Source organism: Urtica dioica, chromosome 7 (genome assembly GCF_054948205.1).
Source record: "Urtica dioica subsp. dioica isolate 48M chromosome 7, U.dioica_male_clone48M_v1_H2, whole genome shotgun sequence".
In the NCBI taxonomy this organism is placed as follows: domain Eukaryota; kingdom Viridiplantae; phylum Streptophyta; class Magnoliopsida; order Rosales; family Urticaceae; genus Urtica; species Urtica dioica.
In genome coordinates this window covers 1,577,213-1,639,265 of record NC_142762.1, presented here as the reverse complement: position 1 = coordinate 1,639,265, position 62,053 = coordinate 1,577,213, and the positions used below count along the sequence as shown (strand labels likewise).

General features: G+C 43.7%; 6 protein-coding genes across 12 annotated transcripts; 3 read left to right on the top strand and 3 right to left on the bottom strand.

Annotated features, from left to right (window-relative positions):
• Positions 1 to 1,753: 1,753 nt before the first annotated feature.
• On the bottom strand, positions 1,754 to 2,683 carry LOC149390093 (uncharacterized). Its single transcript, XM_089621121.1, has 2 exons — positions 2,580 to 2,683; positions 1,754 to 2,505 (listed from the first exon to the last, which is right to left on the bottom strand). Exons 1-2 carry the CDS (start codon positions 2,642 to 2,644, stop codon positions 1,839 to 1,841), a joined length of 732 nt encoding a protein of 243 aa, XP_089477247.1. The 5' UTR covers positions 2,645 to 2,683; the 3' UTR covers positions 1,754 to 1,838.
• A 2,668-nt stretch (positions 2,684 to 5,351) lies between these two features.
• Positions 5,352 to 6,673, top strand: LOC149390092 (Protein kinase superfamily protein). The gene has a single exon (XM_089620693.1). It carries the CDS (start codon positions 5,521 to 5,523, stop codon positions 6,565 to 6,567), a length of 1,047 nt encoding a protein of 348 aa, XP_089476819.1. The 5' UTR covers positions 5,352 to 5,520; the 3' UTR covers positions 6,568 to 6,673.
• A 43-nt stretch (positions 6,674 to 6,716) lies between these two features.
• On the top strand, positions 6,717 to 7,602 carry LOC149390091 (BolA-like family protein). Of its 2 annotated transcripts, none has more exons than XM_089620696.1 (3): positions 6,717 to 7,052; positions 7,132 to 7,199; positions 7,277 to 7,602. In XM_089620696.1, exons 1-3 carry the CDS (start codon positions 6,870 to 6,872, stop codon positions 7,434 to 7,436), a joined length of 411 nt encoding a protein of 136 aa, XP_089476822.1. In that variant the 5' UTR covers positions 6,717 to 6,869; the 3' UTR covers positions 7,437 to 7,602. The 2 variants fall into 2 exon arrangements, with proteins under 2 accessions (XP_089476822.1, XP_089476821.1); XM_089620695.1 differs by having other exon boundaries at positions 7,117 to 7,199.
• Positions 7,603 to 7,788: 186 nt separating this feature from the next.
• On the bottom strand, positions 7,789 to 20,022 carry RGD3 (ROOT GROWTH DEFECTIVE 3). 2 transcript variants are annotated; one of them, XM_089620692.1, is made up of 22 exons: positions 19,897 to 20,021; positions 19,532 to 19,812; positions 19,163 to 19,460; positions 18,656 to 19,088; positions 18,445 to 18,577; positions 18,306 to 18,374; positions 18,009 to 18,220; positions 17,629 to 17,839; positions 17,352 to 17,525; positions 16,839 to 17,255; positions 16,375 to 16,767; positions 16,160 to 16,279; positions 15,076 to 16,076; positions 14,486 to 14,978; positions 14,334 to 14,402; positions 13,704 to 13,808; positions 13,402 to 13,617; positions 9,055 to 9,309; positions 8,937 to 8,986; positions 8,682 to 8,791; positions 8,304 to 8,602; positions 7,789 to 8,238 (listed from the first exon to the last, which is right to left on the bottom strand). In XM_089620692.1, the coding sequence occupies exons 1-22, from the start codon at positions 19,958 to 19,960 to the stop codon at positions 8,071 to 8,073; spliced, it is 5,571 nt and encodes a 1,856-aa protein (XP_089476818.1). In that variant the 5' UTR covers positions 19,961 to 20,021; the 3' UTR covers positions 7,789 to 8,070. The 2 variants fall into 2 exon arrangements, 1 of the variants encoding a protein (XP_089476818.1); XR_016300254.1 differs by lacking the exons at positions 7,789 to 8,238; positions 8,304 to 8,602; positions 8,682 to 8,791; positions 8,937 to 8,986 and having other exon boundaries at positions 9,087 to 9,309; positions 13,704 to 13,774; positions 19,897 to 20,022.
• A 17,996-nt stretch (positions 20,023 to 38,018) lies between these two features.
• LOC149390089 (uncharacterized) lies at positions 38,019 to 42,660 on the top strand. 5 transcript variants are annotated; one of them, XM_089621155.1, is made up of 11 exons: positions 38,019 to 38,300; positions 38,364 to 38,667; positions 38,849 to 39,103; positions 39,228 to 39,269; positions 39,379 to 39,516; positions 39,616 to 39,678; positions 39,784 to 40,251; positions 40,389 to 40,460; positions 40,672 to 40,788; positions 40,926 to 42,107; positions 42,177 to 42,660. In XM_089621155.1, exons 1-11 carry the CDS (start codon positions 38,151 to 38,153, stop codon positions 42,380 to 42,382), a joined length of 2,997 nt encoding a protein of 998 aa, XP_089477281.1. In that variant the 5' UTR covers positions 38,019 to 38,150; the 3' UTR covers positions 42,383 to 42,660. The 5 variants fall into 5 exon arrangements, with proteins under 5 accessions (XP_089477281.1, XP_089477278.1, XP_089477280.1 ...); XM_089621152.1 differs by having other exon boundaries at positions 38,741 to 39,103; XM_089621154.1 differs by having other exon boundaries at positions 38,735 to 39,103; positions 39,379 to 39,498.
• A 153-nt stretch (positions 42,661 to 42,813) lies between these two features.
• On the bottom strand, positions 42,814 to 47,686 carry LOC149390088 (cellulose synthase A catalytic subunit 2 [UDP-forming]-like). Its single transcript, XM_089621150.1, has 9 exons — positions 46,302 to 47,686; positions 45,874 to 46,219; positions 45,665 to 45,802; positions 45,456 to 45,581; positions 45,164 to 45,376; positions 44,799 to 45,066; positions 44,315 to 44,511; positions 43,893 to 44,243; positions 42,814 to 43,820 (listed from the first exon to the last, which is right to left on the bottom strand). Exons 1-9 carry the CDS (start codon positions 47,237 to 47,239, stop codon positions 43,239 to 43,241), a joined length of 3,159 nt encoding a protein of 1,052 aa, XP_089477276.1. The 5' UTR covers positions 47,240 to 47,686; the 3' UTR covers positions 42,814 to 43,238.
• Positions 47,687 to 62,053: the final 14,367 nt, after the last annotated feature.

Genomic DNA, 62,053 nt, shown 5'->3' with positions numbered 1-62,053 from the left:
AGTGGGACGGCAAATTCATGGAGTCTGTTCGACTGAAGACGTGCGACGCAGACACGATTTTCTTCGACACGATATTGACAGAAACCAGATGGCTACATGATTCGGTACGTTATTATATAATTTCACTTTTTCCAATCAATTTAAAATAACGCTATATGTTTGTAATGTCTCAGCATATTGATGCTATGATTCACATGGTTCGGGCTCGCCAACGAGCTCTCGACGGTTATCGGCAAGACGTCCGAATCATGGATTGTCGGTGGGTCCAGCACGTGTACGGCCGATTCAGAACGGAAGAAGCGAACATCAACAAGGCCATCGAACTGGGAGCAGAGCCCGAACCCGTGGACTGGGACATGAGGGCAACTATTAGCCCGATGACTGGGTATAGGGACGCCGATATTTTGCCTTGGGATGGTGCTCGAGAGATCATGTTCGTCGTGAACTTCCAGAACCTTCATTGGTTCACATTTCGGATCGACATCGAGGCCTGGACCATTACCGTCTTCGACTGCCAAAAGGATCTCATGCAATCGTCGAGACATCAAAAGGACTTCACTGAGCTGATGGAGGTACGTAAAATGTTATGTTATTCACAATTATTACCTTAGAGCAACAATTAATTAAATTATAAGGGTTACTTAACATTGTTAAAATGTTTATTATTCAGACTTGGAGTCGAGCATTTGCTAGGGTTGTGGCCATAGGTGGTTTCTTCAAGAACCATCTCCACTCTTACCGGGATAGTGAGCATGGTGAAATTAAGTTCACTGTGCCGACGTGGATCGTCGATGACAAGGTCCCACAATGTGCTTACAGGTAAACAATTATCTTTTTATTGACAAGTTATTTTACAAGTTTGTTTATTTGTACAAAAAGTTTTTTTTACTAGTTATTTGAACTTTTTTTTGACAACTTTCTCTAAACAATCATGTTTTTATTGACAAGTTATTTTAGAAGTTTTTTTTTTTTTTTTACAAGTTTTAATTGACAAGTTATTTTAGAAGTTTGTTCTTTTTTTCAAGTTATGTTTCAACTATTTGTGACAATTTCTTTTACTTATTCTTGTGTTGTAGCGGTGATTGCGGGATGTTCGCATTGAAGTATGTCGAGCACGTAGTACTGAACGAATCATTTGACACTCTTCAAAGTGCGAATATGAGAACGTTCAGGAAGAAATGGTGCGTGGACTTATTCTACAACCACCTTATCCCGTGATTTTGTATTTTCGGATGTTTATTTTTTGTCTTTTTGGTTTTCTATGTTATAGTACCTTATAAACATATTATCGAGATGGTTTGTTGACTATTGTGTTTTTTATTGTACCTTATAAACATGTAATTCAATTAAAGAGATTCACAAAAAAAAAACATCAAAAATTCACACATTCACAAAGGGTTTAGAACTCGAGACATTTATAAAGAACTAAAGTTGCATCTTGACGCCACTGACAAGCTTGCTTTTCCATCATAGCTTCATGTAGGATTAGGATAGTGTGTAAATAAATTAGTAACTAACTAACTTGTTCATTCTAGATTAGGATAGTTTGTTACAAATAATCAATATTCTAGTTTTTTTTTTTTTGAGATTCTAGCAAAAGTTTCCTTTTATTAAAAAAGAAAAATAGCTCACTAAGCTGAATTAAATTAAATTAACTAAAATAGTTAAATTCAGTTACTTCGAACTGGTGAGCTATTTTTTTAATAAAATGAAACTTTGTCCCGTATAAAAAGGTCCATGAGACGGATGACACTCCATTAAACAAGATAAAAAGGTGACTCAAATAAACGTTAAAGTTTTAAACTTAAAAATAAAAATAACACACAAAGTCTAAAGTTTTAATCCCTCCAAGTGCATGTTTTTCTGTTATGTCCCCTACCACCACATTTCTCGCATTTTCGCTGCACGACAATCTTTTCGCCTTGAGATGGGTATCGATTAATTCTTCTTCTTCCTTGTTTACTTTTCTTCGGTCGACCGGCTTGCTTCTTTTCAACGGGTTCCGAAACTTTCATGTTTTTTATCTCATCCGGGACATCCCATTGATCTTCATTGCCAACCGGATATATGGCTTCCTTGTACATCTCAATCCACGTCTCCTTCAAATAAAAGTCACTACATAACGAGTACACGTCCACGCTTCGATGTTGGGCTGCTGCGATAGAATGCTCGCACGGGATATTCAATTGTTGTGGTAGTCCGCAAGTGCATGTCTTCGCCATAAGGTCTACATCGAAATCACCTCTTACGTCTTTGACATGACATTCATATAGACCAAGTCCGTACGCATTGACGAACTGTGCCTTATTATTTAGCTGTGCGAGATCATTTTGCCACGTTGGTGTCAATTTTGTGTTCAACTTGTTCGCTATCTCTTCTCGTTCAAAAAACCAAGTTTGGAGTGTGAATCGAATAAACTCGAGCAACGTCGTAATGGGAAACGTCCTCGCATTCCTTGTTTTGTTGTTGAAGCTTTCTGCGTTGTTGCTCGTCATTAGGTCGTACCTATATAAAACATACTTGATTTATATAATCAACGACATAAAAAATTCAGTACAAAAGAAGTTCTAGACTCTTACCGTTTTCCAGGAAAGAAAGCTCTGGCCCACCGATCGACACCAACTTCTTCAAGATACTTTGCCATCTCGACATCCTTACGTCTCAACTATCTAAAATTAGCTTCGAATGCTGTTTTACTGAAGGCGTAAGCCGCATCGTAAAGTTCAAAGCGACAATGGTCTGTCTTGAACTTGTGTTGGACATTCAGTTGTAAATGATGGTAACATGCTCCGTGAGGGATACCAGGAAACACAACCTCGACACCATGTATGATGCTAACGTGGCGATCGGATATGAACGCCAAATTAGGTACGTCTTCACCGATAGCTTCTCGCAATCTTCTCAAAAACCAAATCCAAGAAGCATGACACTCGCTATCTACAACTCCGAATGCAAGTGGATATAATTGTGAATTCGCATCCATTGCAATTGCGCAAAGCAACTGTCCCCCGTATTTTGTCTTCAGAAATGCACCGTCCAATGCTATGACCGGCCAACATGCTTTGAAGCCTCTACGACACGCCCCAATGGAAAAGAAAGCATACTTGAATTTATCACCATCTCGCACAAAGTCTGTTAACGTCCCAGGATTCTTTTGCTTCAACATGTACAGCCAAGACGGTAACTTCTGGTACGATTGTTCCGGCGTACCCCGCACGTACCCAATAGCTTTCTCCCTGGATCTCCAAGCTTTCAAATACGATATGTTCACACCCCATCTTGTCTTCACTTCTTCCCTGACGTTATGCGCCGAATACTCCGCCATAGAGTTAATTGAGTACTTGTCTTTAAATACGTGACCGATGACCCATGGTGCCGCTCCTCGATGGCCCTCTGTTCGAACAACACGCCCACATGAGTGTTTACCCTCATACGACGTAATCTCCCACATCTCAGACCACTGCACGACACCCCTCAACCTCCATGTGCATCTCTCGTTTTTGCATAGAACATACTATCTCTTTTTCGAAGAAGATTTCACTCTAAATTCGAAATTATGTTTCAACACGTACAAGTGGATATGTTTCTTCAGTTCATGCTTGTTTTCAAATTGCTGCCCAATATATATTTCTTCTGAGCTACCTGTTACTTTCAAAGGTTAGTTAAACAATATGTGGTTTCATATTATACTTGAATCTCATTTGAATCCACTTAAATTACCTGTAGAAGAATGACTTGGATAATGACTCGGGTTTTCCTTCACAACATCATCGGCGCTGAACTCGGGTGCTTTCCATGAATAAGGAACGATAGGTGATCCGATCATCGGAGGCTCACGCTGACATTGACCCGATGGTTCACAATGACCCGTTGGTACCGTAAACGTTTCCACAAATTCTTCATATTCTTCGGGATTGGCAAATTCTTCAAATTCTTCACCTCTACCATTGTTATCTCCGTCATATCCATCACTATTCTCTTCATCACCATCGCAACCTTCGTTTTCATCACCTTCGCCACCTTCGTTTTCATCACCTTCGCCATCTTCGTATTCATCACCATTGTGTCCATCATATTCGTCACTGTTGTGATTACAATCTCTATCACGCCTGTATACTTCGTCACCGTTTCCGGCACCCTTGTACTCGTTAAACAAGTCATCGTCACAGCCACCGTCTTTGTTTTCAATTATAGGATCTTTTTGTCGATCCTCGATAACAAGAGTATTCCGTCTCTTCTTCGGTTCATTGCGAGACACCATTCCAACTTCCACATCTTTCCCTTTACATAGTCCTCGATACGCAATAGGTGCAATGACCTCGATCTTTTTTCGGTATCAAACTTACACAGAGTGGAAATCTATTACGATATTTGTGCTTCATAAAATGCGAAACATCACCATTGTCCTTCAATACGGCAGGACCTACTGGAATTGTACCGACTTCGTATGGGACTTCGAGTTTTAAGTCGAACGCGAATCTGTCTAACTCGAACTTCTCGTATAAGAAATCTACTAACTCCGTGTACGTTACCTCTTTCGGAATTACGAATGCACGAAATTCTGCATTGGTGAAAACCCATTGGTGTCCTTCCTTCTCCCAAGTGCCGTTAATCATGACAAAAACTGCAAAAAAAACAGTCAAACTATGCAAAATAAGCTTCTATATCGCACATCATCGTACTGCATCGTACAACATCGTATACCATCGTACACCATCGTACATCATCTTACTGATAGACATCGTACTGCATCGTACAGCATCGTATACCATCGTACAGAATCGTACATTGTAAAAGAGGCATCGTACGGCATCGTACAACATCGTATACCATCGTACAGAACCCAATTTTTTTTCTAAATTTCATCGTACACAAATTTAAATTTCATCGTATACCATCGTACAAACAAGTTAAACCCAGATTTTGGACTTTGTTTTCAGATCTGATCGATTTTTTATGCTACATTCTATCATATACATTCATAAACTTTGTAAAAATGATTAAGTTAGTAATCTTACCCATGATTCTTTTGAAACCCGCTTAAGTAGAGAGGATTTGAGTGGATTTGAGTGGATTTGAAAGAGTTTGAGCGAGTGTGAGAGTGAGAGTGAGAGGGAAAGGCTGAGCTGATATAGTCTCAGGGGCATTTTTGTCCATTTTCGGTACAAAAGTCCATATTTAGATATTTTTAAACATTAGGGTCTAATCTTGATATTTAATGGGTTATTAAGCCCAATTAATGAAATTTCTCATTACTATCAGGTGTATTTTTTTTTTTTTAAGTAATTTGTTTTATTCTAAATTAATTTTACCAAGTAAATAGAAAATGGTGATAGCGTAGGAGAGGGTAAAAGCGCGTGGGTCCGTGAGTGGTAATGGAGACGTTGACTTGGATAGGAGTTGTATCGTTGAGTCAAGACGGCGCTAATGGAGGCGGCTCCCCCTCGGACTTTTTTATAATTTTCTGTATTGGTATAGTTTGAGAGATTAGGTGAGTCGAAAGAAAAAGAAAAAGAGAAGATGAGTATGAGTATGATCGTGGCGGTGGCGGCGGCGATAGGGAGCTTCTTGGTGGTGATGGTGGTGATCGCGGCGTTGGTGATGTGCCGCGAGAGGAAGAGGAAGAGGAAAAGGAAGGTGTTTCGGCGCAGCGTGACGGAGCAGGAGGACGATAGCAAGTCGTTCGAGGCGAGCCTGGAGAAGAGCGAGATCTCGATGGAGAAGATAAGGGCGGCCACACGCAACTTCTCGCCGGAGCTGATCGTGGGGGACGGGAGCTTCGGGCTGGTGTACCGGGCGGAGCTGAGCTGCGGGCGCACGGTGGCGGTGAAGAGGCTGGACCCGGACGCGTTCCAGGGCGTGCGCGAGTTCCGCGCGGAGATCGAAACCCTGGGCACGCTCCAGCACCCGAACCTGGCGCGCATCGTGGGGTTCTGCGTGAGCGGCGCGGACCGCATCCTGGTGTACGACTATGTGGAGCGAGGCAACCTGGACCTGTGGCTGCACGGGACCGAGGGGGAGAGGCTGGGGTGGGACACTCGCGTGAGCGTGGCCCGCGGCGTGGCGGAGGGGCTGGCGTACCTGCACGGCCTGCCCAAGCAGGTCATCCACCGCGACATCAAGGCCAGCAACGTGCTGCTGGACGCCCAGTTCGGGGCCAGGATATCGGACTTCGGCCTGGCGCGCACCGTGGAGGGCTCGCGCTCCCACGTGTCCACGCAGGCCGCCGGCACCATGGGGTACATGCCCCCCGAGTACAAGGAGGGCTACACCGTCGCCACCGTCCACGCCGACGTCTACAGCTTCGGTGTCCTCATGCTCGAGATCGCCACCGCCCGCCGCCCCAACCGCCCCTTCTCCGGCGACGACGTGGCCCTCGTGCAGTGGGCCCGCCGCATGACCGAGGCTGCCCGCCACCTCGACATGCTCGACCCCCGCCTGCCCGGCCCCAAGCCCTCCTCCCAGCAAGCCGCGCAATACATGCGCATCGCCTGCCTCTGCGCCAGCGACCTCAAGCGCGACCGCCCCCCCATGACCCAAGTCCGCCACCTCCTCTCCTCCATCTAGCTCTCCTTTCTTTTGTAATCATTATCGTTTCCCTTCCTTGTACGCCAATTTGCAAATACTTCCCTTTTGCTTCTCAATAATAATAACTAATATGATATCCCCTCCCCTAATGGGACTCATGCTCTTTTATCCTAGTTATGAATTCTTCTTCCCTTTACAATGGGTGGTGCCTGGACCCACAATTTACCCTGTCCGACGTGGCAAAGCTGTGCGTTTTGGGCCTTGAATTGAATGTATAAATCACCAACGAATGATGGATTGAATCCAACAAGAAAAAGGTAATTGTAAGACAGAGAGAGAGGATGTGGGCGTTGGGAAGAATTAGTGGCGTTTTTAGCCAAAGGGCTTCTGTGGGAACTGGAACAAGGGCTTTTGGCTTGAATTGGAACCAAAAGAAGAAGCACACCATCTCTTTTTCTTCATCTTTTTCATCTTCATCTGCGCCGTTCCATGAGTCCCCGCTCATAAACTCCATGAATCTCAAGGTTTTTTTTTTTTTTTTTTATCGTCCCTCTTTTGTAATGATTACTCTCCCCTCATAAACTCCAGCGTTGTCGGGCACAGATCAAGGAGCAGCTTAATGCGCAGTCAGTCACCATATCTGATGCCTACGGCGATGGTCGCCACGTCAGGTACGCAAGCCTTTGGTGTTTGATTTAATAGTTGGGACGCCAAGTGTTCGATGAAATGTTTGTGACCCAACTGGCAGTATAAGCGTGGTGTCGGAGGCGTTCGAGGGGAAATCGGCGGTGAACAGGCAGAGGATGGTCTACAAAGCCATTTGGGAGGAGCTTCAGACCACCGTCCACGCCGTCGATCACATGTCCACCAAAACCCCCCAAGAAGCCTCTTCTGCTTCTGACGACTGAAGTCAAATGCTTTTAGTATCTAATCCAACAATTTGCTTATGAATTAAATCATGAGACAAACTTTGCTGTCTGATTGTTCTACCATTCACCAATAAACTATTGTAACAGAGTATCTTCAATTTTATCATTTCACAATATCAATGGTATTTTGATCACAACCAAAGAATGCTCACTTCATTATGCCAAAACAGCAAGTCAATCTATACTCTGTTTGCACTTGCAACGCACGTAGGTTCTTCCAGGATCTTAAGCAACTTACGTCATCAAAATCCATGATTGAAGCCCTATCTTTTAATGACTTGGTGCTCAAACTTTAGAGACTCGTTCACTGTTAAATTTACGCACAGATCAATGTTTGGAAGGTGATAACTGGAATTGATATTAGGAAAAAAAATAGTGTATTTACAATGACCGCAAAAATTTACATTTCTCTTCCTTCCAAAACCTCTGCGCGCTCTCTCTCTCTCTCTCTCTACTTATGTTCTTGTTTTCCTCATCTAACTCCTCCCACAACTAAAAAATAAAATAAAAAGAGAAGCATAAAAGTAGGACCGAAAAAATGTGTTTTATTTGAGGGGGTCAAAACATATAGTGTCAGTGTGGTGTGTGTGTGTGTGGTCTGTACAGGCACGGGTCAGTCTCTGAGCTTCGACAAGAAATGAGTGAGATCGTATTCTTCTGTGTATTGTGATTCATCCCAAAGATCCTCCAGTCCTCCTAGTATGGCCTTCAACCCCTTCTTCTTACCACCCGTCATCTCCTCCAACTTCTCATCGTCCTCTTCCTTTGACCGTGAAATTCCCTGAAATGTCAAACACCGTGCATAAGCAAACAAAGCTCTTTTCTTTCCAAGTAAAACACTATTACCTTTTTACTAGATGTCTCTGCTGATGCAAACAGGTCCAGCAATTGGTCCGTATTCATTGTTTTCATGCTTGTATTCTCGGCATTGATCACCGCATTGGCGACCGAAACTTTGAACTTTTGCAAGCTCATCACTTTCTCCTCCAGAGTCCCACGCATTATTAGACGATGCACGTTCACCACTTTTTTTTGACCCAGCCTGTGTGCTCTGTCCATTGCCTGATGATCCCGCATCGGATTCCAATCGTGCTCCATGAACACTAGTGTGTCGGCCGATGTCAGGTTCAGTCCGAGCCCACCAACTGTAAATAACCATCGGAGAAGGTTGAGTGACAAGTAATTATGTGAAAAAAGAAGGGGAAAAAAGCCAGCTCAGCATACCATGGGTTGTAAGCAGCAATACATCGATGGTGGGGTCTGAATTGAATGTTTTAACAATATCAAACCTCTTTTCCGTTGCAACCGATCCATCTAACCGCAAGTACGTCACACTGCATCAACCAACCAACTCCAAATTACTTTCTCAAAATATTGACTTAAAACTAAATCGTTTTGTTTCCCCAGCCTTGAAATCAATATTGTTTTCCCCTAAACATACAATATAATTCAGAAACAGAAGGAGAAAAAAGACAAGACCTTTTCATGCAAGCTCGGAACAAGTCTCGTTCAATAATGTCCAGCAAGGCCTACATGAGATGGCATTGTGAGAACAGGTCCTATTCAATCATTGTTAAAGTGATGAACTGAGGCTTACTTTATGCTGAGCAAATATGAGGACCCGATGCTGCCCGACACAGGATTCCGAGTTGGATGCGTCAACGCCTATACCACACTCTTCCAGAATCTCTTGCAGAGCAACGAGTTTCGGAGAGTGGTGTGGCTTATGCAACTCCGATATCATATCGGTCGTAGATGAGTGCTCCGATAAAAGGCTTGCAACTGAATATGGAATATTTTCTCCCAGCACGAGCAATGGGTGACTACAAAGTTTAAGCAAATATTGGAGTGCCTGTTGAAATGGAGACAATTATACATTAGACCTTCGACATGAAAAGTGAAATCAATGACAAAAAAAAAAAAATTATAAGGGCAAACAACTATTTTTATTTTGGAGGTGGTGCGGAATTATGTTACGTATTTAGTATATTTAGGGAAATTAGGGGTTTACAATTGTGGAATTAGGATTTTATATTTTACAATTAGGTTTTTATATTATGCCTTTTTATTATTCCGAATTTAAATAATTAATTAGGATTTTATTTATGTAACTAGGTTTATGGTTTTGAGCCCGGCCAATTAGGTTGTAAAAGTCTAATTAAGCGACCCTAAGTTAATGAAAAACGCAGCCAATAATCAATCACCAAAAGTTAAGTCTCTCAAAGAGATGAGGTTAAGCTCGGTGAAAGATTGGCAAAGCTCCCTATTCGAGATCCAATCCCGCGGGCCGTATCAGTTTGGTATCAGAGCCGAATCTCAAGATGGGGGCAGCGATGGAAGAATTTATAGAGCAGATGATGTTCATGGAAGCACAAACCCACCGAGACGAAGCCCAAGCAACTGCCATGGCCGCGCTGAACAATGAAGTCCGAACGCGATGCATGAACCTAGAGAACAAGATTGCAGCTTTGGCACCAAAAAAGGAGAAACACGCTGGCGTCGGATCAAACGCAGAGGTGTCACGAGAGGGCGAAGAGATCGCGAGTCCAGATCACGAAATCCAATAAAATGGCGAGCCAAATAGCGACTTCAACCACGGCCATGACTTCAGCGACGAAAAGCTAGGATCCATCAGATAATTAAAGATTTTTAATTACGAAATTAGAGTTTTAAGTTGTGCAATTAGGTTTTTAGATTCTGCCTTTTTATTATTCCGAATTTAGATAATTAATTAGGGTTTTATTTATGTAACTATGCTTATGGTTTTAGGCTTGGCCCATTCGGTTGTAAACCTAAATCTATTTGAGACCCTAAGTTAATGAAAAATGCAGTCAATAATCAGTCACCAAAAGTTTACTTTCTCAAAGGAGGGAAGTCTTAACCTCGGTGAAAAATTGGCAAAACTCCCGTTTCGAGATCGAATCCCGAGTTGTAACAATTTTGGTATTAGAGCCTCGGCTCGAGATGGGAGAGATGACGGAAGATTTCATGAATAAGGTTGTGGTATTCATGGAACAGCATATTCGGTTGTAAACCTAAATCTATTTGAGAGACCCTAAGTTAATGAAAAATGCAGCCAATAATCAGTCACCAAAAGTTTACTCTCAAAGGAGGGAAGTCTAACCTCGGTGAAAAATTGGCAAAGCTCCCGTTTCGAGATCGAATCCCGAGTTGTAACAATTTTGGTATTAGAGCCTCGGCTCGAGATGGGAGAGATGACGGAAGATTTTATGAATAAGGTTGTGGCATTCATGGAACAGCATATTCGGAGGCAGGATGCACTGGAGCGGAAGTTTGAGGCTCTGATCGCCGCATCGGCGACCACGGCAACGGCAAACCAAACATCAACGGAAAGATAAGTAGAGAAGACCGAAGGTGAAACCTCACGGGTAGAGTCGAACGTATGGAAATCTGATGGCGCTATCGACGATGTAGGCTCGACACCGGAGATTTGAAGTTCAGTACTGGTAGTAATGGGAGAGCAGGTGATGGCCGGAACAAGCAGATCAGCGGCAGCCTTTGTTACCACGATCCAGATCGGGATTTTTGAACCCAAATTGATAACCCTAACTCTGAGTTTCGAGGTCAGGGTTTCTCAGGAGCAGCCGGCGTAGAGATGGGCGGCGCATATCGAGGGGAAATTATCGGCCGAGGAAGAAATCATGGTGACGTTGAAGTTTGGCCGGGCCGCAGCGGCGCCGGAGTCTAGCCAGGCAGCGGCAGACTTGGGTCCAGAGATTTCTGCCGCGATTCGCGTCCAACAGATCCGCAAGGACCGCAGCGAGGCGCTCCCACTGGAGAGCTTGAGTACGGTAGAGGCAGAGGAGAACCGGTGGAATTCCACGACGAGTCGATGACCTTTGAGAGAGACGAATCGCAAGCGTTGCGTTCCTCGTTTGAGCTGGGATCCCGGCACAACGAAACGACGGTGTCAACGAACTACTAGTCAAGGAGGCATCCCAAAGTTCAAGCTTGAGGACATGCTCAAAGAGGAGAGGGAGAGTAATGTTACGTATTTAGTATCTAGGGTTATTATTTAGGGAAATTAGAGGTTTTCAATTGTGGATTAAGGTTTTATATTCTACAATTATGTTTTTTAAACAAAAAAATTGGCTACGTAGCCATCTTTAAGGCTAGCAACTTGGTTTTAGCCAACCTTTCATTAATTTTTTGTAAATAGTCATCTTGCTTACGTGGCAGCTTATTAATTGAAATAATTTTACATGTTCGCCCTTATTTATTACGCTGACTAATTACTAGTCAAGGAGGCATCCCAGAGTTCAAGCTTGAGGACATGCTCAAAGAGGAGAGGGGGAGTAATGCTACGTATTTAGTATCTAGGGTTATTATTTAGGGAAATTAGAGGTTTTCAATTGTGGATTAAGATTTTATATTCTACAATTATGTTTTTTAAACAAAAAAATTGGCTACGTAGTCATCCTTAAGGCTAGTAATTTGGTTTTAGCCAACCTTTCGTTAATTTTCTGTAAATAGTCATCTTGCTTACGTGGCAGCTTATTAATTGAAATAATTTTACATGTTTGCCCTTATTTATTACGCTGACTAATTATAATTAGTTTTTTTTTTTAATTTTGAATATCAATTTGGAAAGATTTATTAACGTGTATTTTAGGGTGTCTGGATGTGAGGATTTGCGTTGATTTTAGCTAAGTTGTTTCTAATTTTTGTGCCTATTAATTATGGAATAAAATCTGTAAATCTGAAAATCTGTTATTTATTTTGGTTGAATCTTTCTTTTTTAACGTGTAAATAATTCTCTTATTAGCATGACATCAATTTACATATAAATGAATCAATTTATAATTTACATGACTCTTATTTACAACTCAGACACGCACCCAAAAAAAAAAAAAAAACTTTCCTTCTGTATTTTTTCTTATTGGATCTAAAAACCAGAGCGATCAACCATTTTTTCCAATTATTTACGATTTACTCCGTTCTTTCGATTCTTTTATTTCTCCGAATCGAAGTGGAAACCCTAGAGATCTGCGATGGAGGAGAGGCATCGAGAGGACGATCGGAGCGAGAGCAGCGACTACACGTCGGAGGACGAAGGGACCGAAGATTACCGGCGAGGAGGCTATCACACCGCGAGGATCGGAGATTCTTTCAATTCCGGTTGGTACATCGTACAGGCCAAGCTCAGATGGGGAAATTTCTCGACCGTTTGGCTTGCTTGGGCACGAGAAGGTCCAAGCCGGCGCCCATTCTTCTCTTCTCGGAATCGCGTGATAAGGGGCTCCTTTCTCCTGATCTCGCGCTCGGACAAGACCAGCCCCTAGTCTGTCTTCCTCGGAGGATCCTCAATCAGAGGAATTTTACGTTTTTTTTCTTTTTTTGGTTTTTTGTTTCGGGATTATGATTAGGGTGAGGAGCTAACAAATTAATGAATTTTAATTTGCTTCCAGGAATAGCGCGACAGTTATGATGACCAAATCTTTGTAATTATGTTTTATTATTCAGTTTAAAATGAGCGGGATATTTATTGAGGTCTATTTGGTCTTTTAATTAGTTGTTAATTGGTGGGCGTGGCTATTTACTGAAAATTAACAAAAGGTTGTCTAAAAACAAAACTTGTATAACCAAATGCCTATTCACCTATACAACCCTTTTTTAAATTATGCCTTTTTATTATTCCGAATTTAAATAATTAATTAGGATTTTATTTATGTAACTAGGTTTATGATTTTGGACCCGGTCCATTAGGTTGTAAACCAAGTTTAATTAAGAGACCCTAAGTTAATGAAAAAACGCAGCCAATAATCAATCACCAAAAGTTCAGTCTCTCAAAAAGGAGAGGCTAAGCACGGTGAAAGATTGACAAAGCTCCCTATTCGAGATCCAATCTCGGGCCGGATCAAATTACCACTAGACCAAGTGAGGTACCACAAAGACTCTTAACAAATATCAATAATATTGTTACCTGGAAAACATGTGAAGATGTATTGGTGCTACTTTCTCCCGCATTGTCATTCACTTTGACCAACCCTGAGATCTCTTGCCTCACATGTGAACCAGAAAACTGCTCGTACAGTTTCAGCTGTACAGGGGTAAGCTCACAATATCTATCCTGAATAATTTTCTCAGGTAGATCAGATAAGACTTGATCCTTTGTCCGACGCAAAAGAAAAGGCATGACCTGTCACATTGGAATCCAGGAATTAAGAGAATCATCATCTCCTCTACTTCATTATACAATGCTCTTTAGGGGTAATAAATGTTAACCTGTTTGTGCAATGCTTCCATAGCAAGAGCGCCTGCTTCGGCATCCTTGGCTGAACATTTAGGGTCTCTCGCTGCTAGTAATGGTTTCCCATAAGTGGCTTGAAACTGATTTCAGTGGAATGAATCAACATGAAGCTACTAACAAAAGCTTAACCAAACAATTTCCTAAGAGTTTTATGATAATTCGAAATCAAACAGCATAATGATGAGAAACTGGGCCAAGCGTGCATGATAACTCCCAACTTATTCCTTTGTAATTTAATTTTTCTTTCTCGATAAAGAAGAGAAACTTGTTGAAAAATATGAAAGGTACAAAAATGTAGGGTTGAAGCTTCACTACGAGACTGGATCAGTCTGTACAACCACCAGACAAAAGGCCACTTATTCCTTTCCTTTCTATCTTGTAGTTCATAGATGATTCAATATTCATTTATGTGACCGACCAGAAATTACAAAATATAGAAGTAACAAGTTAACAGTATTACACATGTGGTCCTTGGAATTGTTGGCCCGGTTCTTAATAAATAACAAACTCATTATAGCCAGTATTTTGGAATGTGACAAATCACTGCAAGTGAAAGAAAAACACACGAAGCTCAGAATAGAGATTTAGAGAAAAAAAGTGCACACCTGTCTCTCAGTTCCAAGGAAACCAGGCATTAGAAAATCAAAAAGGGACCACAAGTCCATGACATTATTCTGCATCAAATGATCGACTCGTTATTTTTCAAGATACTTGCAATGCCAGATTCATGTAACAGAAATTTGGACCTCTGACCAACCTGGATTGGTGTACCACTCAGTATCAAGCGGTTATGAGCTTTCAATTGCTTCACTGCATGAGTTATTTTGGACTTGGCATTCTTGATAATATGCCCTTCATCTAAGATGCAATAATTCCAAAGACGCTTGTTGAGATAATCAACGTCTTTACGAACCACGTCATATGATGTTATTATAACATTGTGCTTGCCAAAATGCTCTCGAAGAGATATCCGGTCTTGAGCAGAACCGACGTATTGAAGAGTAGATATGATCGACACATCGATGTATTTTTCTATCTCAAATGCCCAGTGGCCAACCAGGGTTGATGGGCAAATAATTAATGATGGCAAGAGATTCTCACTATTATTCAAATTACGAGACTCAACTATGTCGCACGCCACAATAGCTGAAGCCTGGAGTGTTTTACCGAGCCCCATATCATCACAAAGAATGCCATGAAGCTTGAAACGTTTTAGGAAAGCCAACCAATTTATACCTTCTTGTTGATACCTATTAAACATGTAAGAGCGCAGAATCACAATGTAACTCCGAGCGCCTGTGATGAGCATTTAAAAGACATAACAAAGAATAGTAATAAGAGACGTACCTCCTCAATGTGACTTTGAGCTCAGCAGAGAGTTTGTAGTCATCGATACTAGAGTTATCAAGTAGCTGCTCAAGAAACTGTGCATCATCGGCGCTCCTGGAAAAAGTCTCGCTCAGTCCAGCTGGCGAAGGAAGGCCACGAGCCAGTGGAAGAAGAGGAACAAGAGCTGCAAAACTGTGAGTCACACTCTGTCTGACAGATTGATCGCAGTCACTCATACAGCGGAGGAGAGGAACAACCAAGAATGGAGCATAGGAAACAAGATCTACACCCAATTCCTTGACAAGAAGGCTTATGAGCATGCCAGCACCTTGTCTTGCGTTCACACACGCATTGTTTCCCAACATCTCGATGGCATTTTCAATTATAGCTCCCATGGCCTGCTCTTTCATTGACTTGGCCATCGAAGTGATACAGCGAGAGGAAGCCAGCCGAACCGCCACATGGCTGTGGCGAACGCAGTAAAAGAGGCACGGAAGAAGGCTAAGAAGCTTCGCTTTGAGTTCCTCATTCACCATCGGAGCAATAGAACGCACGACCTGGATGTTGTTTATCAAGGTTTGAGGGTCCTTAACAGAGTCGATACTCTCTCTAATCTGCAAGTCACTACTGGTGGGATTGAGAACTTCTGTGAGGCAGTCCCAGAGCTTTGGAAGCTTTTCAAACAATGACGCTCCAAACTTTTTACACAGATGCCTCAATGCAAGTTCAGACCCTCGTCTGCTGATAAACCCCTCGACCTTCGACCGGTCTTCGCCGGCAGACAGAATCTGGACTCTCGGTCTCTCCTTAGCAATGGTGTTCCCAAAAGAGAGGAGATCTTGATCATCGATAATCCCAGTGGAGCCAATAACAGAAGCCTGTGGTGTCTCGCAAGGATCCGTGCAAACCGAACTACATACGTTCTTGATCAACTTGTCGTTTGGGCTGGGCTTGCGTGAAATACAGCCAGCAATGAGCTCTGCAAGTGCTTCACCAGCCTTCTCCTGCAGTTTCTCCTCCTTTGGAAAAGAGATTAAGAATATTATCATCACAGCGATATCCATTATTTTATCGATGCCAGTATGATTAAAAAAAAACCCACCTGTTCTCTTCTGATTGAGGCCATAAGCGGCAAAATTACAGGATTGAGTCGTGCAGGGAGCTCTGACATCCAAACAACTGCTGCAGCAACGAGCGCAGTCACCGAAACATGCAAATTACTCTGCACATGATTAAGATGTTGCTTTGTTTGTTACTTGCTTTATCAAATGCAAAAGAACAATCACGATGCAATAATCAAATCCATCTTAAGAGTACCTGAACACATTTCAAATATCCAGAAGTCGACAAAAGTCGTTGTTTTGCTGATTCCATGTCATCAACATCATTATTACTTAAGGCGCCAGGAACTCTGGATGCAAGATTTATGGCATCGTCGACATTTAAGGTGTCCAAGTTAGGAAGCGAAGTGTGAGGCGCAGCGGAAGATTGCATGGCCTGTAACAGCTGACTAGCCTCGCCACGCATCTTGGAATATGTTCGAGAAAGCTCCGCATAAGGAAGAAGTGAATCTTTTGTTGGGAATGTAGGGTCAGAGCATGCTAATAGGTCAAGAAGCCAAATCCGGATATGATCAGGAAAAGTAGGTCCAGCACATGCACTGTTGCTCTTTATCTCTTTTAACCAAGAAATGAGCACCATTGACGCTACCTGGACAGTGGACACATTATATGGGTTACAATACACAGTTGCTTTGTTTGAACTTGAAATCAGAAGTGTACCTGTCGCTGTACACCTGACAAAGAGGTGAGCGCACTTGATAGCGGGTCAATTACATACTTCATAGCCCTCTCATTTAATTTAGACGCAAAAATTCCGAGTGCCGTTGATGTGACCACCCGCGTATGAGTGACTGACATTTCCACGTCAGACCCAACAATTATCTTAACAGGAGCGGTGGAAGCGTCCCCAACTTTCTCTTGAAAAACACCGCCATTTACAGATCCTAATCCATTCAGTTCATTTTCAAGGTTCACAGCTCTCATTTTAGCTGCCGCTCTGAAATGACTGGTTCGTGGTATAGCAACTGGCCAAAACATTTTCGTGGGGTCTAATGCCGAACCGTATGGAGTACTTGCGAGCTCTATCCAACTAGACATATATGAACTTGCAGCGATTTCCAGGTCCTCCTTGGGGGACTGAACCAGCCAAGAGAAGAATTCACAAACTGAAATGAAATAATAGATACACTGTTTGAAGTTTGAACGGAAAAACGAAAGAAAAGAAAGCAAAACCTGAACAAGCAGCCTCCAGACCCTCTCTGAACATTGCAAAATCCCCTCATTAGAATCCAACAGCAAATTTTGGAAAACAATTCTGAGGGTATCACCCAGAATAAATGATGGCCAGAATGAAGAGCCGGGAGGCTCAGAAACATTTCTCTTGTATCCAGCTTCAAGAAGTCGCTCCTACAAAAAGAGTCATTCACAGAACCTCATCAATTGGACTTGATTCTCCAAACATATTAAATTTTTTTGGTCTGCGATGACATCAGAGCAAACAGAGATTTACTAAAGTGCGAATAGCTGACTGTCGGACTGATGTTATAGTATGCCTCATGAATGGCCATAGACGCGGTGCCAGCGTTGATAGCATGAAAGGATTTTCCTGAATATTCAATCCTTCCCCAGTGAGTTGTATCTCATTTAGGTCAAGCACTTGGCTATCTTTACCCAACATCATTTCTTCCTGGGAATATATTTCTGCCAACAAATTCATCACACTGCAATGCACAAATGAGATAGAAATATATAAATCCATGACCACAACATATATAATAAGGAGCCGAGCTCCTCCAACTTTCATCCACAGGCCGCCTCTTGGCTTTGACACGTGGCGGATTTTGGGTTGAGAGAGAGAGCACTAGTAAATATAAAACATGGAAATGTTACCTGCTGGTGGATGGGCTTAAATCATCCAAATCGAGTAAGATATCCCAGAGAAGCATGACGATGGAGTTCAATGTTTGAGGGTGTAGCCGTACAATAAAAGGTGCTGTTGGTATGAGAGCTTCAGCAGCTACAGCTCTGACATCATCGTCCGGGTCCCCAAGCCCGCCTTTGCAGGCCGGCAGAACCCGCCCAAGAAGCTCATCAACCATCTCCTATTATTTTATTTTACACAGCAACATCGTATCAAAGACACCATGATAAGTAGTCTGGATAGCGACGACCACGAAATACACCTACCTGCCTCACGGCCACCAAATACTTGATTCCCAACAGGCTTCCATGGCGAATTTCCCATTCTGGTCTACACTGCAGAAACAGAACTATGAGCACATAAAAACAAGACGTAGCATTGAGAAAGGGTATGCATGAAATTTACCTGCATCTGCAGCAAGATATTCAATGTTTGATTAACCAAAGTGGGATGCATGAATTTGAAGACAACACCTAATGCCTGAGCACAGGTTTCCCGCACCGGGGCTACGACCTGATCAGACACATAGTCTCCAAAACTGCACTCAAACACATACACACTGATAAGCTTGGCTGGAGTAGCAATGAGGCACGAGAAACATTAGAAGAACACCCACCGGTCTAGCGACAAAATGCATAAGAAGCGCATGGAACAATCTTGAAGGAATTGAGAATTCTTAAGCAAGGAGGTGGTAGCCTCGTTTTCAGGAACATTTGAAGCGAAGTTGAGTTGTGTGGATGTGGGGTGAGACAGAGCGTGTGGTTCGTGCTTAACAGAATCAAAATCAGGGAGGTTGTAAGAAGGGAGGTCCTCCCAAGTGGTAGCATTTTGTTCAAGCTTGATGCCAATGTCTTGTTCGAGTTTGGGACGCTTTGGGGACGTTTCGAAAGAGTCTTGTTCATCGCCTTCTTCATCTTCTTCTTGTGTCTGTGATCGGAGGTGCATGTTCAAATCAACAGCGATGGTGTGTGGTGGTGAGAGTCCAGCTCCAGCTTGGTGAGTTAAAATATCCCTCAAAGCCATCATACAGCCGTGGCGCACCTCCCAAACTGGAAACAAGAGAGACAAGAAGAGATTTTGGGTCCATTTTCATTCTGCAGGCTGCGGAGAGAGAGAGAGGTACCTGGGTCGAAGATATCGAGAAGGAGGTGGTCGAGGAAGGAGTGGAAAGGGTCATGGTCGGTGCTGATGTGGCGGTGGTCGTGCTGGGGTGCTTGCTGCTGGGGAGAGTCTGGGTGGGGTTTGATCTTAGCTTTGCGTTTGAGGAGGTTGCGCTCTCTGGGGCTGGGCCGGTGGATGTGGTGTGGGTGGAGAATGAGGTCCTCGTCTCCGATCATCTCATTCACGTCCATGAAGCCCAGCCTCTGCCGCAGGTTCTGCTTCTGCCGTGCCATCGAGCTGTCGGGGGCCGCATCGAACTCCTGCCATCAATCAATTATCAATGAATCAATCAGCCAATCAAAGGCGTGAATGAAGGCCGCAGTGATCGCACCTGTCCGGCGGACGCAACGAGAGGGCCGAAGTCGAGGAGGAGTTGGGTGATGTGGAAGGAGGAGGCGGGAAATGAGTGCGTGGCCTTGAAAACGGCCTTGGAATCCACGCTCTGGGCAATGCCCCCACTCGCACGCGCGGCCGCCACTCGGGTGTCCCAATTCTTGCTGCGGACGTAACCGCCCACCTTGTGCAGCAGCCACGTCAGGTCCTGCGGATGCGACTTCGCGATTTCCCCAATCTGCCGAGCGGCGCTGAATCTCGTCGACTGGGAAGACCCGCCTGAGAGATTATGTTCGAAACGAGAGAGAGAGCGTTACATTCATTCATTTCAGAAGAAGAAGAAGGAAAATCACGACTACTTACTGTCCAAGAGGGTCAGGAGTCGGTGGAGGCGAGACGATTGCTGCTGCTGCTGCTCTTCTCCCATGTCTCTCCTAATCTATTCTTCCATTTACGCTCTCTCCCTCTCTCCCTCCTCGTATTTTATTCTATTATATTCTTTCGTACTTTTTGGGCCGGGCCCGTCCCTTCTCTTTCCTTCTATACATTTATCGGAAACTTACGTCAATGATATGCTAAATTCCCAAAATATCTCATCGTTTCAAATCCTTTCCCAAATCTCTTCTCTTCAATACCCGTTTCACTTTTGTCGGCACTAAAAAACTCCCACGGGCACAACAAATTCATGGCATCAATTAGTTCATATCAAGAAAAAAAATGTTATTTTCGTTGTCGTTTCGAGCCTCCTAATTTACGGAAAATCGTCGTGCCGATGGAAAACCGAACGGAAAAATTGTGGAAAAAGGCAAGTGAAATGCCGTTTTCGATGGAAAACCGACGTGCCGATGGAAAACCGAACGGAAATAATGTGACGAAACAAACACATAAATATATATATTTTTAAATGTAGTTCAAATTTAAAACACTTCAAATCATATAGAACATAAATGTTCCATTTGTTCATGAAATAAATATGTTTCACAAACATATAGTTGTTAAGCCGTTTTTTGGATTAACACTTATGGACACGTGACGTGAGCGGACTTGGCCACGTGTCTTCGAATCTGTGAGATTAGTAATGGAATATTCTTCTTATCAAGTGAAGAACATGAGAATTGATTTATCAAGTTCTTGGACACTCTTGTAGAGGGAATATAATTTCGCTTGGAGCCTTGGGTTTAGAGAGAGAATGAACTTTTCTTCTCCCACTCTAGAGAGAATGGAAGTAGATTGTTCCTCTTTTTGTGTGAAATTGTGTGTGTGAAGTGGCTTTGATTCTCTTTGTTCTTGATTTCGGTCTCAAATGTGTTTTTAGAGAGAGAAATAGCTTAGTAGAGAGTTTTGTATATTCTAGTTAGAGAGAGAAAAAGTCAGCCCTTGACAAGTGTTTGTCTCGGGTATTTATAGTGAGGTTATGAAGGTTGGGTAGATTTGTCGTTTTCTTTGGGTCTTTCTTTTTGTGGAGGTAAGGACGAGCGCCTTCTTGGATATTTCGGGGTCGATCCTCCTTGGATATTTATTTCCAAATCGATCCTCCTTGGATATTCCAAGGTTGATCTGTTGGAATTGATCTAGGGTTTAAGAAAAAGATTAAACGCTTCGGGAAGCGGCGGAATTTTAAAAAATTTCTTTTCAAGTAAAAACAGTTTTTACTAACCTAGACAAAGAAGCAAGTACATGTAATTAAAAACAATATGAGCTAAGAGTTTTCTAACCTTTCTTGAAGCTTGAACTTTGAAGAAGCTTTTGGAAAGTTTGCAACGCTCGTCTCCCCTCGCAGCACGTCTCTCTTTCTTTCTTCGGCACCTCGAGCAACCACGAAAGTTTCTATCACTAAATCACTCGAAAAGAAGGAATCAGTGAGTGGGCACTTTTAAACACTACGACTTAAGAACGAGTCTCGAAGTCGCAGAGCTAAACACTAGGTCGAGTGAGGACCTAGGTGCCAAGACAAGAAAAAATCGAAAATAAACTAGAGAGAGGGAGAGAGGATTTTCGGCCACAATGTCTAGAGAGAGAGTCTCTCAATCTCTAACTTGTGTGGAATGAATGGAATGAGAAGAATGATGCTCCTATTTATAGGAGAGGTCTTACCTTCAATAAGGTAGTTTCCTCTTCTATAGAATATCACATATTCATGAGCAAAATAACCCTTATTTCTTATTCCATTTGGGCGCCCAAGGCAGCCTTCTAGAAGGCTAGGATTTGTTTCTTTTTTTGTTCCTTGGCTTGCCTATTACTCTCTTGGCCGAAATACCTTGTGCATCCTTATGCAAATTTGTTTCCTCTTTTTCTTTTGGCAAGTATCTAAATACATTTATGCACAAAATAATTTCCCTTTCTCTTTGGGTAGTGGGCGCCTATTATGTCTAGAAAAAGGCTTCTAGAATTTTCTTCACTTGTTCATGACAACATAAGAAAATGCCCATTTAGAATTTTCAATAAAATTCTTATGAAATGAAATTAATTCACAAGGCCCAATGATCAAGTCATGGCCGAGTGACATTAAGTCATCAAATGAACTTGTCAAAAAATTTATTGACATTCATTTCATCATTTGTCTCAAAAGACAAAAATACCCTTTTAACTATTTTCGTTCTTGTTTTGACTTAGCTTCCAGTTTAACTATTACTATCGATGTGATTCGTGACAGTGACCTCATGGACCCAAATGAACAAAGCTTGAGCTAAACACTTGGACTCAAAAGTTCACAAACCTTTTCCAAGTTTAGCTTAATGCCAACTGACTCCACTAAAGAGCTGACACTGAAAATCTCTCGGTTCAAATGAATTTATTTTCTACTCAAGAATTCGACCTAATTATGATGAGCGGATCCACTGAATATTATCTATGTTTACCCTTCATGAATGTCATCAGCTAGTCAGGATTTACTAAATTACCATTTTACCCTTCTAGCTGTTATTTCATCAACTCCTTTGTCGCTTGTGAATAAGTTAGAAACAATGTATTGACGAGGAGCTAACAAGTCACATTGTTTCATCCAAAAGAGTCAGGACTCAATTTGGACACTGGCCAGTTCATTTATTCACACTCCAAGGAACAAAGCATGAGGTGACATACATTGCATTTCAGCAATCTTGTACATGAATTCCATATCTATGAGAACTTCACAAAGTTACTCATGACATACTCACAACTTACTACTTCACCAATAGGCCCTGTTCGGAATCACATAGTGAGTCCGAACTCTGACTTTCTCAAATGAGAATACTAAGGTGTGAAATGGCATGTCTCATTTCAGGATTAAGGTAAGCATGATGCAATTCATACATAGTGACTTCGAGACATAAGAGGTTAAATGGTTTGTTCTTATATTGTCTCTAGAAGTGCACTGGTCAATTCAGTACCTTCGGAATATACCTAGAAGAACTATAGAGTCCACAACTCTCAATGCCTCATAACCAGACATCATAGATTCTTCTAACAATCATACTGAGGTCAATAGTCCTTTGACCCTAAGATTGCGAATATATCGTTTTAAGCAAACTATGAAGAGTTTGTTCATGCAAATCTACATTTGTCTATTCGTAAGTTGTTAAGTTTGTTTATGGACTAAAAGACTAAGGTTTTATCATAAAGCTTCAAACAAAGAAAGAATGAATGAACGTTTCAACTTTATTAATGAATGAATAGGCAATTACAAGCAAGAGTCTTCATGAGACTTTATTACATCAAATGTACAAAATAAAGACTACAACTCTTCTTGTGGGCACCATTGACAACATGATCCTCATTGGATATTTCTGAGTCGGTCCTCCTTGGATGTTTCGGAGCCGATCCTCCTTGGATATTCCGGAGTCGATCCTTCTTGCGTATTTCGGAGTCGATCCTCCTTGGATATTTTGGGAGTCGATCCACGTTGGATGTTTCAGGGCCGATCCTCCTTGGATATTTCGGAGTCGATCCTCCTTGGATATTTTGGGAGTCAATCCTCCTTGGATGTTTCGGGGCCGATCCTCCTTGGATATTTTGGGAGTCGATCATCCTTGGATGTTTCGGGGCCGATCCTCCTTGGACATTTCGGAGTCGATCCTCCTTGGATTTTTTGGGATTCGATCCTCCTTGGATGTTTCGGGGCCGATCCTCCTTGGACATTTCGGAGTCGATCCTCCTTGGATATTTTGGGAGTCGATCCTCCTTGGATGTTTCGGGGCCGATCCTCCTTGGATATTTTGGGAGTCGATCCTCCTTGGATGTTTCGGGGCCGATCCTCCTTGGATATTTTGGGGTCGATCCTCCTTGAATATTGGTTTCGGGGTCGATCCTCCTCGGATTTTTATTTCGGGGTCGACCCAGCTTGGGTACTTCGACATCGATCCAGCCTGGTAGCTTCAGGATCGACCCAGGCTGGTAGATTCGGGTCGACCCAGCCTGGGTACTTCGAGATTGATCCAACCTGGTACTTCGGGTCGACCCAGCCTGGGTACTTCGAGATTGATCCAACTTGGATACTTCGGGGTCGACCCTGCCTGGGTACTTTGAGATCGATCCTGCCTGGATGTTTCGAGATCGGTCCAACCTGGATACTTCATGATCGACCCAGTCTGGGTATTTCGAGATCGACCCAGCCTAGGTACTTTGAGATTGACCCAGCCTAGGTACTTCGACATCGATCTCGCCTGGTAGCTTCGGGATCGACCCAGCCAGGGTACTTCGAGATCGACCCAGCCTGGTACTTCGAGATCGACCCAGCCAGGGTACTTCGAGATCGACCCTGCCTGGGTGTTTCGAGATCGCTTCGGCCTGGGTACTTCGAGATCGATCCAGCGTGGACGCTTCGGAGACAATCCGGCTTGGATGTTTCGGGCGAGCCCCACTTGTCGAGATGGGAGCGGGTTGCTTCGAGCGAGCCGCTAGTTGAGACGGGAGCGGGTTGCTTCGAGCGAGTCGTTTGTCGAGGCGAAAGCGGGTTGCTTTGAGCGAGCCGTTTTGTCGAGGCGGAAGCGGGTTGCTTCGAGCGAGCCGCTTGTCGAGACGGGAGCGGGGTGCTTCGAGCGAGCCGCTTGTCGGGATGGAAGCGGGTTGCTTCAAGCGAGTCGTTTGTCGAGGTGAAAGCGGGTTGCTTCGAGCGAGCCGTTTGTCGAGGCGGAAGCGGGTTGCTTCGAGCGAGCCGCTTGTCGAGACGGGAGCGGGGTGCTTCGAGCGAGCCGCTTGTCGGGATGGAAGCGGGTTGCTTCAAGCGAGCCCCGCTTGTTGAGATAAGAGCGGGTTGCTTCATGCCCTTTGGTCAAGTCTTCGAGTTTTCCGCTTTGTTTCTTGGACTGGGCTCACTGTGCTTCTTTGTTTTTGGGTTGGGCTTTCGTGTTTTTTTGGACATGGAAAAATCTCGCATAACAATAGTAACAATATAAAAAAAATGTATCAATAGAATCCCGATGGACATCCCGATTGGATAAAACTCGGTTGGTTTTCTTGAAGCTCGCAATACTGAGACCAAGTGAAATTCCCCTGGTACGATTGTCGGAAGTTTTGAACATGCATGTCGTAGTCGGCTTGATCGTACCCCACAGCTTCACTTATCAGTGGACATCCCGGTGCACATGCTATGACGTGCTCGGCACTGAACCGATCTACGCGTACACCGTACATACGACGTCCACGTCTTTGCGAATTCACCTGTGGTTGTGGCACTCCTATCGGATTAGGATAACGGTAAGAAGGACAAGTATACGAACTGTCACTCTGTGTGTCTGACGTGGTGAATGACATTGTGTCGAACTGAGTCATCAAGTGATCGACGTCGTATTCACAGCCAGATGACATGTACGCTCCATATCCTTGTTGGAAGTCACCGCCGTAATCACTATAAGAAGACATGTAATGCGTGTGCGCTCTCTGTGTTCCTCCACCGTAATACGATCCGGTCTCAAAGTCAAAGTACTCTTCGGGTCTGTTAAACATGTAATGTATTACTTTCCATATTCATCATACGTACATTGTTTGTGAACTCCGACATGAATAAATGCGAATACACTAACTTGTCAGATCTTTGACGTCGTGACCCGTGATCAGAATCTTGCGTGGCTTGATAACATTGCTTCATAGTCCACGGATCGTAATGTTGGCTACCACCACCACCACTACCACCACTAACGTCTTGACTAGCTGGATAACCGCCAAAGTCACCACCATCTCCACCATCATCACCGTCGTTAGGACCACGTCAATCGTCTGGTGATCCATGCGAAGTGTGACCGACGTCTTCGCTCAAGACGGTGTCGACATCAACACCTTCCGTCCGGGCCTATGAGGCGACGTGTGGGTCGGGGTTCCGGTCTTCATCGTCGAGGTATACTGGGCGGATCCATTGTAGGAGTTCATCATTGTCGACGTTGTCGCCCATTACCTCCATTGATCTTTGGATCATATCCAACGGATCCTTCCTGTCGACGGCGTTGCTTTGGATATCTCGTAATTGTAGCTTCATGTTGTAGCTAAAAAAGACGAGTTCCTCAAGTCTCTTATACGCCAGTCGGTTTTGCTGCTTAGTGCAGACAAGTGTAAACATGCTCCAATTTTGCTCGCACGCCGATGATGATGCGGTTTGAGAAAGGATTCTCATCGCCAACTTTCTCAACGTGTGGGTTTGAATTCCAAACATCGCCCATCATTCTCCTGTATATGACACTATGATATGAACATCGTGAATAAGAAATAGTTCTTACCGAAAGCCATCTTCGTCATTCCCGCTACTGCGGATTTATTACCGAACATGCCTTTCGCGTCGCGGAATTATAGAAGTTCGTTCTCGATGTCGTCGCAGTCATCGTTCGGGAATAGCCGCTCAAACACTTGTGTAACCGCCATAAGATGCTCGGGTTCCTTGACGATCTCCGGATTGTATTGAAATTTTGGATTTAGGTAGTGAGCTACAAGATAAATAATCACAGATATAAATTAAAAATTATACAACGATGTTCACAAAGAATAAGTGAAATGAATAATACCTGTTTGGTGCAACATATGGTCTATTCCATCTCTCAACCGCAATGTCAACCACCCATTGCTTGTTTGGGATGCGTTCCAACTTCTTTTTCATTAAATCGAAGATGTGGTACAACAAGCCCATCGTCGGAACAACTTCTGTATCAACGAGACGCAGAGCAGAGTACAAAGGCTCGAACACCTTGCACACGCTATCAATATGGAGCCAAAAGTTATTGTCCAATATTTTTTACTCCACAAACTGCCCAGCTGCAGTTTGATGGAAGGAACATCAGTCTCACCAATCCGACGTGAACATCTTTTTCAACCCCGGTCGACTGCTCTTGAGACTCGTTAGGGCTAAGTAGTTCGTGGCGAATCTCGTCGGACCGGGATGGATTAGCTCTCCTTGTCCTTCTTCTCGCATCGTCGAGAGGAAAACCCCGTGATTGTAGATGAACTTCGTGATATCTCTACAATCTTTAACAGCCTCGGCGACAGTCGCTCGTTTTCCCACGTCCTCGAGCATCAATTCTATACAATGTGCGGTGCACGGAGTCCAGTACAGATTATATCCACTATCTGGCCGTAAATGAGGTGGTGGTGGTGAAATCCCGGAACCTCCACCAGGACCAGATCTCCAAGCATCCGGTTGTGTCTCTTGACGACTTCTTTTAAGAGCTTGCATCATATCACGTTCGTATTGTTGGTCGGGGTCAAGCTCTACGTGAGTCGGATCGAAGCGTCTGGCCAAGTGCTCGTCTATGGTGTCATCAAGGACGGCCTTGCTTTTCTTCTTTTGGAGATTCGCCGTTTGTAACGCTAACATCTCCTTGCGTACTTCTGAAGGAACACTCGGACATGACTTCACGTTTTTCTTCAGATCATTTCCACTTAAGTGTAATCCCCCCCCCCCCCCCCCCCCGGTAACGTGCCCACAATAATTGCACGTGAAGTGGTTCGGGTTTGTTGCACTTGGGGTGCAATGCTTACGAACTCCTTCCTCGCTCATCTTCGATATACCTGCATATTGAATTCAACATTTCAATTCAATTTCAACTTGTCAAAAAATTCTAATCAAACTACTTTCATTTCAATATGTCAACAAATTTCTTTCACCGTGACAATAAATTCAATTCAAATTACTTTCATTTCAATATGTCAACAAATTTCTTTCACCATGACAATAAATTCAATTCAAACTAATTTCAATTCAATATGGCAACAAATTTCTTTAAACATGTCAATAAATTTATTCAAACGAATTTCATTCCAATTCAACCTATTTCAATTCATACTCTAACTCTTTCATTTCAATTCAAACTAATTTCATTTCAATTCAAACTAATTTCATTTCAATTCAAACAATTTTAATTCAATTCAAATCATTTCCATCATACTCTAACTACTTTCATTTCAATATGTCACCAAATTTCTTTCACCATGTCAATAAATTCAATTCAAACTAATTTCATTTCAATTTCAAAACATAACAAATTCAAAGTCTAAATATTTCATTTCATTTCAACTCCAAACGTAAAAAATTTCTAGCATACATGATAAATTAATTTCAAAGTCTAAGAATTACAATTTCATATCAAAATCAAACTACATTAATTCAAATTCAACACAACATATATGGAAACAAATTCAAAACATAAGTATATGTAATATAAAATTTAAAAACATAACCTTACTTAAGAATACAGAAATAAGTTGATGGAAATCTGGATTTTTAGTCTTCGGAAAAAATGGAGGTTCGCCGGAAAAAATGGTGGTTCGCCGAAAAATAGTGGTTCTCCGGTAGTTCTCCAAAAAATCTGAAAAAATATATATGATAGATTGTCACATTACAAACAAAAATGTAATTTGATTAATTCAACCTCAAAGACTTTGGAACAACATTCATGAAGGAAATTTTATGAAAAAAAATCAATTTCTTCAGTCAAATCAAGATCCAACAATTCGAAAATAGTGATTACAAAGGAAATCGAATTTCCTGGATCTCCCCCGAAATTCCCCGACAAATTGTTGGATTTGAACGTCGGTGATCCGAAAAAAACGAAAGTCGCCGAAATTCCTCGCCCCGTCGCCGAAACCTGGTCGTCTTCTTCACTGCTACAACACACCAGACTTTCGTTTTTTTTTTTCCTTTTTCTCCGTCTTTCGGAAATATTCGGCGACAAAACATGATTTTTATACTGAAAGTGAAACAAAAACTACCGGTCGTTTTTTGGGCGAAACGACACGCCGTTTCCCAGAAATTCGCTCGGCATAAAACGATGAAACCACACCTTAGCCTATCGTCGGCCATTGACCCACCGGAAACGAATTTCCTGGCGAAAATCCGGGAAATTCGCCGGTATTTTTTTCTTTGGTTCATATGCGGCCATTGCCATGGTTTTCATCACGTTGTTTTTCCTCATCGGAAATTACGAGGCTGATTAGTGGAAGAAAGATCATGGATTGGCAATCTATTACCGAGCTAGTTTGGCCTAGTGCAAAATTAGAGAAATTGTCAAATTTGACACCAATTTCATAACATTTTCACACTTTCCACCAAAAGACTAATTTGACCCAAAATGCCACCTTCTATGTCAACAATGTTGACATCTATTTTTGCCCTTCACTATTAGATGTCAACATTGTTGACATAAATGTCAACATTGTTAACATATCTGTGGAATTTTGGGTCAAAGTCTTTTGATGGAAAGTGGAAAAATGTTATGAAATTGGTGGCAAATAGGACAATTTCTCGCAAAATTACAATCATGGACCCACATGGAGTTCACAAACGGACCCAGCCACTCGAACTAGAGGAGCCGCACAGATAGCCTCCGACCTAACAATGCCTCGACCGCTAGCCCAGGTCTCGACCGACGTCCATAGGTCCTGGCCAGCTTGGCCGACGTATGAGGTCCCGGCCTGAGAAGCCCCTGCCCACGAGGTCCCGACCAGCTTGTTTGGATCTCGACCAACGTCACAGTGTCCCGTCTTGCGAAGCCCCAACCCACGAGGTCTCGGCCTCGACCGACACTCCCCGAGCAGAAAAATGAGGTATTTTCCCTCATTCACACGCATCCCAATGCCTATAAATACCAGGTTAGACACACAAATCCAAGTAACGAATATTTGAGTACCAAAACGCTGCCTAAAGGTCTACTAAAGCTCGTTTCACTCGATTTTCTCTCAAAAACACTATAAACCTCATAGATAATCTTATCTCAACCCTCATAATGTTGAGCATCGGAGAGGTAATCAAAGACAATGCATCTAAATCCTTTTCGAGTTCATAAGTTCTTTGTCCGATTTCAGGTCTCCAACGGACAGGCAAATTCAACAACAACATAAAAAGACCCGAGCCTTCGGATTCAAGACATCTTTGGCTCGAGCACGATCACTTGGTTTGACTTTGGATAGAACCGCTCGCACCACTAAATCATTGTCCAAAAATCGACGACAACATTTTGGTAGTAGAAGGAAGGGACTTCCCTACTTGGCTGTCATGTTCCCTTTTCCACAACTTCTTCTTCTATTTCATATCAATCACATATCTTGACCATTAGTCAATTGTCCGCTGCATTCATGGTGGGAAACAACGTGATCACCCGAGAAACTAGCTCGAGGCACGACCAAAATGCTCAGGCAACGAGCTATAGGTACGACCTCCGTCACCTCGCCCATTAGGAATGTGGTGCACAACTCATGGGAACGAGGAACAACGTGATGACCAAGGCTCGCAACACTAAAGGGGAAAGCTTGGCCCACGTGGCAAGTTAATGTTGTTACTACGGTTTCAATTGTATGTTTTCTTTTCTTAGAGGAAATGGCGGCAAAAATACCCAATTTTTACGAGTTGTAACACTTATGTACCAATTCTTTAAAAGTGGTGGGAAAATTACCCAGAGTTCAAAATTTGTCCCTCCGTCACTTTTCCACTATTAAATTTGGATGTTGATACACATGTCAAAATCTCAAAATTTGAATAAAATTAAAATAATAAATTTTATCATGTTTAATTTATACTTTTTTAAAATGCTATCTCTCTCTAAACATAAAAGAAAAAAATTAATATGCACAAAGGTCTTAGTTGCGAAACTGTAAACCAACTTCTCAAGCCATCATGGGAAAGCTCTTGAAACTCATTATGGCTATGATCATGGAACTCATCAGAAGCGCTATCACGTCAGTGATCTACAGCTTGGAGACCGCCTTCTACTCGGGGTTGATCGCCTACACCCCGATCTCGGAGTTCACCATGGCCATCGCCCTATCGTGAGCCATTCTTGTGATTGCCGTGGGCCCTCACCATAGCCGGAGCATCCAGCCGTGTGCCCTCACCATCACTAAAGCGATCGTCTATGCCCCCTTCATCAACTGGATCGCTCAACTAAATTACTAGAAACGCGAATCGGCGTGAATTAGTTATCAGAGCCAGTGAGGAACAACGAATCGAGAGGAAGATCGGCTCTATGACTCTGAAGCAAAGCACCGAGGTCTGAAGATCCACCAGTGCCTCTGTAGATTCTCGTACCACTCGCCATGGCTGTTCAATTTCGCTAGGATCGATCTTTCTCTTATGTTCGTGCCATAGTTTTTGTTCCCAACTATATTAACAGAATCAAGTTTTTCTTTTATACTTTTTGTTAGATATAAAATTAGTGGATAAAAATTAAAGCTTATGATGGAAAACATTGGTGATGACGAAAATTGTGGGAACACCGACTGCTCACACCCATCGTTTGTAGTATTTCTAAGATTTGACTGAGGTGAAGACTCGTATGCTTCGTCACTACATTAACGAATGTATTAGTTGTCTCGTACTGAATAGGGTCTGATGTTGATGAGAAAGCATGTACTCCAGTAGCTACTATATCCTAAACATTATATCCAATTTATCTTCTGTTTCAAGAGAAATGCCCTCTTTGCGAAATTTTTCATAATTTGGGTATGCCTACAAGGAAATAAATATTATCGTAATACTTATTGGTTTAACATAATTTTTATTTATTTGTTATAGTGATACAAGCCTGTATTTTACTTTTCCACCACTCATCAGATGCATCAACCGTATTTTTTTTACTCACTCCAACCGCGACCAATTTTCTTTCCGATAAGTTGCTTCCATAGTTTCCAATGAACTTTTAGGGAATCCCATTTGTTCTTCAGTTGGACCGTTATGTATACTTTTTTAGTTTTATGATTAAATTTTTCTGCCAAATTCTCTCGTCTTGTTTTGAAAAAGTGTATTTCCGGACGATTTCCAGCGTCTACCTCTTTAATACATATGTCACAGAATAGATGAAGAGTGTCTTGATGCCATATCGCTTTTAGTCGCGACCCGCTACTATTATTTTCAGCCATCTATATATATGAAATACGGATACGTCATTTCACTAAGTAAAATGCGTGTATATAATATTGTGTATGAAATTTAAAAATATATCTGAATGGCTAAGGAAATAATATGAAAAAGAGAATAGTACATGTACAAATTTTAATATTAAAAAATGAATAATATATTAGATGTACACATTTACGTAGGAAGTGGATATATTGAATATATTATTAGTAGCTTCTGGAAAAAAAGAATGTAATATTATTAGTTGCCACTATTAGTATATCACCTACATTAGGCAATCGGGAAGAGGAAAAAATTTGGGAATCAACCAAAAAGTAACTAGCGTAGGCGATTATATTTATCTGTGACATGTTGATAATATTGTAATGAATATTCTAGAGGTATATTGAATATAGGGTTATATAGGTATATAGCCACACAGTTATATGAGAATTTGATTTTAGTCAACCTTCTGTTAATTTCATATTAATAGCCACAACAATCTATTTACTGTTGTCAATGGTGCCCATAAGAAGAGTTGTAGTCTTTATTTTGTACATTTGATGTGATAAAGTCTCACGAAGACTTTTGCTTGTAATTGCTTATTCATTAATAAAAAGTTGAAACGTTCATTCATTCTTCCTTGTCTGTTTGAAGCTTTATGATAAAACCTTAGTCTTTAGTCCATAAAAAAACTTAACAACTTACGAAGAGACAAATGTAGATTTGCATGAACAAACTCTTCGTAGTTTGCTTAAAACGATATATTCGCAATCTAAGGGTCAAATGACTATTGACCTCAGTACGATTGTTAGGAGAATCTTTGATGTCTGGTTATGGGGCATTGAGAGTTGGAGACTCTATAGTTCTTCTAGGTATCTTCCAAATGTACTGAATTGACCAGTGCACTTCTAGAGACAAGATAAAAACAAACCATTTAACCTCTTATGTCTCGAAGTCACTACGCATGAATTGCATCATGCTTACCTTAATCCTGAAATAAGACATGCAATTTCACAGCTTACGTATTCTCATTTGAGAAAGTCAGAGTTCAGACTCACTATGTGATTCTGAACATGGCCTATTGGTGAAATACTAAGTTGTGAAGATGTCATGAGTAACTTTGTGAAGTTCTCATAGATATGGAATTCATGTACACGATTGCTGAAATGCAATGTATATCACATCATGCCTTGTTCCTTGGAATGTGAATAAATGAACTGGCCAGTGTCCAAATTGAGTCTTGACTCTTTTGGATGAAACAATGTGACTTGTTAGCTCATCGTCAATACATTGTTTCTAACTTATTCACAAGCGACAAAAGGAGTTGAGGAAATAAATGCTAGAAGGGTAAAATTGTAATTTTGTAAATCCCGACTAGCTGATGATATTCATGAAGGGTAAACATAGATAATATTCAGTGGATCCACTCATCATAACTAGGTTGAATTCTTGAGTAGAAAATAAATTCATTTGAACTGAGAGATTTTCAGTGTCAACTCTTTAGTGGAGTCAGTTGACATTAAGCTAAACTTAGAAAAGGTTTGTGAACTTTTGGGTCCAAGTATTTAGCTCAAGCTTTGTTCATTTGGATCCATGAGGTCACTGTCACAAATCATATCGAGTAGGAATAGTTAAACTAGAAGCTAAGTCAAAACAAGAACGAGTAAGTTTTACGAAAATTGTCAAAAGGGTATTTTTATCTTTTTGGACATGGGATGAAATGAATGTCAATAAATTTTTTTGACATGGTCATTTGATGACTTGCATCCACTCGGCCAAGTTAGTTTGTTTGGGCCTTGTGGATTAATTTCATTTCATAGAATTTTACTTGAAAATTCTTAATGGGCTTTTCTTATGTTGTCATGAACAAGTAAAAAAAAATCTAGAAAGCCTTTCTAGAAGCCTTTTGGCCGTCCAACCCAAGGGAAATGAAGACAAAAATTCGTGCAGCCCTAGTGTGAAAGAGAGATTATTTTGTGCATGTATGAAGATACTTGCCAAAAGAAAAAGAGGAAACAAATTTCCTCTACGAGGAAAGAGGGAAATCGGCCAAGCAAGACAAGGGAGCAAAAGAGGAAACAAATCCAAGTCTTCTAGAAGCTCCCTTGGCCGCCCAAATGAGGAAGAGAAATAAGGCAATTTTGCTCATGAATATGTGATATTCTATAGAAGATGAAACTACATTATTGAAGGTAATCCCTCCCCTATACATAGAGGCCTTATTCTTCTCATTTCAATTCATCCCAAGTTTTAGAGATTGAGAGCTTCTCTCTCTAACTTGGCCGCCCATCCTCTCTCTCTCTAGTTTTCTTTCGTTTTTGTTTTGGCACCTAGGTCCTCATTTGACCTAACGTTTTTAGCTCTTCGACTTTGAGACTTGTTCTCGAGCCGTCGTGTTTAAAAGTGCCCATTCACTAATTCCTTTTCTCTCGAGTGATTCTTGTGATAGAAACTGTCGTGGTTGCTCGTGTTGCCGAGGAAAGAAGAGAGACGTGCTGCGAGGGGAGACGAACGTTGCAACTTTCCAAAAGCTTCTCAACATTCAAGCTTCTAAAAAGGTTAGTAAATTTATTACGCTCATTTGTAGTTTTTATTTACATGTACTTGCTCTTTGTCTAGATTAGTAAAATCGTTTTACTTGTTTTAAAGAATTTTTTTAAATTCCGCCGCTTGCTCGAAGCGTTAAACTTTTTCTTAACCATAGATCAATTCCAACATTTACAACATGTTAAAAGACTTGAATGACCTCAAATAATTCCCGCCCATTTTCACCCCAAAATTAAAAAAAAATCGTGCATTAATTAGAATCCAGTCAAATCCCGCCCAAAATTTTCAACCCATTAATTAAAAAGGAAAAAAAATTAATCGGCCATAACTACATCACGCAAATTGAGGGATACAATTAACACGGGATATCAAACCATCTGACCAAAACCAAATCTTCATGCAGCAAAAAAAAAACCCCTCTAGCTCTAACGAAAACCCTAAGATGAGAGGTGAGTCTCGGTGTCGGAGCGGCGATGCTCCAGCGATGAAGGACTCTCTGTCGTCTGTAAAGAAGAAGAATTTGGAAAGAACCCAAATATTTTACGGAAAGAAGAATTGGGAAAGAAGAACCCAAATGTTTTATTTTTTATGAATGAAGATCCTTCATTTTTTTTCTCTCTTCTCCTTCTTCTTCTTTTTTTTTTCATCGGAATTGCTGGTGGTTTTGAGTGTATGAGATCTGTTTCAGTGATTGTGAATTTGCTGAGATTTTGGTTCTGGTGAATTCTTATTCGGTATTGTAAATATAACATTGATTTACAGTTAATACCAATTGTTTTATCGTAAAATGCATTGTAAATACAAAGATGATTTACAGTATATTCGTGTAAATAAACTGAAAACAATTCTGGAAATATTTTGGACGTTCTAAAATTATGAAAACAAATAATATCAATAAATGAATAATATTTTTACAGATTTTATCCATAATAAATTGCCACGAAAATAGAAACTTATTAGTTAAAGTGAACGCTGAAAATTTCCAAATACACGTTAACAATCTTTCCAAATCGGTTAGATTCAAAATTAAAAAAAAAATGCCTAATTCAATTAGCACGGTGTAATAAATAAGGGCAAATGTGTAAAACTAATTCAATTAATAAGATGCCACGTAAGCAAGATGGCTATTTACTTGAAATTAACGAAATGTTACCTAAAATCAAATTGCTAGTTTTTAAGATGGCTACGTAGCCAATTATTTGTTGAATATATTATTATTAGTTAATAGTATAGGACTTCTGATACTTTTTTTTGGGTGGAGAAAGATGAACCTAAAGAGAGCAATTGGGAAGAGAATGATAAATAACTATTGAATTGAGAATTGACAAAAAATAAGTACTTGCTGCAGAGGTATCTGATAACCTAAACATTTGATAATATTATATTGAAAAATTGAAAAAAATATCAACATGGCAAGAAGAAGAGCTGATTAAATAAATTATTTCTACAAAAACACAGAGCTTATTTTCTTCTCAGCTCAACTTTCAAACTCTCTCATCCCAAAAAACTCTAATAACCCTTATATTTTTTCTGCTAAAAAAATAAAACAATACACAACCTTCATCTTCTTCTTGCCTAATGATTCATCACCGAAAAATGCGATCAGTTCAAGAGAGAGACCCAAGCCCTCAACCAGTGAAAGAAAATAAAAACTTAAAAAATCGATTAACGTCCCTTCACTCGTTGTCAACTCGTTAGTTACAAAATTTTAAATTTTCTTTATATTCCTTGTATTCACTTATCCTCATCTATATAGAATATTAAGAGTTTATGACTAGTTGGTTATGTTTAAGACTATTCAAATACAATACAGGAGGAAAAAAAATAGAGAAAGCAATGAAGAAAAATACCTCTTGGTTGATCATGCCAAGCTCTTTTTTTAAACGACGAGAAGATGATTTTTGAGCTGTATACTTGGTTTTGATTTTTTTTTTTTTTTTTTTTTTTTGAAGTTTTTACAGAGATAAAATAGGAGATCATGCTTCCCAAGTTCTAAAAACGTGGAGATAATAGTTAGAAATATTCAAAGTTTATTATAAGGCTATATTGGTAATTTACTTGTTCAACAAAATAAGCTTTTACAAAAACTAGGGGCCGTTTGGTTTAGTTTTCTAAACTCGTTTTCTGTTTTTAAATTCTGTTTTATGATTCTAATTTTTAAATTTAAAAAACAGACTTAGAATTACGTTTTAGAATATTTTAAATGTTGTTTGGTTATGTTTTCCATTCAATTGTATAGAGATAAAATAGAAAACAATTTTTCATTGTTTTCTGTTTTCTAAACAAATTTCAAAGAAAACAGAAACATGATTCTAAATCTGTTTTCTGAATTTATAACCAAACAGTTTTTCTAAAACTGTTTTCTAGAATTTGGAATCAGAAAACAGGAACAGAAAACATAACCAAACGACCTCTACGTTTTTCCTGCTATTCAATTCTACGTTATATCTCGTAAAAATGCATTTTAGTTTTTCCATGAAATTGTTTTACCAAATGCCAATGGCAGTTACAAGTTACAAAAAGAAAGCTAAAAGCGGGGTCTAAAAGAACTCCTAAACGCAAACAATGGCATCGTTTGGCATAGCTTTGTTTTAAAAAAAAAAACGCTTATAGATTCTGTTTTTGGAAAACACTTTTTTTTTTAAAAACTGACAGGTGTTTGGTAAACTGTTTATAAAACAGTTGTTACTGGTAACAAAAGCTGATTTTGCGTTTGGTAAAATAAATATATTATAGTAAAAAGACTAAAATATATATAAAATAAATATTTAACAGTGCTATGGATAATCACGTGAGGATATTAAAGTAATTTTATATCAAATACAAGAACGCTTTTTCTAAAAGCTAAGATTCCTAACTTTTGTGACTCATGTACAATTTTTAAAATCGTTTTTGAAATTTTTTCTAAAAACTGTTTTACCAAACAAACAGTAAGATTGCAGTTTGGTTTTTGCTAACAGCAAAAAATAGGCTTAAAAAAGCTGTGCCAAACACGCCCATTATGTATCAAAAATTTCTCCACCCAATTTTTACTTATATTTTTTTTCCTAATTATATATTAATTTTGGTGGTAAATTTTGTCTAAACTACCAATTTAATCCAATCTTGTCCAAATCCCTTCTCCAAAATGATTAAACAGAAAAGCCAAATCAGAGTTGGGGCCGGGCCTGTAAGTTGAACTGGGCCGGTTCTTTAGGGCAACAGTGTCTCTCGGGTGTGTATATATATAGATATCCTCTGCTCGTCTCGATCACCAGAATCCTTGCACTTGTTTTGTTTCAGTTTAGTGTTCAGTTTGAAAGAGAAAAATCGAGAATGATGAAACGTTTGATATGCCAAAACGATGCGCCAACCTGGTTGGTGCCGTGAGTCGGCTTTCCACACGAGATTTCTGACTCTCTCTTTCTCTTTCTCTACAATTGTCTTTTCCTTTTCTTTGATGCTTCACCATCCCAACATACATATTTGACGACTAACTGATGAATCCAGTAGCTACGCTGTCGATAAATTGCTTACGAGAAAAAGAAAGACAAGTAATGAATCAATTTTATATTTTCCCTAACGTCAGAATTGATCATTTTGGAAATGGAATGTGATTATAATAAAAAAAATTAAAAAAAAAACTGAATATAAATGTCTTAAAAGAGGCTTAAACGTCCCCCCAAGCAAAAGGGCTGAAAAAGAAATACGTTGGTACCTGAGACGGAGCGGGAAAACGAAACAGTTTCAAATTTGAAAAGTGAAAGCGGTTAACCTTTAATAATTCAAATACGATAAGCAGATGAGAGAGAGAGAGAAAGCGGAAATGGAAATGGAAATTGAATTGAAGGGAAAGAAGAGGAGAGAGCTCCAAGCTCTGTGCAAGCGAAATGGGATCCCCGCCAATTTAACAAACCTCGAAATGGCTCACCGTCTCTCTCATCGTCTCCAGGTTCGTCCCTTCTTTGTTCGTCACTGCTTACCAACGCGTAATTTGCCCAAACCTATTGAACAGAAAAAAAAGGAGGAGGAAGAAGAAGAAGCGAATTGTAAGAAAGTGAAGAAAGTGGTGAAGTTCAGGCCCGAAACACAAACATTCACGTACGAAGCGCAGTCGGAGGAGTGTCTGAAGAGAAGAAGGCGCGATGGTGTGACGAGAAAGCAACCAACTCCAAGCGTTGCTGGTCTTAGGCGATCCGCTCGTCTCAACAACACTCTATCTGTTGACAGTGAAAACATAGATGGAGGTCCAACAACTTACTCAAAAATGGACATGGACGAGGACGAAAATACCAATGCTGTTGCACCTCTTTCCCAAGGTCTTCTATTCTATTCCTTTCATAAATATGTTTGCCCTTTCAAACACCCTTCCTAATCATGTCATAGAAGCAGATGTGGATACAAGTGAGGAAATTGGCGAGAAAGGAGGAGCAGAGTGTGATACTCTTAGTGCCTCAGATAAGATTGGGTCTGATGATAATGAATTTTCTGGTGTGGTAGATGATGTGGTAAAAGTGGAAGATGGATCATACAATTCAGAAATGAAGAAGGATGATCAGTGGTCGGAGGATAAAGCTGATGTGGCGAAAGTGGGTTTAGATTATGATGATCAAGTTGGAAATGATGCGACTCGCGGTAGCAAAGAAAATTATGTGAAACTGTCTTCACAAGCCAAGTTCTCGCTTGATATCTCTTCAAAAAGTCATGAATCTTATATAGGAGTTTTTTCCCCATTGAACGGTTCTTCACCTCTTGGTTAGTATCTTTCATAATAGAATTTGATCTATAATTTCTCTGTCAAAATAATTGTTTAGAAAAGATCTATAATTGTCAAAATATTGGCAAATCTAACAAATTTTTCCCGTCCATAAAAACGCAGGGGATAGGTGTGGCTCTCTCAATGTTAGAGAAGATGTAACAGGTACAAAGGAAAATTGGTCATTTAAAAAACATACTTTATTGCAGCCGGAGAGTTAGTTAGAGAAGATCAAGAATTACAAACTTGCTCTTGGTTTATCAATGTATCCCAGGGGACGTTGCTGGCAATGGCGAAACAAATTCCTGCAAAGTTAGTTCTGATGTATCAGATGCAACAAATGGACCACTCAAGGAACAAAATTCATTGTCTGTCGAAGAGTGTAATAATAAATGTCAGGGTACAGTAGATGGTGTGGCTTTTGAAATCGATTATTATTTATGAGGTGGTGGAATCGAGACTGATGCTGAAAGAACTAAAACTAACCAACTTCTTAATTTTAATCCCCCAGATGCAAAATCTGTCAGGAGTGAAGATGATGTACATGAAGCTGAATTAATTGTACCATTACCAGGTTATTGAAGTGCAAATTTTCATTACAAGTTAATGACGTTATGTAGTTGGTGTGAATTAAAATGTGCTATTTGATTCCATGGTAAATCTCATATTTTTAATACAGATAATAGTTTCTCTGGACTTTATGCTCACTCTGTGGAGGTCAACAATTGGGAAATGAATACGAGTTTACTAGATGGCGGAGAAGGCGATGTCAAAATACAACACAAACTTGATGTAGAAGCAAGCGTGGGCCGGTACGCTGAGGAGAATGTAAATATGGACGAAGATGTTGAGGATAAAGAAATGATGAATCAATATGAGCATCTTAATTGTGAAGGATGTGACATTGAAATTCAACACAAACTCTTTGTGGAAAATTCGAAGATGGATGAAGATGTTGAGCAAGGCCTTGAAAGGAAGGTGGTCAATGAGCCAGCTGTAGAGATGAATGGAGATGATGAGGTAGACCTTGAAAGACAGGTCAATGAGCATGAGCATTACGTCGAGCCAGCTGTTGATCTGATTCCAGATTCTAGAGAATATTCCACTAAAAGTCCTGAAGCATATACAAGAATTTGCTCTCCATTCGGTTAGTCTTTCAGAAGAGAGTTTGATATTTTATTTCCATGTTAAATTTCAATGTTTGAATAAATTGTTGATATGAGATCTTCATTATTCATATTTTTGGGAAATTTTACAAATTTGGCTGCCTCCACAAAAATGTAGGGGATATGTATCGTTCTCCAAATGTCAGAGAAGAGATTAAGGGTACAAACGAAACAGGGTCATCTGAAAAAGGTACTTTGTTGCAGGTTTAGAGCTAATTAGAAGATCAATAATTATCATCAATGTATCTCAGGGAACAGCGTTGCCAGAAGTGATACATTATAGATGATTTGGCATTTGAAAAGTTCATTTTTTTACTTTGATATCTTTTATGTGGTGGGGCAATTGAGAGTGATGTTGAAAGAACCAAAACTCACCAAGTTCTTCTTTTTCAAATCACCAGATGCAAAATCTGTCAGAAGTGATGGTGATTTACAGGAATTTGCTACGCTTAGTGATACATGTGTCTGTACTCTGATGGGGAAAAACATTAATGCTGAGGGCTGTATATCATTACCAGGTTATTTGAGAGCAATTTTTCAATACCAGTTACTAACTTCATGTGAATTAAACCATGCAATTTTAAAATGTTATTCATCGGTAAGTAAATATTATAAGCATTACGTTCTGGTAAATCTTATATTTTTTTTTATGCAGATGATGGTGTCTCTGAGCTTCTGATTTCTTCTGAAGAGGTCACCTCTTTTGAAATGAATATGAATTCACAAGACGGTAAAGAAAGTGACGTTAAAATTCAACACCAACTTGTTGTGGCAGCAATCGAAGGAAGGGATGCTGAGGAAAATGTAATGATGAATGAAGATGTTGAGGTAGCCCTTGAGAGGCAGGTCAATGGGGTTGCTGGGCCATTTGTTTCAGAAAATGGTGAATCTGACATTGAAACACAAAATGATGTAGAGTGGAATGTAGATGTTGACTTTGGTCCTGCAAGGGAGGTTAATGAGCAATGGCATCACATTGGGCCAATTGCGGAAGCAGCAAGCTTAGGAAGGGACGCTGAGGAAACCACAATGATAAGTGAAGATTTTGAGGCAGGCCTTGAAAGGGAGGTCGATAAAGCAGTTGTGTCACAAGGTGTTGTAGAAAGCGAACTCGTTGTGAAAGAAGCAAGCCGAGGAAGGGACACCAAGGAAAAGTTAAAGATGGACGCTGAGCAGGACGGCGTTTCTGCAATAATTGAAGAGTGTATGAAGTGTGAGACTTGTATAAATGAATTTATGGAGTCGGGTCCGCTGTGCAGAAATAGTGCAACAGAGCTTAGCAGCATTGCGAAGCCTGCGGGCAGTGGAGCAATAGATGTTGGATCTGGCTCAGTGCTTTCGAATCAAACAGATTTAGGTGATGGAATGTCAAAGCAGGAACGTGTTGTTGCTTCTCTTGACTCTACTGAGAATAATGACAGTTTATCTGAGGCTTCTGCAAAGTGCACTGAGATGTGCAAGGGCAGTGGTGTATGGAAAGATATGGTGGGGACGATCACTTTGGATGCTTACGCTACTTCAGGTACACTTGCATGTGAAAGTGGAGGATCAGCAGACAAAGTTGTAAGCCAACAAGAATCTGTTGCATTTGAGAAATCTGGAGGTTATAGTGAGAGCAACGGAGAAAATGTTGATGCTTTGGGTGAGCCAATGCTAGACTGTGGGGCTGATGATGAAAGTCGAGCTGTTTCGACAATGAATGATAACATTGGTGCAACAATGGAGGAGATATTGGATGTCGCTTTAGATGAGTCGGTGCCACCTTGTACAAACCAGGAGGGTGTTGGTCATGAGAATAAATACAATATCAGCAATGTTGAAGGTTTCCAGTCTGCAGGTAAGAAATGTAAATTTGTTGAGGTTAACAACAAGTTGGGTGGGCTAACTAATTGGTGTTATGCTTCAGATGCGCGAATGAAGTTTGAGTTTGTTCAAACGAGGGCTACAATGGAGAGTGTCAACGAATCTGCTGAAATTTTAAGCAAGAAACAAGGCAATCATCTCCACAAAGTACATGACATGAAAGAGAACCCGCCCAGCGCCAAATTCAGCGTTTCAGCCTTTAGAAATTCCGCAGACAGACGACCGCTAAAAGATCTACAAAAGAATTAGCAATCAATTGAATATATTTTATGTTTGTGAATGTGAGATTCTGTACTTCACTTGAGGAAACTGCCTGGACCACCCAGCCCAAGGATGTCTCATGAAGATCTGAGATGTTGACCATAACTCGTGACACTGTTTTTAGGCTTGGGAAACTCTTAATTTTGTTTTTCCCCCTTGAATGTATTTTATCTGGTGTGAATAAGTTTGCTTTTTTAGGAACCTATAAACCAAGTGTTGAAGATATGAAATTATGAAGTTTTTATTGTACTGGAGGCTTGAGACGCAGCAGGAGTATTGACCTATTATCTTGCAAAAAAAGATAACTCGTAACCCAAGTCATCTCCAAACTAGTTTCTCTATAAGATATATCTACATAATACAAGGCGTATACATTAAGCCATATTTGTACTCAATGTGGTAGCGTTGAAACAAAGGCATTCAGAACAGACATAGATTTCGGCTTATTTCTTGTTCAAAAATACAAAAATACTTGCTACACAGAGCGAGAAGGAGAGCAATAAATATTGTGCGCTGACCAATGTTGTAACCTCCAAATACAGTACAGTTTAGTTGACATTTACGTGTCTCCTTCCCTTGACATAAAAGGCAAGGGTTATGATAGATAACACTCTGTGAATTTGGAATAAATTTGCTGCTTCTCTCTCTCTCGGGAATTGAGATTACAAAAACCTGAACACAATCCAGTTTACAACACACGAATTCCACGTATAATATAATAATAAAGAATAAATATAAGAAAACTTTGCAAAAACAAATTTTCAATGTGTGAGACCCCAGGTCCTGTGTATCTACACTCACTAACCCGAATTCCAGTGCTCATCTTCTTTCCAACAAATGCGCACTAGTCACAGTCCAACATGCAAGGCTCGAGAACAATGCCTCCCTTGGCCACGAAGGGGTTGATTCTGACCCACAAAAGCGAGAAGATGGAGGCCAGAAGGATGGTCCACACAATGAGGATGGTTGGAATCTTGTCCTGCCGACCCAGGAAACCTTTGAGGAACGGGTACAGATGCACGATCACCCAAATCGCAAAGAAGAGCCGACCGAAGAGCGGGCCCCACGAATCGTAGCCGTTGCTGATGGCGTCCGAAATCCCGACCACAACTCCGATGGTGTTGATCACAAACAAGGTCAACGGGGGCGCCAGCAGCGCCGTCCACTTGAAGAGGTAGAGCTCCGAGAAGTCTCCATCGTCGGCCGCTTTGGACGTGACCGTGAAGTTGGTGTTCACTCCGGCCAAGACCTTGAGAAGACCCTGGAAGAGAGCAAAGAGGTGAGACGAGACTCCTCCGATCACCCAAAACTGCTCGTTCCTCCACCAGTCGTGGATGCCCACCCCTCCCCACTGCATCTCCAGAATGCCCGTAACCGCGATCGACATAAACAGCGCCATGAAAAGGATGCTCGCGTAGTTGCTAATCTGTGACGATGCAAAAAGGATGCGTTAGATCATCCACATATCCCATCAGGCCAGAAAGAAGCAAAAACGTACCTCGGGCACAATGAATTTGCCGGTTACAAGACAGATTGCGGGCAATGTGCAGTAAGCGAGCAACGGAAGGGAGGTGATAGGGTAGACCACAGAGTTTATGTACGAAAAGCGCTCCAACCATTTGAGGCCACAGCCGTAGCCGTACCATATCGGGCAATGCCTGCTCAGCAATATCTCGACAGATCCGAGAGCCCATCGCAGCACTTGGTGCAGACGATCTGACAGATTGATCGGGGCCGAACCCTTAAACGCAGGCCTTTTGGGTATGCAATACACTGATCGCCACCCGTGGCAGTGCATCTTGAACCCAGTCAAAATATCCTCTGTGACGGACCCGTAAATCCACCCAACCTGGAATGCAATTCGAGTTTAGAGAGAGAGAGAGAGAGAAATTAATTTGAATCACGTCGCGTTGTGCGTACCTCTTTTCCCCATTCTGTTTTGTCCTCGTATCCACAGCTAATTACGTGAATGGCTTCTTTCAAGAGTGATGCAGAAGATGCACCTTTGGGAACACCTCCATCTTCCATAAGTGTCGATGTGATAAACACTGGCGATTGACCAAATTTCTTCTCGAATTTGGTTTGGGACATCAGGGTTGACTTTTCATTGTCTATTCCTGAAATGGAAGATCAAACAAAACATTAGACTAACACTATATGGACCAATAAAACACTAACGTATGGGTTTTTCAGCTGAAGTGCTTCACAAACAAAGAAAGCTCAACAGTCTATTCAGTTTTAAACTCATTTCAAATATAGAGCAGTTTGGTCTGTAAATTATGTTGACTCTCACATTGCTTAGTATGTGGGTTTATAACACCCCCTAGTTGATTGTCAAAATTTGCAGTTTTAGAATGTCAGTATATGTATAATCTTAAGTGAAAGCTAGTCAGAAAATATTTACCTTCTATACCCTCCTCGATATTCTCAAGGGGATGGATGTGCTTGGTATCATCCACATTTTTGTGCATCTTTTTATCTTCCTTTGTTTTCTTTTTCTTCTTAGAGCCGCAGCAGAGGCCGCAGCACCACTTGGGCCAACAGTTACAGGTCCGTCTCGGGGCTTTCTTCTTCTGCGGAGCATCGTATCCATAAAGTGCCTGCCTTCTGAACACACACCCAGTTCCGACGTATATCGGTCCTTGAATCCCGTCCAGACCTTTCATGTTGATCTGAACCCATTTATTTATACAGAGGAACGAATGTCAGATCTCCAGTGCCCTCGAGACAAGAGAGAAATATATCTATCACAAAGACAAAGGCGCTTACATCAAAGAAGACAACGTTGCGATTTGAGTATCTGTCATTTCGGTCAATTCCGTCGAATCTTTGGGGGAATTGGACGTAACAGATCTTCTTTCCAGACGTGGGGTCCATCATGAAGCACATGGCCTCGCGAAGCGCCTTGCTGTTGTTTATGTAGTGATCACAATCGACATTGAGCATGTACGGTGCGTTGGATATGATTGCTGACACTCGCATCTTCAAACCGATCAGAGTAACATTGTCAGCCAACTATTGGGTGTGAAACCCCATGATGGTCGGTGCAAGAGAAACATACCAGAGAGTTCATGGCACCGGCTTTTTTGTGGTGATCGAAACCTGGCCTCTTCTCACGAGAGACGTAAACCAAACGCGGCAAATCGTTTCCATCAAGATCACGCACACCGTTGTGACCGAGGAAAACCTGTATGAAAACAAACATATGTTTTTAAGAAATCTGCCAGCAGCACTATGTACAATGAAGCAAAGAGATAACGAGTAATCAACCTGGATCATGCCTGGGTGATCTCTGACATTGTTGCCGGGCCACGGAGTTCCATCTTGCATTGTCCAGCCCTCGTCTGGGACCTTGGTCGCCGTGGCAACCAACCCATTAATCCGAACTTTAAACTCCTCGTATTCTCTCTGCAACAATGTGGTGATGAGTTGATAATAGTTTGGTCCGGTACCGATAAGACAAGAGAGCGAGAACGAACCTTCATGGCGCGGCGCTCCCTAACAAACGTGGGGTCCACTTTGTCCTTGAGGTAGTCAACCTTCTGAGCGAAGTACCACTCGGGGGCTCGTGGTTCGAGTTTGTATTTCTTGGCGAAAGGGACCCATTTCCTGGCAAACTCGGAGGTCTCGGAGAGGGCTTCGAAAGTGAGCATGGCAGCGCCGTCGTCGGAGACGTAGCAGGCGACCTTGTCGACGGGGTAATCCACGGCGAGGATGGAGAGGACGGTGTTTGCGGTGATGAGCGGAGGCTCTTTCATGGGATCCACGGTGCTGACAAAGACGTCGACGCTGGCGAGCTCAGAGGGCTTGCCGTCTTTCTCGTACCTGGGGAAGAAGCAGCGGAGGAAGCAGCGGAGTCAGAAGGGAAGAGAGAGAGAATGAGGGAGACAGAGAGCACAGAAGAGACCTGAGCGAGAGGCGGTCGAGATAGGTCTCGCGGACGATGGGGCACCACTTGGGGAACTGGTCGAGCACCCAGGAGGCGGCGAACCAGATCTCGCAGATGATGGAGGTGAGCCAGAGGCCGTAGGCGTCGTTGACGGGGTGGAGGATGCGGTAGTGGAAGAAGAGGCAGACGATGACGACGCGGAGGAGGATGACCATGCGGTAGGGGTTGATCTTGCTGGAGGAGATGGGCAGCTTGCGGGAGAGCGGCTGGCGGCCTTCGTCCATGCGGGGCATGTCGGGGTCGTCGGCGGGGGCGTGCTTGACGACCTGGAGGCGGTCGCTCTGCTTGCGGCGCCACTCGTCCATGCGGTCCTTCCAGGCCACGGATCCGTAGCCGTACACGGCGAGGTCCTTCTTGGGGTCCATGGGGCGCGCGGGGGCGTCGGCGTGGGGCATGGGGTGGACGCGGTTGGCGCCGCCGCGCGTGATGAAGGGCGGGATGATGAGCGCGTGCTTGTCGGAGGAGATCCCCTCGTCGTGGGATCCGTAGGTGAGGAGGGGCGTGGAGGTGTCGAAGGCGGCCACCGGGGCGGCGCGCTCGCCGCTGGGGTCCTCGTACGAGGGCAGCTCGTTGTGGAGGTCGTCCACGTCGTCCTCGTCGTCGTCGCCCTCCACGCGCGGGCTGCCCTTGAGCCTCTTGAACCGCGTCTTGCACTGCGGGCACGCCTGGTTCCCCTCGCGCCTCTCGTACTCGTAGCACGGCCGGCACACCGGGAACGCGCACTCGTTGCACGCCACGAACGCCTCCCCCTCCGCCGTCACCTCCACGTCATCCCCGCAGATCTGGCACCTCTCCCCTCCCGCCGACCCCTCGCACCTCGTCTCCTCCCCCGCCTCTATCAGCACGAACTCGTTCCTGTTGTGCGACCCCGCTATCAGCCTCCCTTTCGCCCCCATCTTCGATTCGATTCGATTCGATTCTCACACCACTCACTGACACTGATCACACCACCAGATCATCCTCAGATCTCTCTCTCCCTTCTGCTACTACTCTGTCTCTAATAAGAAGAAGAAAGAAGCAGCTGTGATGTGATGAAACTTGAAAGAAGAAGATTCAATTCAACGACCACACACTGACGCACCACCTACAATCACAATTCACAATATAGTAGTATACATACACTGCTGTTACACGCCTTATTTCTTTTTCTAATCCAATAAATAAATAAATAAATACCATGAATGAAGCAACTAGCAAGCATCATCAAAATCATTATGAGCTGTCATACAGGGCACTCTCGTCATTCTCTCACTGTCGGTGCTCTCTTCTCTTTTCTTTTCTTTTTTTAAATGCCCGCTCACGTGCGTCTCACGTGCTTTCCGACCGACACTCGCAGAATACGACGACAAAGCAAATTAAGAAGACTTTGAGGAGAGAGAGAGAGCGCAACAGATGATGAAATGACCTCTCAACCCAAGCAACGAATAATCACATACCACAAGCTTAGCATATCTCGTCTCTAACTATGTCTACCATTTTTTATTTTTTTTGTCAGCCCTCCGAGCAGCTAAAGACATAACATGGCATGGCAACCTAATTATGTCTTCTATAACATTCTGCATAAATGTCCTATAATTCAGTTCACTTGTTCAATTAAATTTGATATATGCAAGTAAATTGTAATTATATGGCGCGAGACTACATGTATGTAACAGAAACAGCACATGGGATGAGATGGATGAGAGACATTTACATTTTATATAATAATAACAATAAGAAAAATAAAATATTAGTAATATTATTATTAGAGAGAAGAAGTGGGGGGGTCATCTTTCTTTTGACGGTTAGGCTGTCCATTTGTTTTGTTTTGATTTGCTTTGGAGTCCACAAATCAGTCTGTTATTTTTTTGAATTTTTTTTTGGAACACCAATGATTGAGGTAGCATTAACTATTAAATTTTGAGTGGGCAATGCTAAACTATTTACTTTTTAACCATACTGCTGCCGACACCAACAAAATTTCTATCACTTTTTCATTAAACTATACACTCATAGAAAGAAAATTTTTATCTCAGTCAAATAGTAATGCCCGTATAACACAAACACTCCTCCAGCTCTAGGCTCAAATATCTAATTTTATGCAAACGCGCTCTGTGGATATGCATATGCCACTTATTAATTAAACTAATAATTTATTTATATACACATATCTATATGTATAAAAGATAGAAAAGGTCCACCAGATGATTACATTCCACTCTTTTGCTTATATAAATATGCTCTGCTCTTTGCACCGACAACGATAGCCATTTACACAACACTCCAAACTCTTAAGCCAAACAATGATAGCTGGTGCTCTTTCAATTCAATATACATATACATATATATGATTTGTATATATATATGATTCTTATATTTTATGAAAATGAAATTCGGTCTACCACTATTTCAGGGGACTGATCTGAGATAGACATTTATTTTCCAAAGTTGGTAATTAAGCGAGCCAATCAGTGCCACTTGAATGAGAAAATTACATATGATTTTTCACAACGACTCTGTTTATGTACAGACATTTGATTATTGAAAACAGTTTGATCGAATTGTCAAAGTAGTAATCAAAGAGAGTTGATTGGTGATTAGCACTCAAAAAGTCTTTTTAGTTGTTGTCTTCTGAAATGAGCTGGACATTATTTGTCATCAACTTCTTTTTTCTTTCTTTATTGCATCATCTATCTTTGTGGATAGAGATGGACTACACCGCTAATATTTTATATTTGAGAAAATGACGCATATGCTTAATATTTTCAATTTTACACTCATATAATTATTTTTTTGACAACATATACTCAATATTTTGTTTTAATTACACTTGCACTGTGATTAACAAGCCGTTATATTTGGACGGAAAGACACGTAGTGGCTGCCACAAAAACAATGACTATATAAATGTAAACTCGAAAATATTAAATATTTAAGCCACAATACCCTAAAAAAATAACTTTGATATTATTTTAATAAATTTTTTTGAAATTTTTCTTAAAATAGAACATGAAGTATATTTTCCAAAGAGAAGCTGTATTCATGGGATACTTTTACAATCCGAGTTTCATTATTATTCTATGAAATAAAGATTATTTCATGAACAATCTACTTCAACGCATGTTTAAGAAAAATGCCGTAGTTTTCTTTTTGTTTGTTAATATGGAGTCAAACTCATTTTTTCGAGGAAAGTGCGACACCATACTTAATGTTTTTGATTTTATACTACTCATTCTTTTTTTTTCTTCGTTGGGTGATATTGATATCGGATTCGGTCCCTAGAATATATTATGTTTAGAGATAGTATGTATCTATACTATGTGGATCTCAAGAATTCGTCGTATAAGAACTAAAATAAAGCTAAATTACGAAAAGTAAACAACAAAAATTAAAGAAGAACGAAATGAATGATTGTATTGCAAGCCGATCGAACTTAGTACAACTGGGGTCGAGCTCGACAAACTGAGAAGTGACGAGCTCAACAAAGTTTAAGTACAAATTCGAAATGAATTAACTGAGTAATAGTAAAAGAAAATTCGTGCAAGAAAAGTCTCGATCTTCGTTTGTTTATAGCTGAGGTCGTTGCTGCTTTGCCTTCGATCTGGAGGACACATGGTCTGTATGGGGGACTATGAAGTGCCACGTGCGTGCTGACTCGGAGTGGAGTGGCGAGAAGATAGGCTGAAGACCGCTTCCTCCGGACTGATCGCTTGATGGGACTGCCTCGGCCTTAACAGATTATGAAGTGGACGAGCTGGACTCTCAAATCAGGCTGATTTTGCTTCCCGAGCTCAAATTCGTGGGCTTGGACCCAACTAAAGAATTTATGTGGTGACTTCGATTCCTACACCCACAATTAGTCCCATTTTATATTTAGTAAATATATTTATTAAATAAACTAAAGTAAATCAATTATCAATTTATGGGAATTGATTTCAGAGGCAATTTTTTGGCTCCAATTTTGAATTTCAAACCCGTGTCATGCACTCAAGTGGCCTAGGACACGTGTCGTGCTGGATGTTGTCGGTCGTTTTCGGAAAACCCGAGACGCCAAGAAGGCATGTCGCTCAAAGGGCCGATGGTCAGGCCGGAGGTCCTGAAGAGCGGCAAATCTTCAAGCCCTCGCCCAAACTCTTGACTCCTTGAGTCGAGCTTCGCTCCTCGAGTCGAGCCTTGAGTCAGTCTCCTCGAGTCGAGCTTCGCTCCTCGAGTCGAGCCTTGAGTCAGTCTCCTCGAGTCGAGCTTCGCTCCTCGAGTCGAGCCTTGAGTCAGTCTCCTCGAGTCGAGCTTCGCTCCTCGAGTCGAGCCTTGAGTCGATCCTCGAGTCGAGCCTCGAGTCGTTCTCGAGTCACTCCTCGAGTCAAGCCACTAGTCACTCTCGTCGAGTCGAGCCTTGCTCCTCGAGTCGAGTCACTCTCGTCAAGTGGAAACCTACATATTTCACGTGGGAAGAATGGTATTCGAAGGCCCGCAAGAGCCCGGCAAGACGAGCCGTTCACCGCGCACACAGCACGCTGCGCCGGCCAGCCGTGCAGCAGGCAGCGCGCCGCGCCAGGCAGGTGCGTGCCGCGCCAGGACGTGCCCGCACCGCGCGTCCTGAGCCGCGCCCGGTGACCTGCGCGCCGCGCCCCCTGCGCCGCGCGTTGTGCGCCGCGCTTTGTGCGCCGCGTGCGCCGTGCGCCTCCACTTGATGGCACGCGCGTTCCTAGTCCCACATGGACGAAAAATGGACCTTCTAAGGCCCCCAAACACCTATATAAACCCCCTCCCATTGAGGGGAAAGCCATCCCATTGAATTCAATTCAATCCAATAAATTCTCTTCATCTCCTATCGACACGCTCGATTTCTTACTCTTCTCTGCTTCTCTGGATGCCATATTTGGCCTGAAGCAGTCTCTCTTCTCTCTCCCCCGTTCTCAGAGGTTCCGAAGCACTCACGGGGACTTCCCGGACGTCGCTCCCTCTGACCGAACGTTCTCCGGTGCTCAAGCACGCCCCTAGGGTTCTCGACTAGAGTTCCCCTCGCGCGTCTAACACGCTAGACGCGTACGCGATCTCCGAAGTTCTGAGACGCTGCCGAGGACTCCTCGCGCCCCGTCTCCTTCGTTGAGCACGCCTCTCCACCAAGGCTCCGCGCCTCATACTGCGTCCTACACGCTTGAACTACGTTCTGACCTGATCCCACGCACGGGTACGTAGGCAGCCGACAACCAAGGCACGGTCACTCCTCCTCCTCACCCCCTACCTCTCCCGAGAGGCGGGTTGATCGGAGAAAACCCTAGCTCGAGACTATCGAGTTTACACTCCTGGCCCGGGTGCGATCACTTGGTCCGGCCTTGGATCGAACCGCCCGAGGTTTTAAATAGTTGTTCATTTTCGTGCGACAACATTTTGGTGCTAGAAGGAGGGGCATTCCCGACCTATTCAGCCCGAAATCCCTTCTGTTCATCTTCTTCTTTTCTTATGCGAACTCAACCTTCTCGAACTTGAGAAACGATGAGTAGCCAACCACCCGTACGTTTTGAGGGCGTGAACAACCCCGAAAACGTCACTGGGACCAAGAAATACTTCTTGCGCTCCCGAGCGCATGGTGACGAAGAGTCGCTCCACGAAGAGAGCTCGACCCGCTCACCATCTCCATCTCCTGATAGCAGGGACGACCGCATCATGGAGTTAGAGGAGAGTATCCGCCGACTGAAGGCGAGGAACGCAAGGTACCACAGCCGACTGGCTGCAAAGCAACCTATGCGTGACACGATAATCCCCAACGGGGATCCTGAGAACCTCAACGAGGAAAGCCGCGACCGCGACCCTGATTACGAGGGTACTGGTGAGTCGGAGGATATCGAGACTTCTCTCACGAAGGACGGGGGACTCCCCGCCGTGTTTAAAGCCGGTCTGTCGAATCCCTTACCCCGAACAGGCGATGCGCCGACAGCTTCTCAAGAGGGGAATTCCCGACGTTCAGCTCTCGACCGACTAGGTCCGAGGGAGAATGTTGCGGAAAGTCAGGGCGCGCGGAGAGCGCACCGTCGCAAACAAAGCCTGCGCCTCCGTACGACCAGACCTGACCTTAGGGACCGCCTCACTGCTCAACACATTGGGCGTGGCAATGATCTGAGAGAGCGACTAAGCTCTAGACCCAATATCCCGCTGGCAGCCCCAACTAACGGGAACCGCCGCGCAGGACAGGGGTCTAACGAGAGGCTGCAGGTGACTCCTCCCGATCAAGGGGTTACTCCAACGACCGGTCTCGATGTGGTCACTATGATCCACAACCTTCGAAATGAGGTACGAGATCTCCGAGAATACGGAATAGGTGGAAGTGCCTATGGGGTCGTTGAGGAGAATTCATCGCCTTTCACTACTCAGATACTAGCTGAGGTTTGTACGGGGAATTTCAAGCTCCCGAACCTCGCTCCCTATGATGGGAAAGCAGATCCTGCTTACCACATCCAGCACTATGAAACCTGGATGACGATGCAGGGTGTTTCTCCTGGCGCCATGTGCCAAGCTTTTAGTTTGACCCTCGCCGGACCCGGCTTTGAGTGGTTCAAGAACTTAAAGCCAGGAAGCATCCACTCGTTCAAAGACCTGAAGGACATGTTCCTAGCACGGTTCGCTACATCTATGGTCCAAAAGAAGACCAAGATGTACCTGTGGTCAATCAGGCAAGAGAGTGGCGAGTCTCTTAGACGATACCTCGCCCGATTCACTGAAGAGTCAAACAAGGTCGACCGCTTTGACGACGGTGATGCAATTGCCGCTATCATAGAAGGCTTGCGCACAAGTGACTTCCTCAAGTCTGTCGTCGGCCGTGTCCCTTCTACCATGGCCGAGTTAATGACTCGAGCTAAGACCTTCATGGGAGTCGAAGATTACCTCGACAGCCGCAAGAGCACTAATCAAAGCTCTCGCCGTCGAGAAGAACCTAGCCGCGAGCAGGACGAATCTCGTATTGTGACAAGTTCACGCCCCCGGCTCCAATGAAGAAGGATCCCGCAACTCGCGATCGATCCAGGTATTGTGAGTTCCATCGGGAATACGGTCATTTGACATCGGAATGCTACAACCTCAAAAGGAAAATCGAGGCTTTGATCCAACGGGGTGAGCTGAAAGAGTTTGTGTTACGCATGATTAGCGCTGCGGGCCCCACCACGAACAGACAACAGTCTGGTCAGGGAGGAGGAACAGCCGCTTCTGCCGACCGAACCACGGCTACTGCCAACGCCAACCCACAACTCCACGTGGTAACCACCATACTGGGAGGTCCACAAGATGGAGATTCAGCCCGACAACGGAAGAAATTCCTTAGGGCCGTGTCTCAGGAAGACGCTGCTATGCACGTCAGCTTCACATATGAAGAACCTCCGTCCGTGCCTCACGAGACGATGTATTTCACCAATGAAGAGGCCAAGCGAGTTGTGCATCCGCACAATGACGCGATCGTGCTCAAGGCCCAAGTGGCCAATAACTTGGTGAAAAGGGTTCTCATCGATAACGGCAGCGCTGCCGACATAATTTTCAAGTCCACCCTAGAGCGCATGAAGCTCGGGGGGCTGCGCCCGACTCCGACCCAAACGCCATTGTTTGGGTTCACTGGGGAAAAGGTTATGACCGAGGGCATTATCGACCTGCCGGTCACCTTTGGGACCCCTGGAGGAATCGAGGCCGTTCACATGGTCCCATTCCTAGTGGTCGATCAAGAGTCGCCTTATAACTTAATCATCGGGCGACCCACGTTGAACCGGCTAAGGGCAATCACTTCCACGTACGACCTGCTGGTGAAATTCCCCACCGAAGTGGGAATTGGCATTATGGCTGGAGACCAATCCCAAGCCAGAATATGCTACGTACAAGAAGTTGATGGCAAATCCGCGGGAAAAGCGGTCAACGCAATCTTCCAATTGGAAGACGATTACCCATGCAACCCAAGGGATGCAAGGAAGTTCGGAGAACTTGACCCCCGGGATGAAATCGAAAGACTCAAGGTGGAAACCTCCGATGATCTTGTGCCAATCGTCCTGGACGAGTCTAAGCCTGATCAGGTTGTAAAGGTCGGCACCCGACTTCCACTCGCCATCAAAACTCAGCTTACTGCCTTCCTCAGGGAGTTCAAGGATGTTTTTGCATGGACTCATGCAGACATGCCCGGAATAGATCCCGAGGTAATAGTGCATCGACTGAACGACGACCCAAAAATCGCCGAAAAAGTGCAGGCTAGACGAACGTTCAACCCAGAACGATACCTGGCCATAAATGAAGAGGTCGAGAAACTCCTCACCGCAAACTTCATTCGAGAGGCTAAGTACCCCAAGTGGGTCGCCAACGTGGTAATGGTAAAAAAGCCCAACGGGAAGTGGCGAATTTGTATAGACTACAAAGATCTTAACAAAGCCTGCCCTAAGGACTGCTTTCCACTCCCGCGCATCGAACAACTGGTGGACACCACGGCCGGCCATGAACTTCTAAGCTTCATGGACGCCTATTCAGGCTACAACCAAATTCGAATGCACAAGCCCGATCAAATTAAGACGACCTTTGTCACCGATCGAGGTCTCTACTGTTACAAGGTCATGCCTTTCGGCCTTAAGAACGCGGGAGCAACGTACCAACGCTTGGTAAATCGGATCTTCGCCGATCAAATCGGCAAGACGATGGAAGTGTACGTGGACGACATGCTCGTTAAAAGCCTACTGGCAACCAATCACGTACGCGACCTAAGGGAGATGTTCACAATCCTCCGCCGATATAAAATGAAGCTCAACCCCAACAAATGCGTATTCGGGGTTGAATCCGGGAAGTTCCTCGGTTACATCGTCAGCCGATGAGGCATAGAGGCGAACCTGAAAAAAATCAAGGCACTCCTTGAAATGAAGTCGCCAAGACGAGTCAAAGAGGTACAAAGCCTGACCGGTCGGATTGCCCCTCTGACACGCTTCGTGTCTAAAGCCACCGACAAGTGTCAACCGTTCTTCAAAGCTCTGAAGAAGACGGACGGCTTTGAGTGGACGGACGAATGCGAAAGTGCCTTCCAAGAAATGAAGGCTTACTTTGGGTCCCCACCATTCCTCTCTAAACCGAGAGAGGGCGAGACGCTATACGTGTATCTTGCCGTCTTTGAAAGAGCTGTAAGTGCTGTCCTTGTCCGCGAAGAAAACAAGGTCCAATGGCCGATCTACTACGTGAGCAAAGCCTTACTCGACGCGGAAACGCGCTACACCGAGATTGAGAAACTTTCTCTGGCTCTCGTAACGGCAGCAAAGAAGCTACGACCGTACTTCCAAGCTCACCCAATCGCGGTGCGAACTGAGCATCCAATCGGTAAAGCTCTTCAAAAGGGAACATCGACTCGCATGGCGATCTGGTCCCAAGAATTGAGCGAGTACGGGATTGAGTTCCACCCAAGAACGGCTTTAGAGGGGCAGGCCTTAGCCGACTTCGTGGCAAAATTCTCTTATACTCCCGATATGGGAAGAGCGGAAGCTGACTTAAACAGTGATGCGCTAACTCGGAAAAGGAAGGTAGACCCAACGGGTCCCATCTGGGAGTTATACGTAGACGGAGCATCTAATGCTCGGGGGGTTGGCGCCGGAATAATTTTGATTAACCCCGACGGGGAAAAGCTGCGATACGCCCTTCACTACGGCTTCCAAGCCTCCAACAATGAAGCTGAATACGAAGCGCTCATTGTAGGGATAGAGCTGGCACAGAAACTCGGCTCCCATAACCTACGAGTACAATGCGACGCGCAGTTGATCGTAAACCAGGTTAAAGGAGATTACACCGCCAAGGAACCTAACATGGTCGCGTACCTGGCTAAGACAAACTCCAAACTCGATGCCTTCTCTTGGTTCGAGATTCACCAAATCCCAAGAGAACAAAATTCGGAGGCTGACGCGCTTGCTCGCCTCGGATCTGGCATCGACGAAGACGGATTGGGGACCGTACCCATTGAATCTCTCCCACGGCCATCCGTCTCCCGAGACGAAGTCGGGACCATAGAGGTGGCATCTCAGCCCACTTGGATGGACTCAATTGTCGAGTTTTTGCGAAGAGGGGAACTCCCCGAAGACCGCAAGGAAGCCGATAAACTGAGGGCCTTAGCATCCAAATACACGCTCCGTGAGGGCATACTCTATAAGCACGGTTACTCGACGCCGCTGCTCCAGTGCCTCGATAGCGTTGAGTCGACCAAGGTCCTCCGTGAAATCCATGAGGGCATCTGCGGGAACCACGCCGTTGGAACTTCCCTTGCGCTCAAAGCGCTTAAGCAAGGCTATTTCTGGCCTACCATGAAGCGAGATGCTTGCGAATGGGCGAGGCGTTGTGATAAATGCCAGCGCTTCGCGGAAATTCCACGACAGCCCCCGACCCCATTAAGCAGCATCGTTGTCCCACGTCCCTTTGCTAAGTGGGGCGTGGACATCATTGGTAAGCTCCCTAGAGCGCCAAGGCAATACGAGTACGCCATTATCGCCATCGACTACTTCACTAAGTGGGTAGAGGCCGAGCCGCTTGCCAGAATAACTGAAGCAAACACAACAAACTTCATCTGGAAAAGCATCATATGCAGGCACGATATCCCCGCCTCGATTGTGACCGACAACGGAGCACAATTTGACAACGCGCGAGTAAGAGATATCTGCGATCAATTGAAGATCAGCAAGACCTTCTCCTCGCCGCGTCATCCTCAGGCCAACGGCCAAGTCGAGGCAGTCAACAAGACTATCAAAAGCAACCTGAAAAAGAAGCTCGAAGACAAGAAAGGCGCCTGGGCCGTGGAATTGCCATTCGTCCTATGGGCATATAGGACAACCGCGCGAAACGCCACCGGCGAGACGCCATTCTCCCTTGCATATGGGGTCGAGGCCGTGGTTCCAATTGAAACCGAGATACCCACATTCCGAATCGACACGTTCGACGAAGCAGACAACGACGAGGCCATGCGCCTTGAGTTGGACCTGATCGATGAAAAGAGAGCGGAAGCATTCAGACACCTCGCCGCACAGAAGCGCATGGTCGAAAGATACTACAACTCCAAGATCAAAAGGCGGACCTTTGCCGTCGGAAGCCTCGTCCTCAGACGAGTGTTCCAGAACACACAAGTCCAAGGCGCCGGCGTCCTAGGCCCGAACTGGGAAGGCCCTTACAGAGTCCGCAAAGTCATTCACGAAGGGACATACTACATCGAGCACACGGACGGAACTCCGATTCGCCACCCATGGAACGCGGAGCACTTGAGGCAGTACTACCAGTAGCTAGCGTCCCCCGCATTTTTATCGCTTTTATTTCCCATTTTCAATAAGGCCTACGAACCAATGTTTTAGGATTTTAATTTTCTCGCAAGTTTTTCGCAAAAGTAATAAAACTCGAGTTTTCTGTTTCAAATTCCGTTTTATGCAAGATTTCAGGTTATCAACAATTAACTTATAACCCAAAAACTTGGGGGGGCTAGCTATGGTAAGGCAACTCTCAAAAGAACACGCTCACTCTCAAAAGAACACGCTCCACCAAAAAACCTATAAGACGCCTACATGGCGCAACCTAAGACGCCTACATGGCGCACTTAAGACGCCTACATGGCGCACTTAAGACGCCTACATGGCTCACGTAAGACGCGTAAAGGCGCAACCCATAAGACGCCTACATGGCGCAACCTAAGACGCCTACATGGCGCACCTAAGACGCCTAAATGGCGCAACCTAAGACGCCTAAATGGCGCAACCTAAGACGCCTACATGGCGCACTTAAGACGCCTACATGGCGCACTTAAGACGCCTACATGGCGCACGTAAGACGCGTAAAGGCGCAACCCGTAAGACGCCTACATGGCGCAACCTAAGACGCCTACATGGCGCACCTAAGACGCCTAAATGGCGCAACCTAAGACGCCTAAATGGCGCAACCTAAGACGCCTACATGGCGCACTTAAGACGCCTACATGGCGCACCTAAGACGCCTACATGGCGCACTTAAGACGCCTACATGGCGCACGTAAGACGCGTAAAGGCGCAACCCGTAAGACGCCTACATGGCGCAACCTAAGACGCCTACATGGCGCACGTAAGACGCGTAAAGGCGCAACCCGTAAGATGCTTACATGGCGCAACCTAAGACGCCTACATGGCGCACTTAAGACGCCTACATGGCGTACGTAAGACGCGTAAAGGCGCAATCCGTAAGACGCCTACATGGCGCAACCTAAGACGCCTACATGGCGCACTTAAGACGCCTACATGGCGCACGTAAGACGCGTAAAGGCGTAACCCGTAAGACGCCTACATGGCGCAACCTAAGACGCCTACATGGCGCACGTAAGACGCGTAAAGGCGCAACCCGTAAGACGCCTACATGGCGTAACCTAAGACGCCTACATGGCGCACTTAAGATGCCTACATGGCGTACGTAAGACGCGTAAAGGCGCAACCCGTAAGACGCCTACATGGCGCAACCTAAGACGCCTACATGGCGCACTTAAGACGCCTACATGGCGCACGTAAGACGCGGAAAGGCGCAACCCGTAAGATGCCTACATGGCGCAACCTAAGACGCCTACATGACGCACTTAAGACGCCTACATGGCGCAACCTAAGACGCCTACACGGCGCAACCCAAGACGCCTACATGGCATGCTTAAAACGCCTACCCGGCGCGGCCTGAGACGTCCACTTGGCAGAATCCGGCATATGTAAGGCGCCTACGTAGCATGGCTGATTCGCAGTTGAAAATACTTAAGAACGCAAACCGTCCAAGTGACTGGCGCGTTTGAAAAGTTACCCTGCTGAGGTAAAAGGATGGGCAAAACCATTGACACAAACAAATTGACCATCTAAGCATGCCATGAAAGATGAATGTGCGAAAACATTCATAAGAATAAATAAATAACTTCTCATAAAAGAAAGGGGCAACTGCCTCAAATCCTAGAAAGCATGCGCTAAGACAAGTGCGCTAAAGGGAAAAATCCTAGTAAGCAAGCGCTAAAACAGGTGCGCTGAATGGAAAAACCTAAAAAGCATGCGCTAAACACTTGCGCGAGAAAAATAAAGAAAGGAAAAGGTCACTCGGCGGGATCGTCGCCTACAGGATCGGCCCCGTCGAGTGATGGGAACAGCGAGTCGAAGAAGTGGAAGGTGACCCCCCGAGAAACATTCTCGGTAGCTGTGGTGTCCCGACACTCCACCGCCGCCGCATGTCTTGCCTCCTCGACTCCGACATCAAAGTCGTCTTGAAGGTCGGACGCAAGCTGTTCCGCCGCGGCTTTCTCCTCGGTGACCCGAGCCACCTCCTCCGCCAAGAAATCGCGCTTACGCTCCGCACGAACACGGGCAGCCTCGCTCGATGTAAGCTGGCCCTGAAGAATGCCAACTTCTTCTGTGCGCGATTCCAACTGACGTCGAAGGTCCCGCGCTTCGCTTCGGAAGACCTCCGTTGATCGAGTCGCCACTTCGAGGGCTTGACGTTCCGTCGTTAGCTCCTCAGCCATCTTCGCCACCGCCGCCTGAGCACCGTCGCACTTGCCGCGGGTAACTCCCAATTCCACGCGAGCCTCCTGAAGCTGCTCGCGGAGACTCGCAAACTCCGCCTTTGAGTGAGAACCTCGCTCGGCGTGGGCCAGCTGAGACTTCGCTTGAGCAAGCTCTTCCTGGGCACGGTTCATTCGCCTGATAAGGCCGTGAAGGATCTTCTCACCCCGGGTCGCTCGAGCAAGCACCTGAGAAGGCAAAAAGATAGTTTAGCGAAAGATAGGTTCATCACAAACGAGGCAAGGGAAACTTACTCTCTGTGCATCGGAAACGCCGTGACGAAAGAACTCCACGTCGCTGCTGGCCACGACGCTCTTCCACATCTTCATCGAAGATTGAGCAAGGCCCAGGGAACATTCCCCCCTAACCTCCGCAGCCTCCACGTCGACCATCGAGTTTACGCGCTTGGAGTCCGAAGACGTGTCTGGTAAAGCCGAGGAGGAGGGTCGCTTCAAAGAAGCGCGAGGACCGCTCCCCGTCCGATGATCGGCATCGGGTTTCTCCCGACCGTTCCGCACAGCAATCCGACAACGGACCGCCGCCAACGACTTCGGGTCCCGAGAAGCCTTCGCTAGGCGCGCTCGAGCCCTCGCCCTAGCCGAAGAGACTACAAAAGCAACAAAAGTAAAAAACCTAAGCTAAAAACAAGAGCAAGAAGTGTGAAACATCGACATACCTTGAAGATCGCCACTCGAGAGAGATGATGCGGCACTGGGGGCACTCTCGGTCCGCTGGCTAGGTGGAAATGGCGGGAACCACCCGGTGGAAGCCATCAGCTCAGGGGAACAAAATCGTTCGACGGCTTTCCGAGCCTCCGACATTCCCCGGATCTCCTTCACAAAGTCGAGGTCATCGGCCCCCGCGTTAGCAGAAAACTCGGCCAAGGGGCCGAACCGAAGCGGCGCGTCGCCAAAAGCCTCCGCCGAGACCCACACCCATCACTAGGAAAAAATACGTTATCCGGTGCGACGAATGTCGCACCTAATGCTTCAAATGTCGCACCTAAAAGTTTATTCGGTGCGACATTAGGTGCGACAGCGTCACACCGGATAACCCGTCGCATAAGGTATTGGTTGCGACATGTCGCACCTAATAAGTACACCATTAGATTCGACACTTTCAGGTGCGACATGCCGCACCTAATGTCGCACCTATTTTCCTGCCAAATTTTATAAAATTGGTGGGTTAATACATACCGGGTGCGACGTGGTCGCACCGAATATGTTCGCGCCATGGTATTCGGTGCGACAATGTCGCACCGAATATGTTTGTTAAATTAAAAAAAAAATACAAAATTTAATAAGTAAACTAAAATTCATTTAAAATTAAATAAAAATTAAATAACAAAAATTCTAAATGAATTAGAAATAATATTCTGAAAATAGAATTCTTAATTAAAAATACAAATTCTTTAAAAAAAAACGAAAAAAAAAGAATTCCTATTTTTTTTTCTTATGAAACTTATCGATAGTAGAATTTCCTCTACCGAATAAGTTGCCCGAACTTCGAGAACCGCTTTCGCGTCCTCGTCCACCGCTGCCTGACGCGCTGCCGCTCGTTCCGCCGCTTCCGTAAGGACGGTCTCGCAAGTAATCCATAGAACCAGGCATAGAACCCGGCGTGGAACCTGGCGTCTGCTGATCCGTCCCATCTGGTTGCGATGCAGGCGGAGGTTGAGGAGTCGTGGGAGGCTGGTTGTGCTGTTGGCTGAGGAAGGCGATCTGTTGCCGCATCACTTGCATCTCGGCTTGTTGGGCATCCATCTGAGCTCGCATCTCGGCAACCAATGGATCGGTCTGAGATGACGAACTTGACGAGCCTCCATCTAGCGTTTGGGCAACACCCAACGATGACCTTGGGATCGAAGGCCCTAAACCGACTTCCCAGTCTCTGCGCACTCCCAAAACATCGCGCATCGCGTACATCTCCGCATCTTCTTGGGAGATCACGATGTTTTGCTCCTCCGCTTGCCGCAAAATATCTATCGTCTGGGCGGTGACTTGATCCTTCAAAATAAAACCACAAAACACTTATCGGATAAGAAAAAATAAAGTAATTAAATATAGTAAATAAAAAAAATTAACTTACGTATTGTGTCTTCGCGAAGTCCGTCGTCCACGATCCCTTAGCGTCCTGGTGTTTTTCTAACCATATCGCTAAAGCCGAGCCTATACTCCCATCTTCCCTTCGCTGTAGTTTTTCAAC

Bases quoted from the DNA above. Each gene is read 5' to 3' on its own strand.
- LOC149390093 (XM_089621121.1), bottom strand. From the start codon at position 2,644: ATGGCAAAGTATCTTGAAGAAGTTGGTGTCGATCGGTGGGCCAGAGCT. The intron at 2,506-2,579 runs GTAAGAGTCTAG...TGTTTTATATAG, and splicing joins GCTTTCTTTCCTGGAAAACG to GTACGACCTAATGACGAGCA.
- LOC149390092 (XM_089620693.1), top strand. From the start codon at position 5,521: ATGAGTATGAGTATGATCGTGGCGGTGGCGGCGGCGATAGGGAGCTTC.
- LOC149390091 (XM_089620695.1), top strand. From the start codon at position 6,870: ATGTGGGCGTTGGGAAGAATTAGTGGCGTTTTTAGCCAAAGGGCTTCT. The intron at 7,053-7,116 runs GTTTTTTTTTTT...CATAAACTCCAG, and splicing joins TAAACTCCATGAATCTCAAG to CGTTGTCGGGCACAGATCAA. The intron at 7,200-7,276 runs GTACGCAAGCCT...CCCAACTGGCAG, and splicing joins GGCGATGGTCGCCACGTCAG to TATAAGCGTGGTGTCGGAGG.
- RGD3 (XM_089620692.1), bottom strand. From the start codon at position 19,960: ATGGGAGAAGAGCAGCAGCAGCAGCAATCGTCTCGCCTCCACCGACTC. The intron at 19,461-19,531 runs GTGCGATCACTG...GATTGATGGCAG, and splicing joins TCGTTGCGTCCGCCGGACAG to GAGTTCGATGCGGCCCCCGA. The intron at 17,526-17,628 runs GTAAATCTCTGT...CTCTTTTTGTAG, and splicing joins AGTCAGCTATTCGCACTTTA to GAGCGACTTCTTGAAGCTGG.
- LOC149390089 (XM_089621151.1), top strand. From the start codon at position 38,151: ATGAGAGAGAGAGAGAAAGCGGAAATGGAAATGGAAATTGAATTGAAG. The intron at 38,301-38,363 runs GTTCGTCCCTTC...CCTATTGAACAG, and splicing joins GTCTCTCTCATCGTCTCCAG to AAAAAAAAGGAGGAGGAAGA. The intron at 40,461-40,671 runs GTACTTTGTTGC...TCAAATCACCAG, and splicing joins AACAGGGTCATCTGAAAAAG to ATGCAAAATCTGTCAGAAGT.
- LOC149390088 (XM_089621150.1), bottom strand. From the start codon at position 47,239: ATGGGGGCGAAAGGGAGGCTGATAGCGGGGTCGCACAACAGGAACGAG. The intron at 45,803-45,873 runs GTTCGTTCTCGC...ACATTGTTGCAG, and splicing joins GGGAGCGCCGCGCCATGAAG to AGAGAATACGAGGAGTTTAA. The intron at 44,512-44,798 runs GTAAATATTTTC...CTTCCATTTCAG, and splicing joins TATCGAGGAGGGTATAGAAG to GAATAGACAATGAAAAGTCA.